We start from the raw sequence: 72089 nt of genomic DNA, 5'->3' as shown, positions 1-72089 counted from the left end.
AGAATGATTTTTGAATAAGTTAACTTTGATTATTTAGATCGAGAAAAGGAAAAAGTATTGGACTGGTTGATCATAACTCCTCGTTTGCGATTGAGGTAAGTTCGTACATTTAATTACCACTTTAATATGCTCAATTTAAATGCTATTATATTGTATTGTGATATTATGTTTCTACGGAATATCCAACAATGTTTCGATGACTTTCAGATCTCGTTTGAACCTTAGAAATAAATAGGATACAAATGACATGTCATTAGGGGTTACCGTGTTTTAGGTGCTGGTCCTAAATGTCCTACTGGTGGTTGAGTTTTCAGCATGTGTTGTGGTTACTTGACAGCTTTTGTGAGCAGCACCGTGTAGCTATGTTCTGACTGATAGCTTGTGTGAGTAGACCCATTCATGGATCGAGAGAGAGCATCTATATGAGAAAAGAGAAAAAAATAGTTTTGACCATATGTTAGTACACAGTGTGTGAGGTTACCGCATATTTAATATTATTCTAGTGGTTCAACGGGTGTACAAAGGGAAGAACGATAGATATTTTGATAAGTAATGCTATGAAAACATGAAAAATGTAAGAGTTGATGATGCTTAAAATATGCCAAGCCAAGTTCATGAAAGTATGAAGGATTATATGTTATGTACATAAAAACTATTATGTTATGCAACAATTTTGTTAAGTTATGGGGTTATAACTAACTTGAACGGTTGTTGTTGCTTAGACTTGTGCCAAGCTATGTTGGATTAGCTCATTAATTGATTTTAATCTTATATATTGAAATGGTAAGATTTGTTTATGAATTAAGAACTTACTAAGCATTAAATGTTTACTTTGTGTTATTTTCATGATGTTCTTAGATAATCGGAAGCTCGTTCAGGTTGGAAGCTTGCGGGAGATCCATCACACTATCCATCGGCTGTATCTATAGATTTTGATGATTTTGAGTCATGGTTATAATGGCATGTATAGGTGATTTTGTATTATGAAATTAGCTATTATGTTTGGCTTGTATATATAGTATTTTGAGTGATGAAATAGATGTTATGTTATCATGTTTGTATGGTGATTTTTAATAGTTGTTATTTTGGCATCTAGGTATTTAATTGATGGTAGTTGAATTGATGAATATTAAGGTATGCTATGGGATGTTGATTTGGTATGGAATAGTTAGTGTTTTGAAGTTTTGGTAGCTTTGAATGTATTTGGAATTTGGTAAATTTGTTAAGGTGGATGATAAATGTGGAAATGGTCATGATGGTATTTGTTGAGTAAGAGAGTGGTTGTGAACATTATGGTAAATGTAGTATTTAAGTTGTTCAATTGCTTGAATGATTTGTTGATAAATTTAGCAAGTGTTTAATCAAGTTTGATTGTTAAGATTAAGGTGCCATCTTGGCATATTGGTTCTATGGTTAGTTACTATAATGTTCTAGCTTGAGTATGCATATGTTAGATGCCATTTGAATGCATAAAAATAGGTACATTTGATGGGTGTAAGTGGCTAGACTTTGGGTGAGAAAAACCGCTTTCAAATGACCTATTTTTTGTCTACACAGCCAAAGACATGGGCGTGTGTCACAGCTGTGTGAGTCACATAGTCGTGTGACCATTACAGTTTGAAAATTTTCATCTTTTTCCAATAAATTCTATAGGTTTTTGATTTAGTCCCGACTTATGTCTAATGTGTTTTTAAGGCCTCGAGAGCTCGTATAAGGGACTATATGCTTGAGTTTGAGTAGTATTGCTATGTTTTATGTTATGCTTTGTATATGTTGAATAAATGTTCGTTGTATGATGTTAACTTCTAGTAATGCTCTGTAGCCCTAATCCGATGACGGATATGGGCTCTGGGTGTTACACATCTACGAGGGGGTGGTCTGAGGAGGAGTGAAGAATAATACCAAAGGAGGTTTTGGTGCAATACGGGATGAGTAAAAAAAATAAGAATGAAAGAGGAGAAATGGAGGAGGAGAGTAGTCTGCAGTGATTAGCGGTAGTGGAAAAAAGAAAGAGGAGCGAAAGGGCGGTGCTAAGGTTGTTAAAAGGTGTAACGATGGTGGTGTTATGGTCGGTTGTGGTGGAGGAAAAGCAAAGACTAAAAGAAAAGAGTGGTGGTTATTTTGCGAAATGAGAGAGAATGGATGAGAAAATAAATGAAAAAAGTGAAAGAATGAAAGCAATAGAGAGGTAGGGATGACAAAGGGTTGTAAAAGCTTGGTCAACTGTGACTAGGTTCAATGAACCACAACAAAAGTCAAGATATGAAGTTTTGTCAAGAGAAGGAGACATGAAGTGAAAAAAGGGATCATGTTACATCAACATATGGTAAAATTGACTCATAAATAAGGAAAGGAATCCTCCTAAACATGGTAACAATGGGTTGGACAACAAGCACATTATGCATAAGGAAATTGTGTTAAAAAACTAAATAAAAAGATGATAACAAGAGGACTTTAACTTTGGACCTCTATGATAGCTTAAGAGCACTTAACCACTAGACCACTTCACATCCTTCTTTTAATTGCTTCCATAATTATTTTAAAAACATGGTGTGACCTTTGATAAGGTTTGAGGTAAAATTGCACCACATAGAAAATAGTGTAAGGGAAGGGATTCAACCACAAGTCATCATGGACAACTCAACACTACTCAACCACTATACTTGATATTTAATAATATCAAAAGATCATCTAAAATAAATGAATAATAAATAAATAAAATTAAATCAAAAGATCATCTAAAATAAATGAATAATAAATAAATAAAATTCAGGCGACCACTCTCTCTGTTCATTAACCCAATTTCTACTAACCCAGTTTTTGGGATGTGACATGTTGAAATATCGACTTATGAGCATTGTGGGAAGAAGCATCAAGGTGAATGCTAGAAACTAACACGACCTTGTTTTCGATGCAGATCACTATAGAATTTCACTTGTAAGTGCCCGAGAAATGATAATGCTAATCCTGTTTCTGCTAAAAAATCTACACTTGTGACCAGGGGTCGTGGATTTAGTCATGGTGGTTCTATTTCTAGAGGTGGTGCTAGAAAGTGGAGTGATGTTCTTACTCATCAATTAAAGGCCGGAGCGCCTGCTCGAGCATACGTTGTATGGACTCGCGAGGTGGGTAATGCTACTGATGTTTTAGAAGGTATCTTCTTATTAAATTTTGAGCCTATTTATGCCTTGATAGACCCGGGACATTCACACTCTTATATTAATTTTGAATTGGTCAAAGAGGGGAGCTTAAAATCTGACATGTCTAAAGTATCCATGATTGTGTTGAGTCCTTTAGGGCAATTTGTATTGGTTGATCAAGTATATAGAAGGTGCCCGTAAGAAATTTAAAACATATTCTTTCCTATTGATTTGTTGATTATGCCATTTAGTGATTTTGATTTAATTTTGGGTATGGATTAACTTACTGAGCATAAAGTGATTTTAGACTGCCATAAAATGAAGTTTGTGGCTTAGAGTGTTCACAGTAGCTTGATAGAGGTGAATGGTATTCAAACGAGTGGTTCAACTCGTACAATTTCAAATATTCGAGCCAATCAAAGCTATGAAGCTTTTCTTGCCTATGTCATTAACTTGAACGCTGGTAATAGTCAGATCAAGAAGGTTTGAATTGTTTATGAATTCCCTGATGTGCTTCCTAAGGAATTTTTGGGATTAGCATCAGATCAGGAGGCCAAGTTTGCAATTGAAGTATATTCCTGGCTTTATACACCCTAGTATATCACCCTAGTATATCACCCTAGGGGGCTCCGGTTTTGTTTATTAAAACCACCCTGGTGTCAAAGCCACCGAGTTTCCTATGTCATTAACTTGAAATGCAGTTGCAAGATTTACTAGACGGTGGCTTTATACACCCTAGTATATCACCCTAGGGGGCTCCGATTTTGTTTATTAAAAAGAAAGATGGTTTGATGCTCCTTTGTATAGATTACAGGCAACTGAATAAGTTGATTATTAAGAATTGGTACCCTTACCTCATATCGATGACTTATTCTATCAATTGAAAGGAACTTCTATCTTTTGTAAGATCGATCTAAGATCTGGTTACTATCAGTTGAAAGTGAAAGATACTGATGTACCTAAAATGACATTTCATACGTGTTACGGCCGCTATGAATTTTTAGTGATGCCTTTCGGTTTGGCAAATGCCCGGACGACATTCATGGATCTTATGAATCGTATTTTCCAACTCTATTTGGATCAATTTCTGGTAATTTTCATTGATGATATTTTGATCTATTTGAAATTTGTAGTGGAGCACAAACAACATCTCAGGATTGTTTTTGTAGGTGTTATGAGAAAAGTAGTTATATGGAAAGCTTAGCAAGTGCGGATTTTGGTTACCGAAAGTTGTGTTTCTGTGGCATGTTATTGCGGCTGGTAGAATTAGAGTTGATCCAAAAAATATCGAGGTTATTGTTCAATGGAAATCACCAAGAAATGTATCAAAAGGTCGTAGTTTTCTTGGTTTAGTTGGTTATTATTGAAGATTCGTAAATGGATTTTTAAAGATAGCTATACTGATGGTGAAGCTTTACAAAAGAATATCCAATTTGTTTGGAATGATTAGTGTCAAGAAAGTTTTGAGAACTTCAAACAGATGTTGACGGAAGAGCCAATTATAGCATTGCCTAAATCAGGGAAAGATTTCTTGGTTTATAGCTATGCTTCTTTAAATGGTTTGGGCTGTGTTTTGATGCAAGGCAGGAAAGTGATAGCATATGCGTCTCACCAACTAGAAACATATGAACGTAACTATCTGACGCATGATTTAGAGCTAGTCGCTATGGTTTTTGCTCTAAAGATCTAGAGGCACTTTCTATACAATGAAAAATTGACATATTTATACCGATCATAAAACTCTTAAATACCTCTTAACTCAAAAGGAGTTGAATTTGAGACAGCGTCATTGGGTTGAACTTCTCAAACATTATGATTGTGCTATCAGTTAGAACCTTGGTAAAGATAACATTGTAGCTGAGGAGTTGAAGAGGAAGCCAATAGTTGAGTGATGCGAACCTGGTCGCATCATGTTTCAACCCAACTCGATGTCATCGAGAGTGGCCTAAGCTTGAGGGGCCGAAGTGCAAAATGAAGCCTAATCTCACCTCGTTGAGCTCAATTCAGCTCATTTCCAGCTCATTGAGCTCATTTGCTTGTTTGAGCTTACTTTGCGTTTTATAATTTTAGTTGCTGGAATAAAATAAATGCAAATTAGTTTATCAGCTTAAATAATTAAATTGCATTTTAATTCTGGACTTTTTAATTAGAAGTGTTTAAATTGTGTCTAAAGTTGAGACAAATTAATTTCATATTCTAATTAATTTGTCTTAGCTACGGTTGAATTAAATTTGTGTCTAAGTTATTATTTGTTTTAATGTGTCTTAGATTAGGAAAATTAATTACATGTTTTTAATATGTCTTAGTTAGCACATGACATGAATTTATTCAGCTTATTACATCATTTTAATGTGTCTTAGTCTAGCTGAATTAATGAGCAGATTTAATGTGTCTTGTTGCTGTCAATTTAAATGTGTCCTAATATGAATTAAATTTATGAATTAAATTGCTTTCAGGTACATGCATGAATTGGCTATGAAGAGAGTTGATGATTCCTTTTCTCCATGTGACTATTCGTGAAGCTCAATGGACCATGAGCTGAATTAAAAATCCAGCAATAGTTTTTAGCTTCTCCAAGTGGCTGTTCGTGAAGAGCAATGGACAAAGAGTTGTTCACACAAGGCCATTCATCTCACAAAAACATTTTCACACCATAAGAGCTATTCATTTTCGTTCATCCACACTTGGAGGCTGTTGGACATCAAGTGTTCACACACTTGGGCTGTTCGTGTGCTTAAACTACCATTAATTTGGCTGATGCTTATTTAGCTACCCAAGGAGGAATTAAAGGCTGCTCATAATGTTTTCAGCTAATCAAACATTGAACAAAATCATTTCAGCTCATTAGTGCAATTATTAGCTGAATTAGAAGACTAAACAACCTACCCATTGATGTCACCTATGCATAGAAGTTTCCAAATGACTTTTTGGTTATTTCAACAGCCATTTGAGTTCAATTAAGTGTAATCAAGCTGATTGCTTTGAGTTCATTCGGCTGGAACATATTCAGCCTATAAATTGTTGTTTTTGTAATCATTTGAAGGTTACTAATTTTGAGACTTTGATCAATTATGAACTTTTGTTCAATTGGTGAGTATTTCAACTCCCTTTGTTCTCTCTTGACTCCATTGACTTATCAAGACATTCTTGTGGCGTCAATCCTGTCAATTTCGAACTTATCACTTTACTAAAGTGTGGCGTTCAATCCTATATCGTTGGTTCTTATCTCTCATAGATATTGGGTCACGATTAACAGTTTTTCATCATTTCAAGCTAACATAAGATTTGGATCGATATTGCATATAATATCGGTTCTTTCTTCAGCCTTGAAATCGAACCTACCCTATCCATCCTTTAATCACTTAAATATTTTCTTGTTTCCAGCCAATTTGTTCTTTTCAACCTGACTTGAAAACCTCAACTCATACTCCTTAATTTTAACGATCGGGCACATCAACGACTCGACTCTCATCACCGAGGCTGGGGTCGCATCATTTGGTATCAGAGCTAGCAAAAATTGAGGAGTACGGACGTTCGTGAAGTTGCCGGAGTAAGTGATTAAAAAAATTAAAAAAAATTGAAAAAAATAAAAAAAAGTAAAAAAAAAATTCGTGGATTGAAGTTCTCTATTTGCATTTGGCATTTTGGTGACTTAAAAAAAATTCGAATTGAAAAAAAAAATGGTCAGTTTTGCCAATTGAATTTTAAAGTTCTGTGAAGTGACAAAAGTTTGTACCATCCTTGTAGTTTCGACCCACAAACTCTTTTCTACTATCATTCACTACTTAACCATTCGGCTACACTTTAAACCACTCCAAAATTGTTTTCTAGCCTACCTTTTGTCCCAACATCTACTCCCACCCTTACATTAAGTATTGAAGCCGACTCCACCCAGATTGCTGATTCGTCTAAGGAAGTCCATTGAGAACTTAGAGACGCGAACTAGAGTGGTAAAAGGCAACAGCGATTGGTGAGACCATTTGAGAGAAGAAAAGTCAAAGCGAGTGTAAACCCGAGTGGAGTGAAATTTTCTTTCTGAGTGACTTGCGAGATTTTGTGGTGAGGTATCTAATTCTCTGATATTATTCTTTTAACATTTCTTCTTTCAGTTAATAATCATGTCTCAAGAAGAATTCTCCGTTGATGAATTTCAATATTTGGTGAACGAGATGGGCCGAATGTTGGAGGAAAAACTAAGTCCATTAAAAAGACATTTAGATCGAGTGGAGGCAAAGGCCCGACGGAAACAAAATCCACCAAGTCAAGAAACAGAGTCGAGATCATCACGGCAATACGTGTCCCAAGACTACTCGCTAAGAGATTCTTATCGGGATTCCTATTCGTCAAGGAATACAAGGCGTGACAGCCTTGAGCATGTGACTTTTCGATATGACGAACGAGAAAGGACGAGTTATTCCTCGTACGCTTCGAAGAAGGCCTTACCAAAAGATTGTACTCGAAGAAATGGACAAAAAGCCTACAAAAATATTTTCTCTTTCTTTGAGTCAAATGGTTATCTTTTTGATTCTTTTGTGTCATCCGCACATTGTAATGAATTCGAAAAAGAAAGTGAAGAAGAAAAAGAAAACAAAAAAGAAAATGAAAATGAAGAAAAGAAAATTGAAAAAGAAAAATATGAAAATGAGATTTCAAAAACAAAAGAGAGTGAAAAGCAAAATGAGATTGAAAAAGAAAGAGAGTTTGAAAAGAAAACGAGTGAAGAAGAAGAGAGTGCTCAAACACAAGGGAGGGATATTTTTGTTAACCCCCATTTGAAATTGCCTTGTGATTTTTCTTCATTTCAGGTTTGCAAGTTTCCACCGATAGACAGGTTCCAGCTTCATTACCTTTCTACCGAGAGACGTTTTCAATTGATTGAACAAGGTAAAACTGATCCTCGTCTTCCCGCCTCTAATGGTAAGCAAGGTGAAGTTTCTCTATTCTCTAAACAACTTCATTCAACTCGTATTGATGACTTTTCTCATGACTTGAATTTTGAAAAGGTACTGTATGTTATAGTCGATAATTGCCATTCTTTGATTGATGACTATAAATTTGCTCTGAATGATGACAAGAAAACTCTCATTTTCGAAAAACATAATGTTGATGAATTTTTTGGTGAATCAATAGGCAATCGTCCACTGCAAGGTTTAATTTTGCACGAACATGAATCAAATAGAATTTCTCTTTTACTTGACTGTACTGAAAATGTGTGTTCATTGAATTGTTGTGAAAAATTAATTTGCTTGAACAATGATGTGTGGATAAGATCTGAGACATATGAATGTTTGACAACATGTATGTCTACTTCACCTTTGATACGATTATGCGAAATAATGATGACATGTAACATTATTAATTCCTTTGATCATAATGTTGGCATATCAGAACGGTTTGATAATTTGAGGTATACAAGTTTTGATCGAATAGGACTAAGGGTCATAATCGATTGAATAAATTTTCCATGTCTTATGGATGCAACTTGAGCTTGAATCCTTTGTCCTTCCTACTGCCGAATATGGGGAGTCAATTTGAAAAGGTAAGACCCTTTTATACTTTTGAACTCAGTAATGGTTTATTTGCTCAAGTTTGGAATGCGAATTCAGAAAGCCTTTGTAAGTTTACAATTCATCGTGTCCTTAATCATTTTCTTTATCGTGAAGATGACACATTTAAACGTCATATCCCTATAGAGGGAGGGCCTGCAAATAACCTGACTTGTGTTCAAGTTATGTGTGCATTTCAGGATCTTGGGAGCAACATTGCCAGTACCGTCAACCAAGGGGGTTGTGACGGTGAAAAATTTTTCTCGAGCAAGTGGCTCGATTTGAGGACAAATCGTCTTCAAGAAGGAGGGAATGATGTGAACCTGGTCACATCATGTTTCAACCCAACTCGATGTCATCGAGAGTGGCCTAAGCTTGAGGGGCCGAAGTGCAAAATGAAGCCTAATCTCAGCTCGTTGAGCTCAATTCAGCTCATTTCCAGCTCATTGAGCTCATTTGTTTGTTTGAGCTTACTTTGCGTTTTATAATTTTAGTTGCTGGAATAAAACAAATGAAAATTAGTTTATTCAGCTTAAATAATTAAATTGCATTTTAATTCTGGACTTTTTAATTAGAAGTGTTTAAATTTGTCTAAAGTTGAGACAAATTAATTTCATATTCTAATTAATTTGTCTTAGCTGCGGTTGAATTAAATTTGTGTCTAAGTTATTAGTTGTTTTAATGTGTCTTAGATTAGGAAAATTAATTACATGTTTTTAATATGTCTTAGTTAGCACATGACATGAATTTATTCAGCTTATTACATCATTTTAATGTGTCTTAGTCTAGCTGAATTAATGAGCAGATTTAATGTGTCTTGTTGCTGTCAATTTAAATGTGTCCTAATATGAATTAAATTTATGAATTAAATTGCTTTCAGGTACATGCATGAATTGGCTATGAAGAGAGTTGATGATTCCTTTTCTTCATGTGACTATTCGTGAAGCTCAATGGACCATGAGCTGAATTAAAAATCTAGCAATAGTTTTTAGCTTCTCCAAGTGGCTGTTCGTGAAGAGCAATGGACAAAGAGTTGTTCACACAAGGCCATTCATCTCACAAAAACATTTTCACACCATAAGAGCTATTCATTTTCGTTCATCCACACTTGGAGGCTGTTGGACATCAAGTGTTCACACACTTGGGCTGTTCGTGTGCTTAAACTACCATTATTTGGTTGATGCTTATTTAGCTACCCAAGGAGGAATTAAAGGCTGCTCATAATGTTTTCAGCTAATCAAACATTGAACAAAATCATTTCAGCTCATTAGTGCAATTATTAGCTGAATTGGAAGACTAAACAACCTGCCCATTGATGTCACCTATGCATAGAAGTTTCCAAATGACTTTTTGGTTATTTCAACAGCCATTTGAGTTCAATTAAGTGTATTTAAGCTGATTGCTTTGAGTTCATTCGGCTGGAACATATTCAGCCTATAAATTGTTGTTTTGTAATCATTTGAAGGTTACTAATTTTGAGACTTTGATCAATTAAGAACTTTTGTTCAATTGGTGAGTATTTCAACTCCCTTTGTTCTCTCTTGACTCCATTGACTTATCAAGACATTCTTGTGGCGTCAATCCTATCAATTTCGAACTTATCACTTTACTAAAGTGTGGCGTTCAATCCTATATCGTTGGTTCTTATCTCTCATAGATATTGGGTCACGATTAACAGTTTTTCATCATTTCAAGCTAACATAAGATTTGGGTCGATATTGCATATAATATCGGTTCTTTCTTCAGCCTTGAAATCGAACCTACCCTATCCATCCTTTAATCACTTAAATATTTTCTTGTTTCCAGCCAATTTGTTCTTTTCAACCCGACTTGAAAACCTCAACTCATACTCCTTAATTTTAACGATCGGGCACATCAACGACTCGACTCTCATCACCGAGGCCGGGGTCGCATCATTGAGTTATGATATATGTTCGCTCAGCTGAGTATTAAAAATGATAGCAATTTGCTGGTTGAATTGAAAGTCAAATCAGTGTTGTTTGACCAAATCAGAGAAGCAAAATTTACTGATGCTAATGAGTTCAGTGAAAGATAAATGGTTCGTAATGGTTTGATAGAAAATCTCAACATTGATGACTGTGATTGTTTGAGGTTTTGTAATCGAATTTGTGTTCCAAATGTTGTTGGACTAAAAGAGTTGATACTTCGCGAAACTCACTAGAAACACGAAAAATTACACATTTTTACATACCTTTTTTAACTTAAAATCATACAGTTTCGATAAAATACTTGTCAAAAAAATATTTAATCTTTAAAAAATAATTAAAGTGCACTTAAAATATGAAAATGTTGAATTTTAGTTAATTTTATAATTAATTTTGATTAATTTTGGTTATTTTCGACAGATTTGCACAAAGGGCGAAAAATGGCTCGGCAGACACTGCTAAAAGCGCAAAACCGAGAAGCAATTTGAAGTATCGAGGCAAACTTAATTTCAGCCTAATACGGTCAAAAATTATATGTATTAATTCATAATATAATTAATTTTAATTTATATCCAATTTAATTTGGGTTAATAAATTATTATTAATTAATTATAAAAAATGGTCCAGTTGAACTGAACCGAGTGAACCGAACCAACCAAGAAATGGACAGCCCAAAAACCGTCCCAAGAGCTGAACCAAATCACCTTATTACCTGATTATTTAAGCTTGCAAAGAGGCCCTTGAAAACTTGTTCAAGTTGCATTCAAACCCTCCACAATTGGTGGCTTTATAGATTTGCCCCAAGCCTAAATTAGCAAAGTTGAAACTATCAACCTTGCGACTTGTGTGGTCGGCCAAGGGAGGGCTCTTTGGCTGATAATTTTAGCTATTTTCAGCAGCCCTCCCCAGCTATAAAAACCCCCTTAGGCTTGTCATTTGAAAAACACACATCAAGCAGTCACATCTTTCCTCTCTTCTCTCCACTTTCTCTTTTCTTTTCCATTCCAAAAATTCCCTTGCCCTCTTGCTAATTTCTCCTCATGGGAAAGGGGAATTCATAAACTATTTGGAGCAATAATTAAGTTTTCATAGAATTCTTGGTCGATGAGGACAACGGAGAAGGAAGAACGGAGCAACTAGTCAAGCCACGGAAAAACACCGGATTTGATTCTTGTTCCCTATCTCTTTAATTTATATTGTTGTTATGCTAAACATATCTATGAATATTTATGTTGTTGGAATGGTTAATTTAATCAATTTAGCTTGAATTTAATTCGTGTTAGGTTGACTGCATTTCATTTGTTAAAATTATTGAAATTGTGTTTATGTTGTTATAGGTCTCGGTAAAATGCTTGATTAAGTAAAATCATGACTAAGTTATTCTTGCATTACAATTGTTAGGTAACTAATGAATTAATTATTTAAATGGATTGAAATTGTAATTAATGAACACAGTACTTAATCAGTGTATGTTTAATCATCTAAGGTAGCTAAGGGTTAGATTAGCAACGGTATCTGATGATGCATTTGCCTTGTATAACTTGCAAGATTATTGTGATTAAACTGTTTCAAGGTAAGGATATTTTGTTACCTCACATAGTCTTTTATGTGATAATTACATCGAGTTAATTTTTTGAATTGACATAGGGATATGTACAATAGATTATTTCGATTTAATAAGTATGTATGTGCAATAACATATTTGCCTATTAAGATTTGTTTAATCGGTTGAATTGACATAGGGATATAGTTAAGAGATAAATGGATTTTGGTAGGTGAGTATGTTCATAAGTTAGCAAATTACCGAGTTGACGTGAACTTATTTGTAACAATATAAACATGAGTTTAATAATTCTAAGTTAAGAAATGTAATTAATCTAACACAATTATGTCATCTTGATTAAAATCGTATTTTGAAATCGTGCATTTGAGATTTTTTTATTTAGTTTACTTAGTTTAAAATCTTAGTTTTTACTTACCCTCTTCCAACAAAGTATTTTTCTTCACCAAAGTGTTTTAAATAACATTCATAAATAATTCTTTTGACAGTCCCTGTAGGTACGATAAATTGACATTTATTAGTCACTTTATTACTTGTTGTGATTGTGTACACTTGCACATTTCTGTCATTCCAATTTTTTGGCACCGTTGCCAAGGGCTGTGTTTTAAAAATTCATTATTTGTGAAGTTGTTAGTTGTGCATTTTGGTTTATTTTTCTGTTCAAATTTTAAGTTAGTTAATTTTTCTGTGATTATTTCAGGTGTTTATGAGTATTGACCTAATCATCGATTTACTCCCTGTAGACCCTAAGATTGAATGAACTTTTCGACAACAAAGAAGACAAACAAGTCAGAGAAGAACTCAAGAGATGAACTTCAGAAATCTGAATCAAGGAAATAGAGCAAACCTTGCTCAAAATCCTATCCTTATTGCTGATGATAGAGATAGAGCTATAAGACAGTATGTTGTGCCCGTATTTCATGATCTTAATTTAGGTATTAGGTGACCAGAAATTGAGGCACAACAGTTCAAGTTGAAGGCAGTCATGTTCTAGATGCTTAAGATAGTGGGCCAATTCAGTGGAATGCCTATTGGAGATCCTCACCTAAAGTTAAGACTGTTTATGGAGGTGAGCGATTCTTTCAAGTTGGCCGGAGTACCCAAAGATGCATTACGATTGAAGTTGTTCCCATATTCACTAAGAGACAAAGCTCGACCTTGGTTGAACTCATTACCACCAAACTCAATTTTAACATGGCAAGAGTTAGCAGAAAAATTCCTTATGAAGTATTTCCCACCTAACAAGAATGCTAAGTTGAGGAACGACATCACTACTTTCCAACAAATGGATGATACGTCATTGTATAAGGCACGGGAAAGGTATAAAGAATTATTACGAAAGTGCCCTTATCATGGAATTTCGCATTCCATACAACTTGGGACATTTTATAATGGTCTCAATGCTCACACGAGGATGGTAGTGGACGCTTCTACTAATGATGCTCTCCTTTCTAAGTCTTATAATGAGGCTTATGAAATCATTGAGAGGATTGCCAACAACAATTATCAATGGCCAACCAATCAAGCAGCGTCAGGAAGACGAGTCATTGGAATACAAGAAGTAGACGCTCTTACTTCACTCACATCTCAAGTATTATCAATATCCTCAATGTTCAAAAATATTACTACTAATTGGTGTAATAGTTTTCCAGCACAGCCACTGAATCAATTTGAAAATGAAGGCTGTGTTTATTGTGGGGAAGGACATTTGTTCGAAGAATGTCCATCGAACCCAAAATCTGTGTAGTACATGGGTAACCAGAACCAAAATCGAGGAAGGCAAGGGCTGTAATCCAATTTTTATAACCCATCATGGCGAAACCACCCAAATTTTTCCTGGAGAAACCATGGGGCAGGAACTAGTAAGAATTATGTCCAACCTAGATCTACCCAGCCATCTAGTTTTTCCCAACAAGCTTAGAAACCAACCCAAGATGAACCATCCAATAGCCTAGAGAATCTATTGAAGGCATACATGGCAAAAAATGATGCCTCTTTAAGGAATTTGGAGAATCAAGTGAGCCAGCTTGTAACTAAACTCAAAAACTGACCACAAGGTGCTTTACCTAGTGATATGGAGATTCTGAGGAATTTAGGGAAGGAGCATTGTAAAGCAGTAACATTGAGGAGTGGAAAGACTTTAGAGCCCAATTTCGTCGAAGTTGAGAAGGAGCCAGCTGAAGCTCAAGACTCAGAGGAAGTTCAACTGAGTGTTGAAATTCCAGTTTCACTAGAAATTGAATCTGCAAAATCTGACAAGATAACTTCTGAACCAGCTAATTATGATCAACTAATAACTTTGTTAGATGCAGAGTTGCCACAAAAAATGAATCAACCAGTTCCAGTAAATAAACCTCCACCACCCTATCCTTAAAGACTTCAAAAGCAGAAGTAGGAAATTCAATTCAAGAAGTTTTAGACGTACTCAAGCAACTTCATATCAATATCCCGTTGTTGAAGCACTTGAACAAATGCCGAACTACGTCAAATTCATGAAGGATATCCTGTCTAAAAAATGAAGGATTGGAGAATTTGAGACAGTAGCCCTAACGAAGGAATGCAGTGCATAACTTGAAGACAAACTACCCCCAAAATTGAAGGATCCTGGATGTTTTACCATACCTTGCAATATTGGAGCAACATATTGTGGTAAGGCATTATGTGACTTGGGTGCGAGTATCAACTTGATGCCCATGTCAATATTTAGAAAGTTGGGGATAGGTGAAGTTAGACTTACTACGGTTACACTTCAATTAGCAAATCGATCCATAGCACATCTAGAAGGAAAAATCGATGACGTATTGGTACGTGTAGACAAAATTATCTTTCGTGCTGACTTTATGAATCTAGACTTTGAAGCAGACAAAGAGGTGCTAATCATCCTAAGAAGACCATTCTTAGCAATCAGAAGGACCCTTATTGATGTGCAGAAGGGCAAGCTTACTATGCGTGCTCAGGATGATCAGGTAACATGTAACATTTTAAGTCCATGCGATTTTCTAACGCAATTGATGATTGTTCTGCAGTGTCCGATTTAGAGGATTTAATCATGGAGAAGGAACTCAATTATGTTGAGGACCCATTGGAACAAATTTTGACATCAAATCCTCCAAATGATAAAGAGAAGGATGAATACTTAGCTTTGTTAAAAGCTTCCCGCTTTGAATCTTTGGAGTTAAAGAAAAGGGATTATGCCCAACCAAAATTGTCAATCGAAGAGCCACCTAAATTATAACTGAAGTTACTTTCCTCACATTTGAAATATGTTTATTTAGGTAACTCTTCTACTCTACCTGTGATTGTTTTAACAGCATTAACTACTGAGCAAGAAGAGAAACTCATCCTGGTGTTGAAAAATTCAAGAAAGCTATCGGATTGACCATAGCCGATATTTTCGAAATTAGTCCATCTGTATGCATGCACAAGATTATCTTAGAAGATGGCAAAAAAGGGATGATTGATGAATAGCGAAGACTGAACCCCATCATGAAGGACGTAGTCAAGAAAGAAATCATCAAGTGGTTAGATGCAGGTATAATTTACCCTATCTCAGATAGTCCACTGCGTGCCAAAGAAAGAAGGTATGATGGTCATTTAAAATGAGAATAACAAGTTGATACCGACTAGAACGGTTACGGGATGGAGAATTTGCATCGAATACCGGAAGCTGAACAAGGCAACCAGGAAAAATCACTTTTCTTTACCGTTTTTGGACCAAATGCTGGATAGACTCACAAGGCAAGACTATTACTATTTTCTCGATGGATACTCGGGTATAATCAAATTACAGTAGCACCGAAAGATCAGCACAAGGCAACATTCACCTGCTCGTACGTTACATTTTCATTTAGGCGCATGCCATTTGGTTTTTGTAATGCACCTGCTACATTTTAAAGATGTATGATGTCTATTTTTATTGACATGGTTGTGAAATACTTGGAAGTTTTTTATGGATGATTTTTCAGTATTCGGAGATACATATGATGATTGCCTAGCCAATCTAGCCAAGGTACTAAGGCGATGCGAAGAAACAAACCTTGTACTTAACTGGGAAAAGTGTCATTTCATGGTACGAGAAGGTATTGTTCTAGGGCATCGGATAACAAGACATGGAGTCGAGGTAGATAAAGCAAAGGTAGATGTTATTGAGAAACTCCCACCTCCAATATCTATAAAGGGTGTGAGGAGCTTTTTGGGCCACACAGGTTTCTATCGAAGATTCATCAAGGACTTCTCCATAGTTGCTAAACCCTTATGCAAATTATTGGAGGACACGGCGTTTAAATTTGATGATGAGTGCTTAAGAGCTTTTAACGATTTGAAGAGTCGGTTAGTCTCGGCACCCATAATAGTCACACCAGACTGGAATTTTCCATTTGAATTGATGTGTGATGCAAGTGACTTCACGATCAGAGTTGTCATAGGTCAGCGAAGGAACAAAGTTTTTTATCCCATCTACTATGCGAGTCAGACTCTGACAGTAGCTCATAGAAAAAGAGTTACTTACTATTGTGTTTACTTTTGACAAGTTTCGATTTTATCTTGTAGGTACCAAAGTGACTATTTATACGGACCACTCGGTAATTAAGTATTTACTTGCTAAGAAAGACGCTAAGTCGAGACTGATCCGATGGGTACTTCTACTTCAAGAGTTCGATCTAGAAATTCAAGATCGAAAGGCAGTGGAAAACCAAATAACAGACCACTTGTCTAAATTGGAGCTGCAAGAAGGGAACTCTCCTTTTATACCGATTCGAGAGATGTTTCCAGATGAACACATACTGAAGGTAAATCATTTCTATAATACCCCTTGGTTTGTTGATATTGCTAACGTTTTAGCTTGTGGTTTGATGTCGATTGATAAGACGTATCATCAAAAGAAAAAGTTTCTTCACGATGTGAAGTACTATTTCTGGGAAGAACCGTATTTGATTAAAAAGTATGCAGATCAAATGATCAGGAGATGCGTGGCAGAAGATGAAGTACATAAGATTTTATACCATTGTCTCTCAGTTTCGAGTGTGGGACACTTTGGAGGTACACGTACTGCAGCCAAGGTATTACAAGCCGGATTCGTTTGGCCAATACTATTCAAATATGCATATGCATACGTAAAGAGTTGTGATCGATGTCAAAGGGTCAAAAATGTCACCAATAGAAATGAGATGTCTCATACAAACATCATTGAGGTAGAATTATTCGATGTTTGGGGTATTGACTTTCTCGGTCCTTTTCCTCCGTCTTTTGGTCACAAGTACATATTATTAGTAGTAAACTATGTGTCTAAGTGGGTTGAGGCAGAGGCATATCTGACTAATGATGCTAAGGTTGTAATGAAGTTTTTGTAGACATATGTGTTCACAAGGTTTGGAACCCCAAGAGCCATCATTAGTGATGAAGGGTCCCATTTTGTGAACAAGTGGTTGAAATGGTTATTAGATAAACATGGAGTGAAACACAAGGTCGCTACAGCTTACCATCCGTAGACGAATGGGCAAGCTGAACTAGCAAACAAAGAGATCAAAGGCATACTTGGGAAGGAGTTTGCCTGAACCGAGGAGATTGGTCCAAAAGACTGGATGATGATTTATGGGCTTACAGGACAGCATACAAGACACCTCTAGGGATGTCACCCTATAGGTTATTCTTTGGGGAAGCTTGCCATCTACCCTTGGAGTTAGAACACAAAACTTACTGGGCTCTCCAACGACTCAACTTGGATTTTAAAAGTGCCAAAGAGAAATGGATGCTTCAACATAACAAGTTAGGCAAATTCCGAATGTCATCATACGAGAATGCCAAATTACTTAAGGAGAGACTCAAGAAATGGCATGGCAAGCATATTCGAGTTCGAGAATTTGAAGCAGGTCAGCAAGTCTTGTTATTGAATTCCATATTAAGGTTCTTTTTAGGTAAGTTAAAACCACATTGGTTCGGTCCATTTATGATTCATTGAGCCTATCCAAACGGAGTTGTTGAACTTCAAGGTAAGGGAGGTAATTTTCGAGTTAATGATCAACGTTTGAAACATTACTGGGGAGATAAAATTGAACAGAATCAAATCTCATTCATTTTATCAGATATTTAATTTTTCTTGTTCTTCTGTTTGAATAAATGATTTAGGGCATATTTTCGGGATTAGTATGTTTAAATAAATTTTGTCTAGGAGATTGAAACTTAAGTGGGACCGATTGTGACCTCTCCAATCTTTCCTAGGAATTGATTTTAACATAATTTCCCAAGAAATTATTCCCTAAATGACAAAATAAATTTTTAGTTTTTCAAATAAAATGGTAAATTTTGGTCCAAGTTTTATGTTGCAACTCAATTTTGAATTTTCATTAAATCTAGGAACTTAATTGAATTATTTTTAAAAATTTGGTTACTCTTTTTGTAAATATTAAAAATTAGATGCCTCTTTTTGTAAATATTTTCAAAAAGCATCTAGAATAAATGTTTTTAGTTCAATAAAAAAAAGATCATAATTTTTAATATATAATTATATCCATTATAATATATATTAATTACTATGAGCTTTATTTAGAGTTAGGATTAGGTTTAATTTAATCATATTTTATTTGATAAGTTTTTATCTTAATAAATTAATAGCAAATGATACTTTAATACACGTTATATTAATTATTAATTGTTATTCACTTGGAGTAGAATTAGAACTTAGAATTTTTAAGAATTGTACTCTAGCTCCTACTCCTTTCACTATAAATTCCACCCATCTATTCTTTTTTTTTCATTCATACACCATTCCATCCAAAAACACCAAACCCTTAAGTGTTGAAACCTCCTAACAATTTCCTAGCCACAACATCGCCCAGCTGATCGGTTAGCAGCACCCCGCGCGCGCCCACACTAGGCCTGCTCAATGATCTAGAAGCTGCTCACATCCATCCCCTGCTGCACGCTGCTGCCTTGCATACCCGAGCGGCACACCACCCTTTCACCCATCCTTAGCCAAAAACCCCTTAACCTATTTTAATTTTCCATCTTTTGATTCAAAATTATTTTTCTTAAGTGCTCTTAATTTTTACAAAAAAGGTGGTAAGACCAATTTTTCTCCTAAATTTTAATTTAATTATCTAATTTTTCAATTTATTGAATTATTAATATTTTATATTAATTAAATTTTTGAGGAAATAATTGTTACCATCTTATGATCAGGTTAATCATGCCTCGTAAGAGAACTCGAGCATCTGCCCAAATTGACGAATCACAAAACAAGTTCCACCGTGAAGACGCCAAAGCAAGATACAAGAGTATCTTCAAGAATCAACAGATGCATCCAAAGAAATGTTTCACATTGAAAGAAAGCAACTGTATTGGTTTTATGGCGCGTATTCATCAGGTTGCTGAAACTCTCAATTGGGAGTTGTTTTGTGAGAAAAGACCTAGTCTGGATAAGGATTTAGTACGCGAATTCTATGCAAATTTAACCTCAAGCGAGTTGACAGAAGTTCCAGTTCGCGGAATCAAGGTAAAAATAACTTCAAACGCTATTAATGAGTTCTTTGAATTGCCTGATTTTGAAAACGACGAATATTCCTCCTTGATGAGCAATATAGAGTCAGAAAATTTGCAAGAAATTCTGTAGGAACTTACAATTCTAGGTTCTAAGTGGACTATGTCAAAGCAAGGAATCCACACTTGTCGAAGAGAATATTTGGCACCACATGCAAAGGTATGATTCTACTTCATCCGATTCAACCTTATGCCTAGCTTACATGGGACTACAATCTCATTAGAGTAAATGGTCTTATTATACTTGGTTTTAACTGGGAAGACCATTGATGTGGGAAAAATCATCCTGAGGGAAATGCGGAATTGTGCCGTTAGACTTTCAGATTTTGGCCCAGCTTACTTTCCATTTATGATAAGAATTCTATGCTTGAAAGCTAAAATTCTTGCAAACGTAAGGAAGGCAGGCTATAGCCAGTGCACAATCACAAATTGGGACCTGTATCTAATAGCTGGAGACTCTGTTCTACAGAAACGAGTTAAAGAAAGTGAGGATCCCGAAAAAGAAGAAGAAGAAGATCCCACAGAGATCAAGCCAGTGCAATCGGCTGAAGTCCTTGATAAGTTGGAACCAATGGAACCAGAAGCTGAACTTGATATCGAGACTTCAATGTTCAGAGCTCAACAGCCTCGCCCAAATCTTCAAGATGAGCTATCAAAGTTAATGGACATAATGCAACATATGCAGTGGCAGCAACAAGCTTACTGGAAATACTCAAAAATAAGGGATGACTCGATGAGAAGTGCTCTTACGAAAAGTTGCAATGACCCATTTGTTTTTGTGTCTGAGTTTCCAAATTACATATTTGAGCCATGGAGCCCATTATCGAAAAAGGAGCAAAGCGATTCATACAAAGACAATAATTATGGAGCAAAAGATAAGTCGAATTCGGAAGGATCTGTAAATAAATAAATGGGGGATCTCGACTTTATTTTATTTATGTTCTTAGGTTATTTTAAGATAAAGTTACTTTGGATTTTTTCATAGTAAAACAAGAGATGGAAATCATTAATAAAATTGAACAAGTCGCGAAGTATAAAGTGTGACAATAGATATATACATGTCTAGGATTGGATTTAGAAAAAGCTTGGTACATAAGCAGTCAAATTGACTCACCTCTTTTTTTCTAGAATCCTACCTAGTGTATAGTATCTATTCACTTTAAACAATGAGGACATTGTTCATTTTAAGTAGGGGGACCGAAAAATTGAAATTATTTCCACTCGGAATAAATAGTTCTTTTAATTATGATTAGGATATATTTTGTTCAATAATTTGAAATTTTGTTAACTATGCTAAACTTCAGTATAAATAAAGTTCTATTATTTCAATAAATTTTATGTTAGTTGAATAATGATATAAATGTATTTTTAATAAAGCATGCAAATCGTACCATAAAATTTTTAGTTCCTTAAGAAAGGTAGGCATACACGAAAGTTTAAGTCTCTAGAATTGACTTAGTAGTTTCATGAGGCAAAATCCTAGGAAGCATGGAATGTTGAAAATGATTTAGGTAACTCTTGTTTGGACCGTTTTTATTTGAACCCTTGCAATATTTAGCAATCACTTCTCTCTTAATTATCTTTAAATTGTCCCAAACACTAGACTCAGTACTATTCTGAATATTCTTTGAAAATAAGGTTGGGGGAGTTGAAAGAAGTATCAAATGCTCTAAAAATTGTAGTACATACAGTAAAATGTTCAAAAGAAGAAGAAGAGCACATGTACTTGAAAGAAAATAGAGTACAAATGAGCATGTGAAAGCAAAGTAAGTTGGTGTATTGAGGGACATTATTTCAAAGGTCCGATTGAAGCTGAGTCTAGAGTTTAAAAGCCTAAATTTATCTATCTTTTACCTACCTCTAGCCTAGCTACGTTACAACCTTTTTAAAGACCTACTGATTCAAGTTTTCTATACTACCTATATTAGTGGAGAGAATTGCTATGTTCAACATATGAAGGCATAAGTTAAACTTAATGATTGTAGCTTAATCTTGAATATGAAAATAAAATCAAATTGGTAACGGTTAACATGTCTTGTTAAGGAAACATTTAGTCTATTGTGCTATCATAATAGTTGTTGAGATTAATTTGAACGATATGTATACTTAAGTAGCATAACTATCAAATTTCTTGTTTTTGAGCATAAGTATATTAAATTCATAATTCTGAGAAGAATTTTATTTTGAAAGAATTTCTCAAAGGTGTTTTTTGAGTAATTCTATTTAATTTGTGCATTACTCGGGACGAGCAATGAATTAAGTTTGGGGGTGTGGAAACACGAAAATTTACACATTTTTACATACCCTTTTTTAACTTAAAATCATACAGTTTCCATAAAATTCTTGTCGAAAAAATAATTAACTTTTAAAAAATAATTAAAGTGCACTTAAAATATGAACATGTTGAATTTTAGTTAATTTTATAATTAATTTTGATTAATTTTGGTTATTTTCGACAGATTTGCACAAAGGGCAAAAAATGGCTCGACACACACTACTAGAAACACAAAACTAATAAGCAATTTGAAGTATCGAGGTGAACTAAATTTTAGCCTAAGACGGCCCAAAATTATATGTATTAATTCATAATATAATTAATTTTAATTCATATCCAATTTAATTTGGGTTAATAAATTATTAATTAATTATGAAAAAGTGGTCCAATTGAACTGAACCGAGTGAACCGAACTGACCAAGAAATGGACAGCCCAAAAACCATCCCAAGACCTGACCCAAATCAGCTTATTAGCTGATTATTTAAGCTTGCAAAGAGGCCCTTGAAGACTTGTTCAAGTTGCATTCAAACTCCTCCACAATTGGTGGCTTTATAGATTTGCCCCAAGCCTAAATTAGCAAAGTTGAAACTATCAATCTTGCCACATGTGTGGCCGACCAAGGGAGGGCTCGATTGCTGATAATTTTAGCTATTTTTAGCATCCCTTCTCACCTATAAAAACCCCCTTAGGCTGGTCATTTGAAAAACACACCTCAAGCATTCACATCTTTCCTCTCTTCTCTCCACTTTTTCTCTTATTTTCCATTCCAAAATTCTCTTACTCTCTTGCTGATTTCTCCTCTTGGGAAAGAGGCATTCATCAGCTAGTTGGAGTAGCAATTAAGTGTTCATAGCAGCCTTGGTCAGTGAGGAGAACGGAGAAGGAAGAACGGAGCAACTAGTCAAGCCACGAAAAAACAACGAATTTGATTCTTGTTCCCTATCTCTTTAATTTCTGTTGTTGTTGTGCTGAACATATCTGTGGAATGATTAATTTAATCAATTTAGCTTGAATTTAATTCGTGTTAGGTTGATTGCATTTCGTTTCTTAAAATTATTGAAATCGTGCTTATGTTGTTATTGGCCTCGGTAAGATTCTTGATTAAATAAAATCATGACTAAGTTATTCTTGCATTACAATTGTTCGGTAACTAATGAATTAATTATTTAAACGGATTGAAATTGTAATTAATGGACACAATACTTAATCAGTGCATGTTTAATCATCTAAGGTAGCTGAGGGTTAGATTAGCAACGGTATCTGACGATACGTTTGCCTTGCATAACTTGGACGATTATTGTGATTAAACTGTTTCAAGGTAAGGATACTTTGTTACCTCACATAGTCTTTTATGTGCTTATTAAATCGAGTTAATTGTTTGAATTGACATAGGGATATGTACAATAGATTATTTCGATTTAATAAGTATGTATGTGCAATAACATATTTTCCTATTAAGATTTGTTTAATCGGTTGAATTGACATAGGGATACAGTTAAGAGATAAATGGATTTTGGTAGGTGAGTATGTTCATAAGTTAGCAAATTACCGAGTTGACGTGAACTTATTCGTAACAATATAAACATGAGTTTAATAATTCTAAGTTAAGAAATGTAATTAATCTAACACAATTATGTCATCTTGATTAAAATCGTATTTTGAAATCGTGCATTTGAGATTTATTTATTTAGTTTACTTAGTTTAAAATCTTAGTTTTTACTTACCCTCTTCCAACAAAGTATTTTTCTTCACCAAAGTGTTTTAAATAACATTCATAAATTATTCTTTTCACAGTCCTTGTAGGTACGATAAATTGACATTTATTAGTCACTTTATTACTTGTTGCGATTGTGTACACTTGCACATTTCTGTTGTTCCACTCACGATAGTCCTTTTTCTTTACACCTGGGTGGAACGAAAATGTATCATGATCTTTGAGAGTTACATTGGTGGCCCAGAATGAATAGAGAAATAGTTAAATTCGGGGCTAAATGTTTAACTTGTCAGCGAGTTAAGGCGGAACATCAGGTTGCCACTGGTTTTCTTCAGCTTATTTCTATTTTTGAATGGAAATTGGAGCACATAACGATGGAATTTTTAATTGAGTTACCATTAGCTCCGAGCAAGAAAAATGCGGTGTGGGTAATTGTTGATAGACTTAAGAAATCGACCCATTTTATCGCAATAAAAATCGATTGGTCACTTCTGAATTTAGCTGAGCTGTATATTTGAGAATTATTAGATTACATGACGTACCTATGTCGATTATTTTTTATTAGGATCCCCGATTTACTTTGAGATTCTAGAAACAGTTGCATGAATTTTTTGGTACAAGACTTAACTTCAACATAGCTTTTCACCTACAAACGAATTGGCAATTTGAGCATGTTATTCAGATTTTGGAACATCTGCTTCAAGCCTGTGTAATTGATTTTGAATTCAGTTTGGAACATTATTTACCTTTGGCTCAGTTTGTATATAATAATAGCTTCCAATTGATCATTCAAATGGCTCTATACGAAGCTTTACATGGTCGTAGGTGTTGAACACTTGTTTGTTGATGGGAATTGTGTGAAAGAACTGATTTAAATTTTAGCTCACTAGGTGAAAGAGTTGCGTAACAAACATATTCCATTCGTGAAAGTTCTGTGGCGTAGCAAAAGTATTGAGGAAGAAACTTAGGAGTCAGAAGAAATGATGAGATCTTAGTATCCCCACCTCTTTTCAGGTAAATTTTGGGGACAAAATTTAATTAAGGGAAAGAATTGTAACAATCTGAAGTGTGGTTCTGAAACCCCATTTTTATAAATTGGAATCATAAATATTTTTATTAAATATTTATAGAGTTATATTAGAAGCGAATTGAATTTTGGTTAGGTTATTTCGTTGAAATAGTGTGCAATTTGAGTACAAGGGCTAAATCGTGTAAGTGATAAACGTGTGATTTGATTGAGATATTTAATTATAACTTATTAAAGGGGACTTAAAAGGTAATTAAACCAATATTTTAATAGTGGAAGGTAGTGTGGTTGTTTTAATTTATGAAATGTGATAAAAATTTTAAAATAACAAATAAAATAAAACCATGAATAATGAAATATAGTTAGTGGGAAAAAAATCAAAACATTTCATCCTTCTCTCATGCAAACATTGAAATAGCTAAAGGAAGAAGAAGAACTTGTAGCTTAGGGTCTTTGATTGTTCAAGCTTCAATTGGTTCGTCAATATAGTCTATTTTCTCATAATTATTATGTTTTCAGAATCCCAATACCATAGGCTAGCTGACCCATGTTTAATGTTTTGGTACTCTTAAAGGTTATAGATGTTATCATTATTGAGTAGTTAAAGTTTTAGAAACAACTTGATAGATTTTTAGGTTAGAAGTGAAAAAGGACCAAATTGTGAAGTTAATGGTTGATTGTGAGCAATAGGTATCAAATTACAAAAATTTCAAAATTTAGGGGTAGAAATGTGAAATAGGAAGTTAAATTTAGCTTAGAGTGAAATTGGTACAAAGATTTGGGGTTAAATATGAAAGTTATGTTAGTCTCGTTTTTAGGGACTAAATTGAATCAAATGCAAAAGTAACATAATTAGGAATGGAATGTTGAAATGACTGTACATTGATGATTTGATGTGTTGTTTTTAATCGGTAGCAAATGTCGAACCAGGTTCCTCAAAAAAGAAAGGAAAAGACAAAGTTATCGATGAATAGCTCGGAGTATACGATTTGTGTTTGTATAATTCGAACTCTTTGTAAATTGATGCATTATGAATTGTTTGTGCATGGTAATAATATGAGGTGAGTTGTTGTGATAATGAAATGAAATGATCTAGATTGAATTGGTGTAACACTCTATACCAAGCCTGGTTGCCAAGCCCGAATATCAGGATGTCACACCACCGTCTCATGTCATACTCATAGTAAATTGTCACATTATTAAGAAATCATCATCTTTATCAATGATCTTATAAATTTTTACTCAAACATATATCAATCATCACTAGAACATGCCAAACATATAAACAAACTTATAATAATAATTAACCAAGCATTAGAACCACTTAGAAAAATTCTCAAATCAAGTCACGTACGTATTGATACTAAGACAAGGTTATCGATATTTTCCTGGTACGGTATCGATACCATTTGTAAAGTCGGTACCAAATCAGTATTTTGTTTCACGTCTAAAAATCAAAGTCTCAGAAAATATGGGTGCCTTTGCAAAAGTATTGATAAAATTACCCTGAGTATTGATACTTGTGACATGGTATCAATACCAATTTACGATTCTGACTTCTTGCACATTACAAATCATAGAGGTACCATTTTTACAACCCGAATATCAATATCTCTGCTTCAGACAAGAAAAATACAACATTTTTAAGCATATAAGTCATTCCAACTTGTACCAATTCATCATGCTATCATATAATCCTCAAATAAATATCAAAACGACTATAATCATAGTTTCAAACATTGAGATTAAGTCCGAGCAATAATCAATCTATCACGATACAAATCTTTAAATCCTAAGAACAAATAAACTATGGAAATATCAAAACTATCATGGAAAAATTCATGCACCAATTCTACCACATTGCCTTTATTTCCTCCAATCATAAATGAATTAACAACACCTATAAAACAAATCTAATGTCTTGCTTGGATTACCCTTCGGACACCACATTGCTCACACCAGCACACAACTAATCTGCGATGGTTTAAAAGGAGTGTGTGAGCTTAACCAGCTCAGTGAATGTTTAGAATAACCACAATGTACACATAATATCAAAGGTTAAACAAGAGCATACTACAACATGTTCACAACTATACTTTAATCAAGTCAAAATAACATAATTTTGTTTCATTAAATCATAAAACTAACATATACTCCTACATGCAATTACACTCAACTCACTTATATACGATTCATTGAACAATAATTCATTAAGACTAAACGACGTATACATGCTTTAATAACCCACAAGTCTAGCTGATATATTCAGATGCATTCATAAGTTAAATGAAATGATCCAACCCACAATTACATATGCAATTTACTATGAGAACATACTAACATGTTCAGGAAACTTAAATCAACTCATTTAGCATAATATTCACATGTTTAAGCGTCCATCTCACATTGTCTTACCATAACAAATAAGATCACATTTAAATGATAATTTGCATAGCAATCACATACTCATTTAGGCATACACCACATTACACATATATACATTTTAAGATAGTTTGGTACTTGAGCTATGAAACATAAAAGTGGGCTCTATCGCCACACATCGGATACACAAATCTCCAACATACCAAATAACTTATAAAGTCGAACATATCCAAAAAGTGAAGCATAAAGCTAATACTCTCCAACACACCAAACATTTCCCATTGAATGGAGTTTAGCTCATATTCCCTTATCTCTCCAACATGTCCCAAGGCCTTAATGCCCAAATCATAAAACACATATAAGTGAGTGTGAACAATCCTATGGCATGCCAACTATATGCAACGATCTCATAAGTTCACAAGGCTAAAATATCTATAACTACACAATTTTAATTATTGATTTAAAGCACATAATTTCTATTCATATTCATCAATTTACATCACAAACTTGTACACAGTGTGTAACACCCCTAACCCGTATCCATCGCCAGAATAGGGTTACAAAGCATTACCGAAGTTTACAATTCAAACGGACAAAAATTTCAATTATTTCATATCATATCAATAAAAATATTAAAACCAAGTCAAATCATACATATTGTCCCTTATATGAGCCCTAGAGGCCCTAAAACACAAGTTAAATCAAATGGTCATATTTACAACAAAACATATAGGCCAACATTAGCCAAAATACCTATACATGCCATTATACCCAAAATTAAAAAACTGAGTGTACCAAAAGAGCCAATGGATAGTGTCATATAACTCCGACAAGCTTCCAACTTGAATGAGCTTTCGATTCATTATAAAACACAAAAAATAATATAGAGTAAGCATTTAAGCTTAATAAGTTTGTATAACATAGAAGTTAACTTACCATATAGTCATATAATAGGTAACTAAACAAGCATATCCCAATAGAATTTGGCCAAATGCCTAAACACACATACACCAACCATGTTAGCCATGTAATTACATATATAAGCCAATAAACATAGATGAACATAACCATTGATCAAGTTTCATATACATGTATCATCCATTTCATTTTTCCATATATCATGTAGCAACATTTTTCACGTAAAATCATATGTATTCATAAAATAGCCCGTATCAAACTCTTACCATTTTGTATCAGAATATTGCCCGTTGAACCATTTAGAATACCGTTGGATACTGAGATAGCTCACACATAGTGTGCTAGCTTATATAACTGTAATCCATCAATTCATGTACATGTAGGCTTATACGAACTATGAATCGGTATGCTCACTCGAGCTGTAGATCAGTATGCTTTCACGAGCTATAAATTGGTATGCTCACACAAGCTGTGGGTCGTAACATAGCTAGATGATGCTGGTCACAGAAGCTGTGAAGTGTCCATCATACATGCAGGACCTCAGCCATCGGAAAGACATTTAGGACCAGTACCCAAATCATGTAACCCTAATGACATGTCATTTGTATCCTACAGATTCTTAAGGTTCAAACGGGGCTCGGTAATCGTCGTAAGTCGTTGGATATACACTCGGTAATTATGTATGAAAATTTATAACATATATATATTTCAATTAAGAACATATAAACACGATTTAATTACACGAACTTACCTCGATGAATTTACATAGATATAGAGGCGATTAATCCGAGATTTTCCCTTTGCCCCGATCTAACTCCGTATGAGGTTTGTCTTGATCTATACGGATAAGTTTAACTCAATTCAATATATTTTTCATTCAATTTAAACCCGAATCATATTTTTTCAAAATTACCATTTTACCTTTATACTTTTAATTCTTTACAATTTAGTCCCTAGCACATAAAAATGGAAATTTATGCAATTTCACCACAATCCACTATGGCCGAATATCAACTAAGTCCTTAGAAAGCCCTATATTTCATTTATTTCACAATTACCATTTTACCTTTATACTTTTAATTCTTTACAATTTAGTCCCTAGCACATAAAAATGGAAATTTATGCAATTTCACCACAATCCACTATGGCCGAATATCAACTAAATCCTTAGAAAGCCCTATATTTCATTTATTTCACAATTTCACCACATAAAATTTATATTTTTCTATTTAGTCCCTATTTGATAATTTCATCAAAAATCTCATAACAAAAATTGATTAACTAACAACAACCATCCATTTTCTATCAAAAAAATATCAAAACTCATGTATGTTCACCAATGGAAAAACTGCTAATATTTTAACAGTTTCACAAATTAGTCCCCGAGCTAGCTGGATTAAGCTATAACGATCCCAAAAACATATAAATCATCAAAAAAAAGGACAAAAACACATACCTAATCAAGCATGCAAAGATGGTCGAATGTTAATCTTAGCAATAGCTTCCAAACCCTAAAGTTTTAGTTGAAAATTGATGAAAGAAAGATGATACTTAATTTGGTTTTATTTAATATTAACTTTAATTACTTAATTACTAATTAACCTTTAAAAATATTAAAATTTACAAAATTGCCAAGCCATGCACATTCACTATCAACTCTAATGGTCTAATTTCCATATAAGGACTTTCACTTTAAAGTTCTATACCTATTTAATAACTTTAGCTACTAGAACTCAACTTTTGCACTTTACACTATTTAGTCCTTTTTATTAAATTGAGCATGTAAACGGTAAAATTTCTTAATGAAATTTTTATACGGTCATACTATCATGTTGTAGGCAATAAAATAATAATTAAATAAATTTTCCAACGTCTAATTTGTGGTCCCAAAACCACTATTCCAATTTCACTAAAAAGGGGTTGTTACACAGTGCATGGTTATCGAATTCACATTTAATTGCACTTAAAGTTCCACAATAAGTTCATTGAGCCATCACATATCCGACCACTTATGAATGCATTAAAATTAGTTTGTCACAAACATAACCTGTTACATTAGCATCACATTCTATAATTCAACACATACATACCTGCCGATTTTTGTACACTTTCACTGCACATTTATATTGCTAACACAAAATCATCACTATTATTCGGCATATTTAATATTCCCACAACACGATACAGTTCACAGTAGTCATCACACATGTCTCATATCACAATATCGCATCATAAAAATAAATCCATAAATATTCTCATAATCACATACTTTACCAAAAATAAAATAGGGGAAATAGAAAGCTTACACTTAGAACTTAGGTGTAACACCCCTTACCCGTGTTTGACGCCGAGACAAGATACGAGGCATTACCGGTCTTAAACACAAGCAACCATACAAAACTAGGCCATAAAATTTCATTCAATTTAAAACTATTTATACACATGCATACCGTCCCTTATAAGGGTCTACGAAGCCCTAAACATGCGTTGGAAGTGGTTCAGAACTAAATCGGAAACTTTGGAACACTAAGAAAATTTTCATGTTTTGGAGGGTCTCACGCCTATGTGGCTCGGGACACGCCCGTGTCCTCAGCCTGTGTAACTCTCTACTTATGATGTCATCAACAAATGAGGGTCCTACAACTCACATCACAAGACTTTGACATATAATTAATATATATATAGGCTTACAATCAATTAGCCAATATAAGTCAAATTACGTGGCTACACATAAATCAAACCTTTAACCATTACAAGCCAAAACATTTGGCCAAAACATAATAACTGATACACAAAATGACTGAGTCCCTATACATGCCATAAACTTAAAATGCTTGAATACATTGATACCGATCAATAGCTTGATAGTGTGATAGAATCTCCAACGATCTCAAACCCGAGATAGTATCTGTAACACTACAGTAAAAAGAAAGAAAGGGGGTAAGCCATATAGCATAGTAAGTTCGTATGTAAATAATAAGAAATCTGTTAACATGCTTTTACCAATCCTCACAATATGTTCTCAAGATAATACAATCATAATTGAAAATAGTTCCACTATTTACTCATGTTCACATCAAGTTGTCTACTCGAGTCATAGTCACTAAATCATTTATATCTTGAGCTAGGGAAATCCAATTTAAGATCCGCTTGAATTTACCGAAACTAGACTCACATATCTTCTTATCATAAAATTTCCAGAATTTTTTGTTTAGCCAATAAGTATATTTAATTCTTCAAAGTCGTCTCTGTTATACTATCTAATAATTCCGATCTTTCTTCTCTAAAAATTAATTATCTCTTAGTACGAGATTTGGATGATGTTCCCATTTCTTTCTCTTGAAAATAGACTAATTTAGAATTTTAATCATATAACCCATAATTTATTTTATACAATTTTTAATGGTTTTCAAAATTCAGAACAGGGGATTTCGAAATGATTCTCACCTTATCTCACAAAAGTTCAAATATCTCATAATATGAGAATCTTTTGCTTACACTGTTTCCTCTATGTGAAACTGGACTTAATAAGCTTTAATTTCATTTCTTATTCAACCTCGAATGCAATTCCCATAATTTTTGGTGATTTTCAAAGTTATACAACTGCTGCTGTCCAAAACTATTTTATTGCAAATTTTACTCTTTCATGATTTCTTTGTATTAACATTTATTTCGACACACACAACACCAAAGCATATCCATAACTAGCCATTCCAAAAACTAATCATTATCATATATTCACATGTCATTCATTAACCAAATTCACCTATACATGAACTACAAAGACTTAAACATATCATGTCTCAATTTAATTTGGCCTAAAAGCCTCAGAAATTCATCAATCAAATTTACCACATATTTATACCGCATAAGTATAGACCTATAATCACAAGGACATCACAAGATCATTCTCATAAGTATGACTTACTCATTTACATTCTTGCCAAAATGTCAAATATGACTTACTCATTTACATTCTTGCCAAAATGTCAAATATACATCTAGTTCATTACTCATGAATTTTTCGTACATACCTGTATCCTTTCAACATGATCATACCTTGTCTTTTCTTTGACATAATCTTTGGATTACCCGTTGAACCACTTGGAACGCTAAGGATACTTGGGAAAACTCATACAGAATGTATCGTACCTATGCCATGTCCCAGACATGGTCTTACATGAAAATCTTGCATCGATGTCAATAGCCTAGCTATGGTCTTACACGAAATCTCAAATCGATGCCAATAGCCCAGCTATGGTCTTACACGAAACCACACCTCAGAAGTCCTAATATCATGACATCAATATCCAATACATTTACTAAGGTTCATTCAGAGCTTTCAACTTCGTAATTAAATCAATTCATGTATGAAACTAGTCATCCAATGCTCAAATCAATTTGACAATGTATATCCATAAACAATTCAAATTCGGTGATGTATATCTATATACAAATCAAATTCGGCAATGTATAAAACATATACACTTAAATTCAAAAACATTTATTTACTTATGAACTTTCCTCTTACGAAAACGAATGGATCGGATCAAGTACTCGTCAACTTTCGATTTTCCCTGATCTAAATCTTATTTCTTTCTTTCTTGACCTATATGAATTCAAATTTAACTCATTTAATCACCTATTCATTCAATTTCATCCAAAAATACCTATTTGGACTTTTTGCACTTTAGCCCTTAAAGTTTCACATTTATTCAATATAGTCCTTATTTCACAAATACATAAAATTCACACAATTCAATATAACCCAGGCTTAGCTGAAATACAATAGTGCCCTTAGCAGCCCAAAACTTTCATTTATTTCACATTTCAACCACTCAATTTGCATATTTTACAATTTAATCCCTATTTGACATTTTTGTCAAAAATCACTTTACAAAACATATTAATCTATCAACAATTATTCATTTTCCATCATCAACATTCAAAAACATCAAGTTATCATTAATGGTAACTCACAAATTCACCAACCAATTCAAAAATTAGGGCATGGGCTAGCTAGAACATGAAGTAACGATCCCAAAAACATAGAAGTTATCAAAAATGGGACAAAAATCATACCTAATTGAAGGCTTAAAATGGCCGAATAACCTAGCTTCCATGGCTTTCTCTTCTTCCATTTCGGTTGAAGAACATAAGAAATATCAAAGCCTTTTTAAATGTCACACTTTTACAAATAATAATACGACATATATAACTAGACTCACATATGCTACGTTAGCCCGAGAACCAACTAAATTGTAGCTTTGATACCACTAAATGTAACTCCTTTTACCCGTGTTCGATACCAGGACAGGATAAGAGGCATTACAGGTCTTAAACACAAGCAACCATACAAAATCTGGCCATAAAATTTCATTCAATTTAAAACTATTTATACACATGCATACCATTCCTTAATGGCCTACAAGGCCCTAAACATACGTTGGAAGTGGTTCGGAACTAAACCAAAAACTTTGGAACACTAAGAAAATTTTCATGTTTTGGAGGGTCACACGCCTATCTGGCTCGGAAGATGCCTGTGTCCTCAGCCCATGTAACTCTCTTCTGATGACGTCATCAACAAATGAATGTCCCACAACTCACATCACAAGACTTTGACATATAATTAATATATATATAGGCTTACAACCAGTTAGCCAATATAAGTCAAATTACGTGGCTACACATAAATCAAACCTTTAACCATTACAAGCCAAAACATTTGGCCAAAACATAATAGCTCATACACAAAATGGCTGAGTCCCTATACATGCCATAAACTTAAAATGCTTGAATATGTTGATACCAATCAATAGCTTGATAGTGTGATAGAATTGTTGACGATCTCCAACCCGAGCTAGTATCTTTAACACTATAGGAAAAAGAAAAAATGGGGTAAGCTATATAGCTTAGTAAGTTGGTATGTAAATAATAAGAAATCTGCTAACATGCATTTACCAATCCTCACAATATGTTCCCAAGATAATACAATCCTAATTGCACGTAGTTCCACTATTTACTCATGTTCACATCAAGCTGTGTACTCGAGTCATAGTCACTAAATTATTTACATCTTATGCTGTAGAACTCCAAATTAAGATCTGCTTGATTTTTCCAAAACTAGACTCACATATCTTCTTACCATAAAATTTTCAAAATTTTTGGTTTAGGCAATAAGTATAGTTAATTCTTCAAAGTTGCCCTTATTCTGCTATCTGACAGTTCCGACCTTTCTTCTCTAAAAATTACTTCTCTCTTAGTACGAGTTTTAGATGATGTTCTTGTTTATTTTTCTAGAAAATAGACTCATTAATAATTTTAATAATATAAATTATAACCCATAATTATTTTTATACAGGTTTGAATGATTTTCCAAAGTGAGAACAGGGGATTCTAAAATCATTCTGACCTGATCTCACAAAAATTCAAATATCTCATAATATAAGATTCTTTTGCTTACACCGTTTCTTCTATGTGAAACTAGACTCAATAAGCTTTAATTTCATTTCTTATTCAATCTCTAATGCTATTCCCACAATATTTGGTGATTTTTAAAATTTATACAATTGTTGCTGTCCAAAACTGTTTTATTGCAAATTTTACTCTTTCATGATTTCTTTGTATTAACATTTTTTTCGACAACCATAACACCAAAGCATATCCATAACTAGCCATTCCAATAACTAATCATTATCATATATTCACATGTCATTCATTGGCTAATTTTACCTATACATCAACAACAAAGACTTAAACATATCATGTCTCAATTTAATTTGGCCTAAAAGCCTCACACATTCATCAATCAAATTTACCAAATATTTATACCTCATAAGTATAGACCTATAATCACAAGGTCATCACAAGATCATTCTCATAAGTATGACTTATTTACATTCTTGCCAAAATGTCCAATATACATCTAGTTCATTACTCATGAATTTTTCATACATACATGTATCCTTTCAACATGATCATACCTTGTCCTTTCTTTGACATAATCTTTGGATTACCCGTTGAACCACTTGGAACACTAAGGATACTTGGGAAAACTCGTACATAATGTATCATACCAATGCCATGTCCAAGACATGGTCTTACATGAAAATCTCGTATCGATGCCAATAGCCCAGCTATGGTCTTACATGAAATCACACATAGGAATTCCTAATATCATGACATCAATATCCAATTCATTTACTAAGGTTCATTCGGAGCTTTCGACATCGTAATTAAATCAATTCATGCACGAAACTAGTCATCCAATGCGCAAATCAGTTAGGCAATATATATTCATAAACAATTCAAATTCGGCAATGTATAAAACATATACATTTAAATTCAAAAACATTTATTTACTTATGAACTTACCTCCTACGAAAGTGAACGGATCGGTTCAACTACTCGTCAACTTTCGATTTCTCCCAATCTAAATCCTATTTCTTTCTTTCTTGATCTATATGAATTTAAATTTAACTCATTTAATCACTTATTCATTCAATCTCATCCAAAAATACCTATTTAAACATTTTTTCACTTTAGCCCCTAAAGTTTCACATTTATTCAATTTAGTCTCTATTTCACAGAGCGTTTGATCAAAAACCCGAAAAACTCACAAGCTTGACAATTGAGAAAACTATGGTGTTTTGGGGTGTTTTTCTTAACTTCTATGGAGATTTATGACTAGGAGGATGATAGAAATAAAAGTAATAGAGTTGGGGAATCAAAACTTGAATTGAAAGAGCTTTGAAAACAAGGGATGACAAACACAAATAATGGGAGAAATCTAAAGTGACCTTAATATAGATGGAGGAAAAAATAGGTTCGTTTTAAATTTTTGATTTAATTGCCTTTTAAAATAGGTTTGCAAAATTCCAAACACTCTAAGGCTAAAATTCCTAAAACACCTTCAAAACTTCTAACCCAATTTTGGGGTTTTACAATTAGATTAATTTATATATTTTTGGACTAAATTGAATATTATGAAAACTATAAATATTTATATAAATGTAAAATTGAATAGGTATATGATGATCTATTAATGTCATATGAGGATTAAATGTGATTATGATTAAAGTGTGATTTGTGATCATTGTTGATAATGATACATAAAATGAAAACCCTATTAACTTCAGGCTAAGTCAGATGTAGATCGCATGCGATTGTGTAGGAATAGTTCAGCGTTACTTCAACTACAAGTTGATGAGGTACTAGGTGCCAATTTGCTTCGGTTTAACCGATGAGACACCGGGTGTCAACTTATTATAGTGCTGGGTGCGATTTTATTCTTTGGATTTTTCTAATGAGGCACTGGATGCCAAACAAGTGTGTTGGTTAGATTCGTGTATTTGTTCGAGTCTGACCCGTGTTAATAGGGAAAGTAAATGATAAACTTGAATGATTGATTTTGAAATGACAAATGTTAGTGAAATAAAAATTCTATTGAAATGGCAAGTAATATGAAATGAAATCTGTATTGAAAACCAAAATGGGAAATGGATATGTATGAGATGAAAATTCCATGTTCTAGTATTAGTAGAATGTATAAGTCAAAATAATGTCTTTATGAAATTGCACATTTGAATTGATATTAGCTTAACATCATTTAGTCTTAATTTGATGATTTAAATGTATTTATATTTGTTTTAAATGTTTGGATTATAGAAATACCACTGAGTTATACTTAGCGTATAGTTTTGCTTCCTGTACACATGTTAGGTAATTAGCGGTTCAATCGTTGACTCAGCATCCAACAACTATCCCAAACTCAACTACTGGTGAAATATTCTTTTGATCTTGGCATGTATATACCTAGGATGTTCTATATATATATGTAATGTTAATTTTGTGTCTTGATGGCATTTGAGTTTCTAAGTTTATAAGTATTCTGTATATATTTTTACATATGTGGTATCGATTTCCTAAACGGTATTGATTTTTATTTAAGTACCGATACTTTTTCATAAAATATCTATACCATAAAATAATTATTGATACCCTTGTTTTGCAAAGAAAACAAAATTGAATTTTGGTATCGATTTCCAGTAAGGTATCTATTTGGTATCGATACCAACTATGGATTTTCAATATTAACCATTAAAATTTAAAATTTTACAATTTAATCCTATTATACGCCTAAATTTTAGAATTAGGTCCATGTTGATTACAAATTTTCAATAAGCTTGACTATATTTGATTTGATGATAGTATTTAGAATTTTGTTTAGTAAAGTACATCTTGATTGTTGGATTTTGTCGTAGCATCTTATTACTCGAGTTTGGTGATCGAGCCGGGTAGGGGGTGTTACAAGTACGAATTTGGTTAGGGTTTATTGCTAATATCACAAACTCGATCGATTTTCAAAATTTTAATTTTTCGCTATGCAAGAAAATTATTTTCAAACCAGATTTTTCCAACAACAAGAGGAGGTCAATGGAAATGCAATTTCATCTGTTCTTTTGAATCTTGAGGATATATATTGGATTTTTCCTTGCATTAGTAATTTTAAAAATTTAGCGGTGCAAAGACAACTATTTCAAAAGTCATTCTCAATTTTTGATGGTAGATATAAAATAACGTGGAAATTTTCATACGATGGGGAATACTTAGTTTGTTTAGGCTACTGGATTTTACTTAATGAATTGAATGGTTCCTTTTTTTAATTTTTCATTATAGTTGGATGACCACACCTCAGCGTTCGTTCATCAGGGCTTAGAAAAATACAATTAAATATACGTGTTAAGTGCGTTGTCTTCAAGTGTATAGGTTAAATTGTAATATTGTAAAATTTACAACAAAATATGGGGAGTATTCTAAGGTTTGTACGCAAGGGAGGTGTATCTAAATTGAATTAATTGTAAATGCTAACACGCTAAGCTAAGTCTAGGTAGCTACTAACCAACTCATTATATTATGACTAACTACTAGAATTGTGGGTTTAACTAGAAAAGGACTAACTTTCGTAGAAATTAAAATTACTAGATTAACAATAAGAATTAACAGGAAAAAGATTGATTAATATCCATGGTTGTGATTAACCTAAAGTCAGGGATTTTACCAATTAATTAATAATTAACCTAACCAATAACTTTCGGCCTATAATTAAATTAACCTAAAGTCCAGTTACCTTTCAACCTAATGGATCTAACTAGGCTAAATTGAACTGGTGCTAAGTTGACTACCCTCCCGATCGCATCTACTGAAATGACTTCCTAGACTCATCAATTTTAGGGTTTAAGCATATTCAATTTAATTCAATTAATTGGGTTCTAACCCTAACTTCAAACTAACCAGTCCCACCTCGATTAACCAACCTTCTTAGGGATTTACTTACGAGCCATTCTAAAAGCAGTTAACCTAACCCAGTAATTAGACATCAAAATAATGAAGTATAAAAAAGAAGGATTAATAAATTCTCAAAAAAATCTAAAGACTCAAAGGTTTGAGATCGTTTGGATAGCAATGTCAATCTATTAAACTTGTTGATTGTCGATCTGAAACAATTGATGTGTGAAAAATAAATAAAATTATAGAAATAATAAAAACTAAATTTTGATTAACTGGAAAACTGAAAAAAATGAAGAACAGAGTTTAAATCTCTAAAATCTACTAAAAGTATGAAACTCGAGCCTAAGAGAGCTCCCTAGTTTGATGTTTACATGCTATATTTATAGTGTGGATGTATTTTGACCAAATTAGGTAAATTCAACCCTTTATTATAGGTAATTTAGATTATACAAACAGAACTGCCCTTGAAGTTTTTAGGTCCGTCGAGCTTCAATGTCATGACTATTTAGGTTCAATGCCCATGAGCTTCTGGGATTGGGGTTGAATGTCGTGACTTTCCTCCTCGATGTCGCGACATTGTTGCACTTTGGTGTCAACTTCCTTTTAGGGTACCCTCTCAAATGTTGATACTTTGAGGAATGGACGTTGTGACTTTAGAAGTAGTGAGCTTGCCTTGTAGATGTAGGTTGAAAATTCGTTTACGTGTTGGATCAACTTCGATTTCACGACTTTCATGTTGAATGTTGCAACATTCGATCCACTCCACTAACTCCTTAGCTTCGGATGTTTCCTGCACACTTAGTTATCTTCTTAGAGCTACCTTAGGCCTGAATCGTCCTAACCAGTTACGAAACATCATCAAAGGCTTATTTTATTAAATTTAAGCTAAGTACTAAAAAATAAAGCAAATATCATAAGAACGTATGAGTATAGGCTCCTTAAGTAGTGAAAAGGACCTAATTTACCATAATAAATTATGTCAGATCTTTGGACTAGGTATGATTGGAATAATTTATGGAAACTTAAAGTTCTATATAAGATTGTGATGTTTCTATGGAAGTTATGTGTTAAAGGATTACCATGTTGGGAAGAGATAGGTAGAATAATTAGTGGGTTGGATACAACTTGGTTGCTTCGTAATTCTCAAGAGGAATATTTGAATCACCTTTTTCTGCATTACCTTTTCTTAAGGGTTGTTTGGTTTGGTTTGAACTTACGTATTAAAACAAATGAATGTGAAGATCATGATGTAAGCTACCTAGTTTTACATGGGATTCTCAGAAACTACAATGTAAACAAATCTCAAGGATCAAAGTGTGAGAATAATGGTATCCTAAGTATGATTAGCATTTTTTCTAGCATCTAGCTATAGAGAAATGAGTTTATCTTTAACGGATCTGAAATAAAGGTTGATAGGATAATCTATAGAAAAAAGAGCTAGGAACAATTTGGAGTGAGGCTAATGATCATCATTCCAGTGGAACTATTAAGAAATCAACATTGAAGAGGGAGTTGAGATTTGGATGTGAATACAAGATGGATTATAACTATATGAAAATTATTGAAAGGAAATGGGGGCAAGTTGGTATGGGAATTGCTTGTTCACTTGTTGGAAGGTCTCAGCAGATGTGGTTTTGTTTTGCAAGAAAATGATATATGAAGCCATGAGACAAGCGTCATTAGTTGGGATAAGAAAAGTTATAGTTTATGTAAAAAAGAAGAGGTTGGCTGGTGGGTTTTCTAAAGAAAAATGGTAAAGTTTTACAACAAACTTTAGGAGCTAAACCATCCAATGCAAATCGAAGATATATGCCATTGGTTGAGGACATTAGAATGTTAAGTAATGCCTAATTTTCGGACTAGGAGCAATGACACAAGCAACTAGGGAAGTCTCAATATGGGCAATTTTTTATTCTATTTTTGAACTAATTTTATTTTGAGTAATGATAATTAGAATGTGATAACTAGTTTTAGGACATTATTTTATTTTTTGTTTTTGTGTTAAACAATTTGCAAGGCAATCAACTTGATTTAATTATCTACTTCATGTCACAACATTTTTTTTATTTTTGATTTAAAGAATTTATGTTTACTATTTACGATCACGATAATATAATTTATCATCGCAAAAAATTTAAAAATTTATATTTTTATGATTTAAATTTTAAATATATAGTTTGTGACATTCTAGAACTTATTTTAAATAAATAATTTGATATATTTTAATAATATATATAATTCACTTGTGCATCGCACATATATACAAACTAATTGATATAACTCTAAAAGTTGTTTTTAATTATATATTAATGTATTTACGTATTTTATATTCTAGTATTTAAGATGCCATTAATTAATCTTCTAAAAGTTGAAAGAATAATATTAATAGAGAGATTAAATAATTAAATCACCTTTTCGAATTGCAGTCATTAGGATTTAACTAACCATTTTTCTTTGCAATATGTATTACAAATAGCATTATATAAAAAAATACCCATATGACAGGAGGACTCGCTTTCACATTATCTTTTTGTGCTTGGAACGGAGAGGTTGGGCACTTCTAATTGATCATGTGGCTATGTCTAGTCAATGGTCCCCTATAAAGTTGTCTCAAAGAGAGATCTAGAGATATCAGATTTGTTCTTTGCCAAAAGTTGGGATCATTGCTGTAAACCCATTTCATTTGGATGGTTTGGATTACAAAGGTTGTGTGATAAAAAAAAGATAGTTTTTTTTTTGTTAAAGCTTGGGTTTTTTATTACCACGAGCAACAAGGCTTTCTGTTGGAAAATAGAGTTTGGAAAACAAAGTCGAAAATAAATTTAGGGAAAAACAAAAGTTTTTTAAAAAAAAATCCAGAAACAGAACTTGGTTGTGTTATCTAAAGTAATAGATACTTAACTAAAATTGTATCTTTTCGATTCGTCTAGTATGAACACTTCGACTGAGTAGTCTTCTTCGCTATCATCAAGCTCACGTCTACCGAGTGTTGGCTTGCTTCGAATCAGAAAATTTTTCACAAAAGTTACTAGTGGGGTAATTTCATAATTTCTCTAAACTTTTGGCCAGGTTATAAATAAGAAAAATATCTTTAGAAATTTTTTAAATTAATTTCTTCAGAGAATTTTCTCTCCACACCTTTTGCTTGATTTCAAGTTTGTGTAAATAATTACCCAAAGCTCTCTTTATATAGGGAAAGTTTAGAGAGTTCAACTATGATTTAACTTAATCAATTTAATATTAAATTAATATAATATTTATCAAGATAATTACTAGATTAAATTTAGTATTAATTCTTATTTAATTAATAGAATATTTATCTACAAGATAAATATTACAATAAATTTAATATTAAGATAATCACTTTAATATTAAATTAGTAAAATAACATTAAGATAAATGTTAAATTAAATTTAATATTAAATCTATTAAAATAATATTATTTTTTGAATAGTTAATTTGAAATTAAATTCTCTGATAGAGTCCTAGAAGTAGTTTAATTCTTCCACTGCTCAACCACTGAAGACTCGCCATCGCCGACCATTTCTGACCACCAGAATGCTGATGTCGTAGCCGCTGACACCCCGAGGTAGTTTGATTTTTGCTAGTTCGATCTAGGCCAGTGACGTATCGACCTATCCTGATAAGCCACCTGTTGGACTGCAACACCCCTTACCCAAGACCGTTCCCGGAGTCGAGCATGAGGCGTTATCTAACTTAACTTACTAATTCGAAGCATAAAAATTTTCTTTTCAAATTAATTCGCTCATGTTCATTCAATACGTCCCTAAAAAGAACACTCAGGGCCCTAAAACTGCCTACCTGCATAACAGTCACTAATTTATTTCACTATCCACAATAAAACTACCCACCTGCATAATAGTCACTAATTTAATTATAACTCAAGTTACGAAACTCAAAATTTAGATCCGTAACTTTTCCTTGAAACTAGACTCATATATTTTCTTACCATAAAATTTCCAGAATTTTTGGTGAAATAGTACAGTTTATTTGTTAAAGTCTCTCATATTTCACCATCTGATGGTTCTGACCCCTCTTCACTTAAAATTAAATATCTTATTATAAAGATTTCAGATAATGTTCTGTTCTATTTATTTTGAAAATAGACTCACTAAGGAATCTAGACATATAAATTATGACTCATAATTCCTTCTGTACAATTTTTAATGATTTTCTAAAGTCAGAATAGGGGACTTCAAAAACCATTCTGGCCCTGTCCCACTAAAATTCAAATATCTCAGAATATAAAATTTCAATTCCTACACCGTTTCTTTCATGTCAAAATAGACTCAATAAGCTTTAATTATATATCTATTTCACTCTCTAATTCCATTTATACTATCCTTGGTGATTTTTCAAAATCACGTCAATGTTGCTGTCCAAAAACTATTCCATTGCAATTTTTTACTCTTTTATATTTTTTTTGTGTTAACTATCATTTAGGCATACATAACACCAAAACATGTTCTGAAATAGTTATTTCAATAGCTAATCATTATCGAATATTTACATGCTATTCATTAGCCATATCATAAGGACACATACAAAAAATGACTAAGTCCCTATACATGCCATTACTTAAAACATTTCGAATCACAAAATACCGAGATGGCCTATTGATAGTGTGAAATGATCTCCGACGTCCTTACGATCCTCGAATTAGCTTGGCAATACTATATAAAAAGAAAGAAAATAAAGAGAGTAAGCGTAAATCTTAGTAAGTTTACAAGCAAATAAATAACAACATTTATCATAAATAATTATACTCATAAATTATCATCAAGTATCATGATCTTTATTTTCTTCTTTACTTACTCTCTTACTTGTTTACTTACTTGCTTACTTAAATAACTCATGATTATAACTTACTCCCCCCTTGCTGAAATTTCTTTCTCAACTGATAACTGAGATGTTCTTAACTCTTATAACTCACCTGAATCTATTTATTATGCTTTTAGCTGAACCTTCATGTAACATAGTTTGTTTACTAGCCCACTGAACCACTTGGAATACTAAGGATACTCGGGTCTCCTGTCTGATAATAACATGCCAAAGCCATGTCCCAGACATGGTCTTACATGGGATGTTTCCTGTACTGCCAATGTCATATCCCAGATATGGTCTTACATGGGAGTTCTCATATCGGTGCCCATGCCATGTCCCAGACATGGTCTTCCATGGGACCTCTCATAACCTCAATAATTCCACTACCATGTCCCAAACATGGTCTTACATGGGGTCTCATTCCCCTAATGTCATGACATTTGTATCCGATACATTCTTAATGTTTCAACGGGACTTTTTAACATTGATTCTCTATCATCTCGTACTTGAGTCAACATTAAATAATTTCATGAAATAAGTACATAATTTTTGGAAAATAACAACATTAATAATAATGATTGAAATATTGCATTTATTTACCATAAACTTACCTCAGTACAAAGTACGATCAAATCTAGCTTGGTTTAACTCCGGATTTCGTTCATCTTGATCTATAATAGCAAATTTAGCTTATTTAATACTCACATTCATCAAAACAGTCCTTGACTCAAACTTTGGAAAAATTATGATTTTGCCCCTAAACTTTTGCATATTTCCATTTTTGCCCCAAAGCTCGAAAATTAAACTTCATCCCTTACTCTTGTGTTTTATGATATGTTGAACATCTTTCCCTTCCATGGAAGCATCAAATTTCCACTCTAACATCTACTTATGAACATTAGGTATTTTTACCGATTATGTCGTTTTACTCGTTCTTACTTAAAATCGCCTAGCAAAAGTTGTTTAACAAAATTTCAAGCTTCATATTCTACCATAAAACATCAAAATAAACACATTTCACCTTGGATATTTTTCTAGATATGAACCCTAACATGAATTAATGGTAGAATAAGCTAAACCGAGCTACAAGGATCTCAAAAATGTAAAGTACATTAAAAATGGGGCAAAGATGGACTTACTATGAATCTTGGAAGCTTGAAGAAAACTCTAGCTATAGCTTCCATGACATATTCGGCCATATGGAGAAGATGGACAAGAAATTTGGCTTTTATTTTGTCTTTTAGTCCATTTAATTACCAATTTACCAAAATGCCCCTAACTTAAAAATATCTTATTTCAGTTTTCTCATGTCCATTTTTGTCCTCAAGTAACCAATGGTCTAATTACCATTTAATGACCTCCAATTTAAAATTTCATAACAATTAGACACCTCTAGTGTAAATCCCAAAAATTACTACAGTAAGAAAGTAGGTATCCTTGATAGTAAAATAAGGAAACAAAGTCACAAAAGGGGACATTTTGAGTTATGGCAACATTGAGAATTATATTATGACATATTAATTCAAGAAAGGATTAAATAAGGAAAATACTCAAAATTTGAGGGGTTAAAGTGTAAATACAAAAAAGTTGAAGGACCAATAGTGTAAATATTTTAAGGGTGGAATAATCTAGAAACTAAGGAAAATGGATGAATTAGGACAAAATTGAAAATGTGAAGAATTTTGAGGGACTAAATTGTAATTTTACCAAATTAAGTGATGACTCAAGGATGAAATTTTAAAAATTATAAAGGGAAAAATGGTCAATTAAAGAGAGAGAGAATTTTAGAAGGTAATGATGATGTTGGTGATATTTTTAATTAATTAATTAGATAAATGTTATTTAGTTAATATTTTATTAAGATTTTTAGAATTATTTTATTATTAAATGATTAATATAAAAGGGAGGAAAGATGAAGAGAAATCATCATCTTTCCCATGTATTTCACGTTAGAAGAGAAGAGAAGAAAGAAAGTTTTGCTTTCTTTACAATTTGGTCCTTCCACCAAAAATTTACCATTTTCACCTAGAAATCAAAAGAATTTCCATAGCCATCAAGAGAGAAAGATAACAAGAAGACTATGGGGAGCTAGAATATCAAGTTAGATTCAAGTAATAGAAGTTGGAGAAGAGAGAAATCAAGTTAAAGGTTGAAACCAATAGGACAAGGTAAGAACATCAAGATTTCAACATAATTTTAAGAGTGATATTATTGAAAAAGTATGAAAATGATGTTATAGTAGAGTTTTCTTATATAAGATCTTATGTTTTTGATATATTAGTGAAGGAAAATAAGAGAAATTGATGGGAAATATTATAGAGAAAGGGAATAAGGGTGTTATAAATTTAGTAATCAACATTTTGCACTAAAACAGTTTTGGACAGCAGCGGTAGGCTAACTTTGAAAAATCACCATAAATTATGGAAATCAAATTAGAGGATGAAAAATATGGACTTAAATATTATTAAGTCTAGTTTCTCATAGAGGAAGTGGTGTAAGTAATGGAATTTTAAATCATGATATATAATGAATTATGTGAGACAAGGTCAGAATGAATTCGGGTTCCCCTATTCTGACATTGGAAAATTATCAAAAATTGTAGAAAAATAATTATAGGCTTAAATTTATATTTTTAAAATTAAGAATGAGTCTATTTTCAATAGAAACACATGGGAACATCATCTAAATCTTGTACGAGGAGATAATTAATTTTTAGGGAAGAAGGGTCGAAACTTACAGACAGCAGAATAGGGATGACTTTAAAGAATAAACTGTACTTATTGGCTAAACCAAAAATTTTTAAAATTTTATAGTAAGAATATATGTGAGTCTAGTTTTAGAAAAAAATTAACAGATCTCAATTTGGAGTTACATAGCTCAAGATATAAATAATTTTGTGACAATAACTCAAGTGGATAACTTTGAATGAACAAATAAATAAATAGTGAAATTATAGATAATGTTACATATAAGTATGTTATATACATTAAGGATGTGGAATGGAGAGGAGTTGGAGGAAAATATATGATTATTCAACTAGCATGAGTTTTCATTAAAAATGGCTAATTTGCATGTTTTAGGTTCAGGGACTAAATTGAATAAAAGTAATATTTTAAGGGTAAATTTGTAAAAATGTCAAAATGTGACCAAATTGCATGAAATGAATTGTTTTATTATTTAACTTAATAAATTGAATGAAATATTAATTTATATCAAGATTGGGTGGAAATTCGAGGAAAATAAAAAATTACCAAAATGTCCCTGAATTTTGGTATTTCTGCAATTTAGCCTGGTAAGTTCGTGTAACTTGAATTATATTCTTAGATAATTGAAATATATATATTGGATTGAGAAATTGATTTGAATTGTGAACATGAGAAATTGTGAATTGAATGAAATGGAAATGAAGCTTTGAATTACGTGAGTAAATATCGGGTCTTGTAGGCCCTATTTGTTATGAATATAACATTTCGAGGATATGTTGTAAAGACTTATAAAAGCATGTTAATAATTTAAAATTTTGAATTCGGATGAAATTTTGTAACTCGATTTAATACGTATGCAAATGTATGTTTTCTAGTAATGCCTCGTACCCTATTCTAGCGTCGAATACGGGTAAGGGGTGTTATAATGTGACATCGCCAGATTCGGTCATAATGTTTAAACCGAGTTTGGGGTGTTACATCTAGCTTCTAAAACTCAAGTTTTGCACTTTTTACAATTTAGTCCTTTTAACTAAATTGAATGCCCAAACGTCGAAATTTTTGAACGAAATTTTCACAAAATCATTCCGTGAAGTTGTAGACCATAAAAATATAATATAAATAATTTTTTTCTTGTCGGATTTGTGGTCTCAAAACCACTATTCTGACTAGGCCTTTGTTCGGGATGTTACATTTCTCCCCCCTTTAGGGATTTTCATCCTCGAAAATCTTACCTGTGAAGAGATTTGGGTACTGTTTCCGTATAGCCTCTTCGGGCTCCCATGTAGCCTTGTCTACCCCATGCCTATTCCATAATACTTTCACAAGTGCAATACTTTTGTTCCTTAGTTGCTTGATCTCTCGAGCTAGAATCTTTGCCGGTTCTTCACCATAAGTCATGTCTAGCTGAATCTCAACCTTTGTCTGAAAAATCACATTTGACGGATCTGAACGATAACAACGTAACATAGACACATGTAATACATCATGAATCTTTTCGAACTGAGTCGGCAAAGCTAACTGATATGCTAAGGGTCCAATTCTTTCAGTCACCTCGAACGGTCCAATAAAAAACGTGGACTTAGTTTGCCTTTCTTGCCAAATCTGAGAACTTTCTTCCACAGGTTACTTTCAAAATTACCCTTTCACCAACCTAAAACTCAATCTCTTTTCTTTTCAAATCTGCATAGGATTTCTGTCCATCTGAAGCTGCTTTCAAGCAATCTCTAATGACTTTTACTTTCTCTTTTGTTTCTTTGACTAGATCAACCCCGTAAATCTGATTTTCCTTAAGATCTGTCCAATACAAAGGCGTACGACACTTACATCCATACAAAGCTTCATAAGGTGCCATCTTCAAACTCGACTAATAACTATTATCATAGGCAAACTCTACCAATGACAAATATTTCTCCTAACTACCTTGAAATTCTAAAACACAACATCTGAGCATATCCTCAAGTATCTGAATAACTTTATCTAACTAACCATCGGTCTGAGGATGAAAAGCTGTACTAAAACTCAACTTTGTGCCCAAAGCTTCCTGCAATTTCTTCCAAAACCGCGAAGTAAATCTCGGATCTCTATCTGAGATAATCAATAACGGTACTCCATGTAGTCTAACTATCTCTGAAATATACAACTCGGCCAACTTTTCTAGTGAATAATCCATACAAACTAGGATAAAATGAACCAACTTCATTAGCTTATCAATCACAACCAATACTGCATCTTTCTTTCTTGGTGTCAAAGGCAACACTGTCCCAAAATCCATAGTAACTCGGTCCCATTTTCACTAAGGAACTAACATAGGCTACAATAAACTTGAAGGTACCTGATGTTCGGCCTTTACCTACAGACAAATCAAGCATCCAGAAACAAATTCTGAAATATCTCTTTTCATTCCTGCCTACTGGTACGTTTTCTTCAAATCATTATACATCTTTGTACTACCTGGGTGAATAGAAAAAGAACTGCTATGTGCTTCCTGTAAGATCTTTTGAATAAGATCATCATTCTTTGATACACATACCCAATTTCTGAACATCAAACAACCATCAGAACCGATCTGAAAATCAGACTCAACACCTGACTTGCACTGAGCTCTTTTAGCTTGCAACTCACTGTCATCTTTCTGAGCTTTATATATTTCTTCAAGAAACATCAGTTTAGCTCTCAACTCAGCTAGAATAGAACTGTCATTTGATAAAGCCAAACTAGTATTCAAAGCTCTCAATGTAAATAAAGACTTTCTACTCAAGGCATCAGCAACAACGTTTTCCTTACCCGGGTGATAGTCAATCACTAGCTCATAATCTTTAATCAAATCTAGCCATCTTCTTTGCCTCAAGTTCAAATCTTTCTAGGTCATTAAGTATTTCAAACTTTTATGGTTAGTGAATATTCAACACTTCTTACCGAACAAGTGATATCTCCAAATCTTCAATGCAAATATAATGGCAGCTAGCTCTAAATCATGCATCGGGTAGTTTTTCTCATGTGGCTTTAACTGTATAGAAGCATATGCTATTACTTTACCTTCCTGCATAAGTATACAACCCAATCCATTCAAGGATGCATCACTGTAAATTACAAATTCTTTACTCGGTTCTAGCTGTACTAAAACAGGAGGTTCAGTCAACAATGCCTTTAACTTGTCAAAACTCTGCTGACACTTCTCAGTCCATTCAAACTTGACATCTTTCTGCAACAACCTTGTCAATGGGGTAGCTATCATGGAAAATCCCTTTACAAATCGTCTGTAATAACCAGTTAATCAAAGAAAACTTCTAACCTTTGACACATTTTTGGGTGGTTTACACTCAACAATTGATGAAATTTTACTAAACTTGGCATACAACTGATTATCTCTCAAGATCTGTAAAACTGTTCTCAAATTTTTGGCATGTTCAATCTCATCAGGAGAGTAAATCAGAATATCATCAACTACAAACTTGTCCAAGTACGGTCAAAAGATTAGGTTCATTAAATCCATGAATATGGCAAGAGCATTAGTCAAACCAAATGGCATCACAAGAAACTCATAATGACCATATGATATGACCCTGGTCAAGGATGCCCTTGATTTCAGCTTGAATTCAGCTCCTCAAGCTCCATTTAGCTTGGTTCAGCTCACCGAATTTTATTTTAGCTCACATGAGCTTAATTTAGCTCGTTTGAGCTTGGTTTAAAATCAATTCAGCTCATTATTAGCTCTTTAGCTAAATTAACTTTATTTGCTGGAGTTTTAGACCATTTAAATAAGCATGTAAATAAGTTTCATTACAGCTTTTAAATATGTCTTAATTTATTACAAGTGTTTAATATGTCTTGATTTGGCTGAATTAAAGGTGTCTAGATGTCATTTAATTTGTCTAAATTATTACATGTTTTAAATTTGTCCAGCCGAATTTATGTGTTATGATTTGTTAATATTTAAGTTGTCTCAATGTTATTTAGGATGTTCACATTATACTTTAATTTAGTTCAGCTGAATTTGCTTGAAATTAATTAAGTTCATGAGTGTTTTTAGGTGCAGCCGAATTTGAAGATAAATTGGGCAGATTCATGCATGGAGATTCAATGAATTTGAAGATGCATGTGCAGCTGATTTAATGCATTAAAGCTGATTAATTTTTGGAGTTTTTTTAAGGCAACTATTCGGCCAAAGTGACCAAGCTTTTCATCCTTTCAAGATTGGCCGATTCTCTTCTCAAGGAAGTATAAAGGCTGTTCACACTATGGCAGTTCGGTTCAACCATGTTCACACCTCATGGCCCTTCAAAACCGTCCGTTCACACTTCTAAATGGCTCTTCAAATTGCCAATTAATGCTGGTAATTTTTCAGCAATAGTTGCTTCATGAATGACCCCATTATGTTCATTGACCGAACCTAGCCTATTCATGCACATCCAAGATGTTCAAGGTGCATTTGCCCATCTAGAAGATGACCATTGGAGCTCTCATTCAGCCGAATCTACATGGGCTAATAATTTTGCATTCATGCTGAATTTTAGTTCATTGTTTACTTAGAAACTAAGTCTTGAATTTGTCCATTCGGCTACTATTTGGAAGGCTATAAATAGTTGTTGAATTTCTTGTAAATGGACTTTTGACTTTTGATCATTTGAATGAACTTTGTTCAAAGAGTGAGTTTTCTCCTCTCTAAATTCGTACGAGTTTTGATCTGACTTATCTAGCGTGCTAGTGGCGTCTATCGTTCTCTTTTGAACTTATCACCATCCTGGTGTGGCGTTCATCCACCTTTTTATACGTTTGGTTCCTACCTCTCTATAGGTAACGAGTCAAGGTCCATATTCGACTTCCATTAAACCCACCTTAAGCAATATAAGTCCCGGGGCAATACTTTACATAGTATTGAATCGTTCTTAATACTTAAGTTCATTTTTTTTCATCTCCATCCTATTTATTAAATATAAACTTTATTTCTTTTCTTATTAAACCGAACCTACAAAATATCCGAATTTAGCCTATCTTTTGAACCCTTTTAAAAGTCTTCCGCTTAAACTGAAAACAATCTTCATCTTAAAACAATTTCGAACGAACTTCTCGTCGACGATCGGGCAACTTAAGTGAACTCGACTCAATCAACCGAGCCGGATCACATCATTTGGTATCAGAGCTACTAAAACGAGGAGCGCCGACGTTTGTAATAAGGTCGCAAGTAGGTTCGAAACGTGAAAAAAAAATTAGGTTGTAATTTTTTTCTACTTCCTTTATATTTCAGCATATTGTAATTGAAAAAAAAAAGAGAAGAGGAAATTTTTAAAAAAAATTACATACGGTTTAGGTGCGGACCAAAAGAACGTGAAAGATCCGTAAAAAAAAAAGAGTCTGGAGACACTTCAATAGAAATTTTTCCAAAATCTCATTCTACACCCTTTTATATCCCCCTTAGTGAAATTTCACGCAATTAAAAAAAAATTTTCGATATAAAAACAAAAAAAAAGTGTTTCGAGTTTGTAAGTTTGGCATTTTCTTCCATTCATCTTCTAAGCCACACTTAGCCTAAAGCCTTTCTTGTTTCTTTTAGCCTACCCGTAACCTAACATCAATCCCTTGTAAACCCATTTGAAGCCGACCCTCTAAGCCGCAATAAGTCTTCTTGAAACAAAATACGAATTCACGAGAGTGAGACGAGCGGAAAAAGGCAAGAGTGTTTGGTGAGACCATTCGAGAGAAGTAAAAGCCAAATTTGTGCGAATTTTTCTTTGCGAGTGAAACGTGAGATTTTTGTGGTGAGAATTAAATCATGTTTCAAGAAGAATTTTCTGAATCAGATTTCCAATATTTAATGCAAGAAATGCGTAGAATGGTGAAATCAAATTTTGATAAATTGCATGATAGATTGGATCGAATAGAGACAAGAGCCCAACAAAAACAAATTCCATCGAGACAAGAGACGGAGTTAAGATCATTCCGACGACACTACTCGACAAGAGACTCTTATCAAGACGTCTATTCAACAAGGCGTTCGAGACCAAGAGAAGCAAACTACGAGTTTGAGTCCTTCCGAGATGATATACAAAAAGGTAATCATGTCTCTACAAATGCCTCAATTTATTCAACTACGAAGGATTATTTACGAAGAGGCGAACGTGTTTCAAGAATGTCAAAGTACTCGAATACGGAAGGTTATTCACAAAGAGATGATCGTGACTTGCATGATGAATCTGCCATTTCTTTCAAACGAGAAGCTTTTCGTTATGGTTCTTATAAGTTATCATCTTCTTGTAATGAAAAAACAAGACAAAAAGAAAATAGAAGAAAAGAAAAACAAGAGATGTTGATGCAAGAAAATGAACGAATCTTGAATGAAATTGAGAGAAGAAAAAAGAAATAAGAGAAAAGAAAAAGAAATAAAAGAAAAAGATGAAAATGAGATTTCAAAAAGAAAAGAGAGTGAAAAGCAAAAAGAGATTGAAAAAGAAGAAAAAGAAAGAGTGGAAAAAGAAATTGAAAGAGAGTTTCAACAGAAATTGAGCGGAAAAGAAAAAGAGTTTGCCAAAGAAAATAGTGAAAGAGATGAGAAAGAACAAGAAAAAGTGAGTGTTGTTTTTACTAACCCACATGTGAGTTGTTCTTGTTCTATTTCTTCTTTTCAGAATTCTAAAGATTCGTGCGACGATTTTCAATTACAATACTTCCCTGATGAGAGGCGATTCAAGTTGATTCAGAAAGGTAAGAACATAGAAGACCCTTGTCCACCGGCACATAAAGGTAAGAAAGGTGAGGGATCTATGCCATGTGAGTCTCCATTATTCCACTTGAATGTTTGTGATAATATTGATGATGATTTAGTCTTTGAAAAGGTTTCATGTCTTGACATGGCTAATTGTCATTCTTTGTTTGATGATAATTTTATTTTAAATGGAGGCATGAAGAGTTGTGTATTTGACGTGATTCGTGTTGAAAATTTTGTTGATAATATTGGATTATTTCAGCTTGTGCAAATTTTGGACGTGCGAGATTGGAGGTATCCACATAAAAGGTTTGATTTATTCAATTGTCATGGTTATGTGAATCTTTTATATTTTTACACGAAATCCTTTTGTATAAGCATGCCTGTGAGAATGAAATTTTTACTGCACTATGGAATAAGTGATCAAAATCGTGAGTTCAAACCTGGAATTTGCTATGTTGACTCGTTTCGTGGGAAACTTGGGCATTCCAAACTTAGTGCAAACGATTTGATTGATGTTGTGGATTTTGAAAAATATTTGTATCCTGACACAAATGATTGTTTTCCTTTGGTTAGCCTTGAAGTGTATGTTTTGAACGATGAATGCAAGAATAAAGTTAGTACAAATTGCGATGCTAATCTGCAAACAAATGAAATTGTAATCCAACGTCTTTGGTACTTTTTGACTACGCAAGATGAAAACCCATATAAATCTATTTCTGACATTGATCGTGTTGAAAATGCTGTTGAGTTTGATTGCGTGCGATCATGTATGGTTATTTGTCTTTTGAACCGATTGAGTTCACTTGTTTGCAATAATGACATATCAAGACTGTTTGATAATTTGATATATGCAAGTTTTGATCAACTAAAATTTTGGATGCATGATCGATTGAAAGAATTTGTTATTTATTTTGGATGTAAATTGAGCTTGATTCCTTTGCTCTTTCAACCGCCAAAGATGGAGAGTCAAATTGAAAAGCTTCAACTACAATATAGTCCCGAGGAGCGAAGGTTTGTGTTGATCGAGCAAGGTAAAAATGATCTTTGTTTTACTACTTTTAAAGGTAAGGCTCATGAACTTTTTGAAACATCGTTGTTCTCTTTAGGTGGTGCCAAAGATTGTTTTGTTGATTTGATTCGTTATTCACATATTGGTTATGACTTGTGGAAACGATTTGAGACATTTGATTGCCTTAGAACATGTTCATTTTCGTTTCGAATAATTGACGAGGCATTAACGAGTAAATTAGTTTGTTTGCATGGTTGTGAACATGTTGCTTTGCATCTGTCCACTCCCATGGGATTTTCTTGTTCTATTTTGCTTCCATTTGGATTACAAATTTATCTGAAACCATTCTTGTTAACTCATGGTTATTCCTTTCAGTTGTCCCAATTCCAATCCATCCCGTTCGACCGAGGAAAGCTAAGTAAAAGTTGCTGCGATCGAGTGAACCAATGGCTCGACTTGAGGACAAGTCGTTCTAAAGAAGGGGGAATGATATGACCCTGGTCAAGGATGCCCTTGATTTCAGCTTGAATTCAGCTCCTCAAGCTCCATTTAGCTTGGTTCAGCTCACCGAATTTTATTTTAGCTCACATGAGCTTAATTCAGCTCGTTTGAGCTTGGTTTAAATTCAATTCAGCTCATTATTAGCTCTTTAGCTAAATTAACTTTATTTGCTGGAGTTTTAGACCATTTAAATAAGCATGTAAATAAGTTTCATTACAGCTTTTAAATATGTCTTAATTTATTACAAGTGTTTAATATGTCTTGATTTGGCTGAATTAAAGGTGTCTAGATGTCATTTAATTTGTCTAAATTATTACATGTTTTAAATTTGTCCAGCCGAATTTATGTGTTATGATTTGTTAATATTTAAGTTGTCTCAATGTTATTTAGGATGTTTACATTATACTTTAATTTAGTTCAGCTGAATTTGCTTGAAATTAATTAAGTTCATGAGTGTTTTTAGGTGCAGCCGAATTTGAAGATGAATTGGGCAGATTCATGCATGGAGATTCAATGAATTTGAAGATGCATGTGCAGCTGATTTAATGCATTAAAGCTGATTAATTTTTGGAGTTTTTTTAAGGCAACTATTCGGCCAAAGTGACCAAGCTTTTCATCCTTTCAAGATTGGCCGATTCTCTTCTCAAGGAAGTATAAAGGCTGTTCACACTATGGCTGTTCGGTTCAACCATGTTCACACCTCATGGCCCTTCAAAACCGTCTGTTCACACTTCTAAATGGCTCTTCAAATTGCCAATTAATGCTGGTAATTTTTCAGCAATAGTTGCTTCATGAATGACCCCATTATGTTCATTGACCGAACCTAGCCTATTCATGCACATCCAAGATGTTCAAGGTGCATTTGCCCATCTAGAAGATGACCATTGGAGCTCTCATTCAGCCGAATCTACATAGGCTAATAATTTTGCATTCATGCTGAATTTTAGTTCATTGTTTACTTAGAAACTAAGTCTTGAATTTGTCCATTCGGCTACTATTTGGAAGGCTATAAATAGTTGTTGAATTTCTTGTAAATGGACTTTTGACTTTTGATCATTTGAATGAACTTTGTTCAAAGAGTGAGTTTTCTCCTCTCTAAATTCATACGAGTTTTGATCTGACTTATCTAGCGTGCTAGTGGCGTCTATCGTTCTCTTTTGAACTTATCACCATCCTGGTGTGGCGTTCATCCACCTTTTTATACCTTTGGTTCCTACCTCTCTATAGGTAACGAGTCAAGGTCCATCTTCGACTTCCATTAAACCCACCTTAAGCAATATAAGTCCCGGGGCAATACTTTACATAGTATTGAATCGTTCTTAATACTTAAGTTCATTTTTTTCATCTCCATCCTATTTATTAAATATAAACTTTATTTCTTTTCTTATTAAACCGAACCTACAAAATATCCGAATTTAGCCTATCTTTTGAACCCTTTTAAAAGTCTTCCGCTTAAACTGAAAACAATCTTCATCTTAAAACAATCTCGAACGAGCTTCTCGTCGACGATCGGGCAACTTAATTGAACTCGACTCAATCAACCGAGCCGGATCACATCACCATACCTAGTCCAGAAAGCAGTCTTCGGAACATCTGACTCTTTAACCTGCAACTGACAGTAACCAGATCTCAAATCTATCTTGGAGAACACAATGGCTCCTTTCAATTGGTCAAACAGATCATCAATTCTAGGCAGTGGATATTTATTCTTTATTGTTACTTTCTTCAGCTGTCAATAATCTATACACAACCTCATCGAACCGTCTTTCTTTTTCACAAAAAGCACTGGTGCGTCCCACGGAGAACAACTAGGCCTTCCAAAACCTTTATCAATTAATTCCTACAACTGAGCTTTCAATTCTTTCAATTCTAATGGGGCCATTCTAGAAGGAGCAATAGAAATGGGAGTGGTACCTGGAAATACCTCAATACCAAACTCAACTTCTCTAATAGGAGGCAAACCTTGCAATTCTTCTGGAAACGCATTGGAAAACTCACAAACTAGTGGCACTGATTCAATTTTCAACTCTAGATCTTTAGTATTCAATACAAAAGTAAGATAAGCTTCATACCTTTTTCTCAAACATTTCTGAGCAGACATAACAGAAATTATGGCAAGAGAACTATCTGACTCATCTTAATTAACCCTAATAATATCACTATTTTTGTATTTCAACTCAATGTATTTCTTTTCGCAATTCACTATCACATCATGGGCAGTCAACCAATCCATAACAAGAATCACATCAAACTCATCAAATGGCAATAGCATGAGATCGGTCGAAAACAGTAACCTCTATTCATCAAAAGGCAATTTTTACATACTTTGTCTACTAACACATACTGACCTAATGGATTCGATACTTTAATCACAAATTCAATAGATTCTATGGCATGTTCATACTAGGCATCAATCTCATACAAACATAGGAATGAGTCGAACCCGGATCAATCAAAGCAATAACACTAGTATCATAAAGAGAAAATGTACCGTAATCACATCGGGGGAGGATGCCTCTTCACGAGCGCGAATAGCATAAGTTCTTGCAGGTGTTCTAACACCTGGTCTAGCTGCTGAGTCTCTGGACATACCCCAGTTACTTGCTCCAACTCCAAGATTCCTTTGTGGTCTGCCTCTAGTGGGAGCATTTCTCAATCTTGCACTCTATATTACTTCTCTTTTAACTATTTCGGGACAATCCCGAATAAAATGATCTAGTGCACCACATCTGAAACAAGCATTTTCATTTGCTCGACACTCACCGAGATGACGTCTACCACATTGAGCACACTCTGGTCTAGGTGGTCAAGTACTACCCACACTTGCGACTGTAGTGGTCTGAGCTCTTGAACCCACAAATATTCTACCTCTGTTTCGGCTAGGCTACTTGGTTGAAAAATTTGATCTAATAGAGAACTCTCTAGGCCTTTTGGCTGTAGACTGAAATGATCTGCTCATCTGCCTTTTCTTCGTGTCTTGAACCTCAATTTTAGCATTTCCCTTTTCTTTTTCTTTTAACAACTCCTCTGCCTTACATGATCTTTCAACTAGAACAACAAACTCTTTTATCTCTAGAATGCCAACTGACAATCAGATATCATCATTGTGCCCATCCTCAAATCTTTTAAAAATGTCAGCCTTTGTAGACACACACTCTCGAGCATACTTGCTGAGTCTGACAAATTCATGTTCGTACTAGGTTACAGTCATCTTCCCTGCTTTAACTCAAGGAACTCTTTTCATTTCTAGTCAATAAATCTCTAACTGATATACTTTTTTATAGAACTCCTCCTGAAAGAAATCCTAAGTAACTCTCTCGCTCGGTACAACTGACACAAGAGTCCTCCACCAATGATAGGCTGAATCTCTGAATGAGACAACACACTTCATGCATTCCTTAAGTGTACAAGATAACTCATCAAAGCCACTGATAGTATTCTCGAGCCAAAATTCTGCTCTCTCTACATCATCATCTTTAGTAGTCTGAAACTCTTCAGCCCCTTGTTTTCTAATCTTATCAACTGGTGGCCTTTCTCTTATAATTGTACCTGTGACTGGGGGAGCTACACGGGGGATCGGAATATCACGAGAGGGTAGAGGTCTAACAGCTAGATTCGTATAAATGAACTCGGCAAACCATTTATTCATAGCTTGGAAGAAGGCTTCTGGAGCCCCTCCTCTCTGACTAACTACAACGAGCCTTTCACTACTATTTGGTGGCACCGTCCCTTCTGCAGGAGCAGGCGCATTACTTTCTACATCATCTGTACCAGCTCATTCGAGATCCATAACTATAAAAGAAAAACATTTTAAAATCGTTAAGAGTCGCCACACTATCAAAATAAAAATATGGCATGTATAGCTTGTAACACCCCTTACCCATATTCAACTCCAGAATAGGGTATGAGGCCTTACTATAACACTTACACATGTAAACGTATTAAACTGAGTTAAAAAATTTCATTCAAATTTAAACTCTTCAAATTTTTAACATGCTTTTATAATTCTTTACAACAATCCTCAAAATATTATATTCATAACAAATAGGGCCTACGAGACCCGATACTTACTCATGTAATTCAATGCTTCATTTCCATTTTATTCAATTCACAATCTTTCATGTTCACAATTCAAATCAATTTCTCAATCCAATATATATATTTCAATGCCACAATAATTCTTTTAATTCAAATCATATCACTAGAAACTTCCATTTAATTCATGTACACTTCAATATCGTTGAGTTCAATACTAATACGTATTCACCATTTAACTCAACGTTTATCGATTATACCATTCATTAACACATTTATAAAATTCTTAGTATTATAATGAAAACATCACTTAAGCTTAAATAACAACATCAAATCAACTCATCATCCCCTTTTTCGTCATTTTATTCTTCAAGTATGAACTTAGTACTTCATTTCCTTTCCACACCCATTTCCTACGAATATCACACAAAACAATAACATATCATTCAACCATAGTCACAAGCTAGTACATTTAAACATAATTCTTTTTGGAATTAACCACATGATAAACCATTTCAAGTAAGTTTACATAATTTAAACATTACCACCCATTCCATGATCACAAGCATATTCCCATCTAGGCACTTACCATTTCAATGCATAACTTATAAATTTAACATGGTATAATTCAGCCACCACTTGGCCAAAGCTTAAGTGTGTACACTACACATGTTAGCCAAATAAACATATAGTGTAAGCATTATAAGTATGGCCGAGTTCAACATTTATTCATGTATCAAACTTACCAACATGAGTTAATCCATAAACCATTTATGGCCTTACTTCATACCAAATCATATACCAAATATACCACACTCACATATTATGAAACTTTATTTTCTCATATGAGCTTAAATCATGATCAATAATACGCAAATGTAAGCATCATTTCTATTTTAACGTTTATCGATTATAATCGAGCATATAACCAATTATACACAAATAATTCATATATATAATTAATCTTCCTCCTCCTCTCCATTCCACATCCTTTATGTATAAAACATGCTTAAATAGCATTATACATAATTTCACTATTCACTTATATTTAAATTCAAAGCTGTCTATTTGAGTCAGAGTCACTAAATCATTTTTATCTGAAGCTAAAGAGCTCCAAATTAAGATCCGTTAATTTTACCCAAAACTAGACTCATATGTATTCTTACCATAAAATTTTTCAGAATTTTTTACTGGGTCAATTAGTACAGTTTATTCTTTAAAGGCACCCCTATTTCACTACTCAACATCTCTGACCTCTCTTCACTAAAAATGAATTATCTCATTGTACAGAATTCGGATGATATTTCCATTTGTTTCTTTTGAAAATAAACTCATTAATAATTATAAGAATATAAATTACAACTTTCAATTATTTCTTTACAATTTTTAATTATTTTCCAAAGTCAGAACAGGGGATTTCGAAATCAATCCGGCCATGCCTCTCTAAAATTCAAATATCTCAAAATGTATAACTCTTTTGCTTGCTCTGTTTCTTTTATATAAAAATAGACTCCTTAAGATTTCATTTCATATCTTATTCACTCTCTAATTCAATTTTCACCATTTTTGGTGATATTTCAAAGTCACACTATTGTTACTGTCCAAAACTGTTTTGTTGCACATTTTACTTTTTCATAATTTCATTACTTCTTTTCATCTTACTCAAGGGTCGATTAAATATTGAACCCAATATTTATCACGTAACCTTATTCGATTCACATATATTTTCACTTATCCAATTTCCCCGATGAACACTTCGGCATATTAACCATTACACGGTGGAATTAGCACTTAGCAACCACCTCATGTTCAAAGGATCCCGGTAGAATCAACACTTAGCAACCACCTTATAATCAATGATACGGGGAATCAACACATAGCAACCCCTTTCACAATCAAGGATACAATGGAATCAGCACTTAGCAACCACCTTATAATCAATGATACGGAGAATCAACACATAGCAACCCCTATTTGATCAATGATTCGGGGAATCTGCACTTAGCAACCCCTTACATTCAAAGAATCCCAGTCAAATCCGAGTGTTCAATCGGGAACCTTACTTCACAACATTTTACCAAAATTTCCAATTTCTTCACATTTTGTAATCTACATCAAATATTTATTCTATATTCAATCATATCTCAACAATATATTCAATAAAATTAAAACAATGTATTATTCACATACAAACTTACCATCATGCTTTCAAGGTCAATTCCTCATCTTTCTTGGTGTATAATAACACATTTAACTTATTTAACACTCATATTATTCAACCTAGTCCTAAAATCACACTTTGGAAAAAATTACATTTTTCCCTCTAAAGTTTCACAAAATTATGATTTTGCCCTAAAGCTCGTAAATTAAAATTCATCCCTTATTCTTATGTATTATGACATGCTGAACATTTTTCCCATCTATGGCAACATTGAATTCCCACTCTAACACTTATGAATATTAGGTATTTTTACCGATTATGTCGTTTTACTCGTTTTCACTTAAAATCGCTTAGCAAAAGTTGTTTAACTTAATTTCAAGCTTCATATTCTACCATAAAACATCAAAATAAACACATTTCACCTATGGGTATTTTTCCAAATATAAATCCTAGATTAAATTATTTCTAGAATAGCTAAATCAAGTTATAGGGACTCCAAAAACGTAAAGAACATTAAAAACGGGGCTTGGAATCACTTACTATGGAGCTTGGAAGCTTGAAAACCCTAGAAATGGCTTCCCCCCTTGTGAAATTCTGCCATGGCTTGAAGATGATGATTTTTTGCCTAGTTTGTCTTTTTAGTACATTTTAATTACCAAATTACCAAAATACCCCTAACTTAAAAATTTTCTATTTCAGTTATCCCATGTCCATTTTTGTCCACAATGTAACCAATGGTCTAATTACCATTTAAGGACCTCCAATTTAAAATTTCATAACAATTGGACACTTCTAACATGTAGAACTCAACTTTTGCACTTTTTACAATTTAGTCCTTTCGGCTAAATTGCGTGCCCAAACGTTAAAACTGAGTTGTTACATAGCTAGACTCTTATTCATACTGAATATTCCAAGAACTGACTAAACTCTTACCAATAAATGTAACACCCCTTACCCGAGACTGTTGCCGTAGTCGAGCACGAGGCATTATCTGACTTAACTTACTAATTCAGAGCGTAAAAATTTACTTTTAGAATTAATTCGCTCACGTCCATTCAATACGTTCCTAAAAATAAACCTCAAGGTCCTCAAACATGCAATGAAAATGGTTTGGGTCCAAACCAGGAACATTAAAAATTTTCTGAATACTTAAACAAATCAAAATAATTTATTTCTCTATTCACAATAAAACTATCCTCCTGCGTAATAGTTACTAATTTAAATATAACTCAAGTTACAAAACACGAAATTTAGATCTATAATTTTTCCCTAAAACTAGACTCATATATATTCTTACCATAAAATTTTTAGAATTTTTGGTTTAGCCAAATAGTATAGTTTATTCGTTAAAGTCTCCCCTATTTCACTATTTGATGGTTCTGACCCCTCTTCACTAAAAATTAATTATCTCATTATACAGAATTCGGATAATGTTCTCGTCTATTTCTTTTGAAAGTAGACTCACTAAGGAATCTAGAAATATAAATTATGACTCATACTTCCTTCTGTACAATTTTTAATCATTTCCTAAAGTCAGAATAGGGGACTTCAAAAACCATTCTCGCCCTATCTCACTAAAGTTCAAATATCTCATAATATGAAATTTCTTTGCCTACACCGTTTCTTTCATGTGAAAATAGACTCGATAAGATTTAATTTTATATCTCAGTCACTCTCTAATTTCATTTCTACTATCCTTGGTGATTTTTCAAATCACGTCAATGTTGCTGTCCAAAAACTGTTCCATTGCAAATTTTTACTCTTTTATAATTTCTTTGTATTAAATATCATTTAGGCATACATAACACAAGAAAATGTTCTTAAATAGTCATTTCAATAGCTAATCATTATCGAATATTTACATGCTATTCATTAGCCATATCATAAGGACACGCACACAAAATGACTAAGTCCCTATACATGCCATAACTTAAAACATTTCGAATCACAAAATATCGAGATCGCCTGTGATTGTGTGAAACGATCTCCGACGTCCTTACGATCCCCGAATTGGCTTGGCGATACTATGTAAAAAGAAGGAAAATAAAGAGAGTAAGCGTAAATCTTAGTAAGTTTACAAACAAATAAATAACAACATTTATCACAAATAATTATACTCATAAATTATCATCAAGTATCATGATCTTTATTTTCTTCTTTACTTACTTGCTTACTTAAATAACTCAAGATTATAACTTACTCCTCCCTTGCTGAAATTTCTTTCTCAACTGATAACTGAGATGTTCTTAACTATTATAACTCACCTGAATCTATTTATTATGCTTTTACTTGAACCTTCATGTAACATAGTCTGTTTACTAGCCTGTTCAACCACTTGGAATACTACGGATACTCGGGACTCTTGTCTGATAATAACATGCCAAAGCCATGTCCCAGACATGGTCTTACATGGGATGTTTCCTGTACTAACAATGCCATATCCCAGATATGGCCTTACATGTGAGTTCTCATATCAGTGCCCATGCCTTGTCCCAAACATGACCTTACAGGGGAACTCTCATCTCGGTGCCAACGCCATGTCCTAGACAAGGTCTTAACTGGGACCTCTCATAACCTCAATAATGCCAATGCCATGTCCCAAACATGGTCTTACATGGGGTCTCATTCCCCTAATGTCATGACATTTGTATCCGATACATTCCTAGTGTTTCAACAGGACTTTTTAACACTGATTCTCTATCATATCGTACTTGAGTCAACATTAAATAATTTCATAAAATAATTACATAATTGCTGGAAAATAACAACATTAATAATAATTATTGAAATATTGCATTTATTTACCGTAAACTTACCTCAATACAAAATACGATCAAATCTAGCAACTTAATCATCAACCTTTTTCTTTCTCCAGTTTAACTCCAGATTTCGTTCCACTTGATCTATAATAGCAAATTTAGCTTATTTAATACTCACTTTCATCAAAACAATCCTTGACTTGAACTTTGGCAAAATTATGATTTTGCCCTTAAACTTTTGTATATTTCCACTTTTTCCCTAAAGCTCAGAAATTAAACTCCATCCCTTATTCTTATGTTTAATGACATGCTGAACATCTTTCCCTTCTATGCAAACATCAAAGTCCCACTCTAACATTTACTTATGAACATTAGGTATGTTTACCGATTATGTCGTTTTACTCGTTTTTACTTAAAATCGCCTAGCAAGAGTTATTTAACTTAATTTCAAGCTTCATATTCTACCATAAAACATCAAAATAAATACATTTCACGTATGAGTATTTTTCCAAATATGAACCCTAACAAGATTTAATGGTAGAATAAGTTAAATCGAGCTATGAGGATCTAAAAAATGTAAAGTACATTAAAAAAGGGGAAAAAGATGGACTTACTATGAAGCTTGGAAGCTTGAACAAAACCCTAGCCACGGCTTCCATGACATATTCGGCCATATGGAGAAGATGGACAAGAAATTTGGCTTTTATTTTGTCTTTTAGTCCATTTAATTACATATTTACCAAAATGCCCCTAACTTAAAAATATCCTATTTCACTTTTCTCATGTCAATTTTTATCCACAATTTAACCAATGGTCTGATTACCATTTAAGGACCTCCAATTTAAAATTTCATAACAATTGGAGACCTCTAGCTTCTAGAACTCAAGTTTTGCGATTTTTACAATTTAGTCCTTTTGACTAAATTGAGTGCGCAAATGTCGAAATTTTTGAACGAAATTTTCAAAAAAATCATTCCGTGAAATTGTAGAGCATAAAATATAATAAAAATAAATTTTTCCTCATCGTAATTGTGGTCCCGAAGCCACTGTTCTGACTAGGCCCTATTTCGAGATGTTGCATGGATCGTCGGCCCGGTTTCATATACTAGGCCCAGTTCGACCAGTTTTGGGTCTTGGAATTGTTTTTGGGTTCCTAGGTCCGATTTATGATTTGAAGTCAAATTTTCAAGTTCAATTACCCATTGAGCCAATTGTTTGGCTTGATCAAAATTAATTTTCCCAAAAATCATTTCGATTTTCAAAATTAATTCTTCAAGAAAATTATTTAATAAAATTCACTAATTGAAAAATTCTTATGACCACCCAATTTAATCCCACATCGAATAAATTGACTCAATTAAAATATTTCTAATGTCATAGAATTTTCTTCTAATTCAAAAGTAGTTCGATCGATCTTTTGTTGAGCTAGTAAAATTGACCAATCAAGCATATAAAATTAGTCTCAAGTAATTACAATTATGTCCAGAAGCATCATTTCGATAATTCGCAATAACTTAATCATGGAGTCAGTCCACAAGAAGTACCTTGATTGGAAACTCCTTATTGTATACTCTTTACGAAAGCAATTCATCCAACTACTTTGTCCAATGACTTCATCATGTATGTGTTACCCTCGTATGATACCATTGACTCCTTTGAGTTAAATCTGTTCACCCAATACATTCCTATGTTATCTCATTTTCACCATTGTATCTTCTTAATGATTAATATGACCACTATCAACAAATGACTTGATAAATTGCTCGTTCAAGAACAACTAATCCATGAACACGTTCCATATTTATCAATCCACATAATGCCAATGAAAAAATATTGTTAACTCATTAATTGAGCTATGAATTCCACTATTCCTAGTCAAGCCATTCTATACACAAGTCATGTACCCAACATATCAGCTATGGGCTCGATCATCTTTAAAGCATAAATCTCCACTTATATCAAAGCACATGAGTTACATATGCATGGTTAATGACTAACTTAGGATTTAGGTAAATCACACCATGAATGTCACAAGTAAATCAATTCACAAACAGATCCAGAATTAATTCATCTTGGGTCCAGTCCAATGTATCATTCTGCCAATGAATACATCTATGTCTCTACCCGTGGAGTCAACTACTCTGATAGCCAAGACTAGCCATCTCCTCAATTGGAACTGTAGGTGACATTAATCCTTCTCAATATTTGAATCAAATGTTCACTTTGATTCTTTTACGAGATTACAGGCTCATTTAGGTTATCAATTGAAGTAAGTTATCTTTCTCGCAATGTAAACGTTCTTACAATGCCCCTTATCATCACTTTGAACTTAGGTAATCAATGAGTTAATATTTTCTTGTCACAATTTCACTTGCGTGCAAAATATGAAAGACAAAAAGACAAAAGACATAATAGTGAAATGTGAAATTTATTTATTCATCGTCTAAATACATAAAAACAATTACATGTTTACTATAATATGGGCAAATTTCCCAACAATCTCTCACTTGCCTTAGTGAAGAAAATGTGTCATGTTTTGTATTCCCATATCCTCAACGTGTTTGTTAAAACTTCTAGTTACAAGAGTCTTAGTAAATGAATCTGCAAGGTTATCTTCAGAATTTACTTTCACCACATCTATAATTCCTTCGGCTACTGCCTATCGTATCAAGTGATACTTCCAATCAATGTGTTTCGTCGTCTTGTGACTTCTCATTTCCTTGGTATTAGCTATTGCAACATTGTTGTCATAATATAGTGTTAAGTCTTTTTCCATACCACGAATGCCTACAAGATCGGTTAAGAACTTTCGAAGCCATATTGCTTATTTTGTTTCTTTAGAAGCAGACACATAGTCAGCCTCCATAGTAGAGTCAGCAGTGCAAGTTTGTTTTACACTTCTCTATACTATGGCTCCATGGCATAGTATGAATACATTTCCCAATGTCGATTTCCTCGAATCTTTATAGGTTTGGAAGTCTGAGTCTGTGTACCCAATAGGAGTAAGGTTCTCCCTAAAATACAGAAGCATATATGTAACAGCTCGTTTTCAGTCAAATCAAAATAGTGGTTTCAGGACCACAAACCAAATGAGTAAATTTTTATTTTTTATTATTTTAATGTCTATGGTATATTAGTAGGGTTTTATAAAAATTTGGTTAAGAAATTGTGATGTTTGCATGCTTACTTTAGTAAAAATGACTAAATTGTAAAAGGCAAAAGTAGAGTTCTATTAGTTAAAGGTATCTATTAGCTATGATATTAAATTTTAAAGGGATTTATATGGTAATTAGACCATTATTATTATAAGTGGACATTCATGGACATAAAATTAAGTGAATTTAAGGTAAATTGACAAGGTTAAATATGTAATTTAATAAATATGTTAAGTAAAATGAAGAAAACAAAAGATATAATCTTTTGTGTCATCTTTCTCCACTGAAAATTAAAAGAAGAAAACTCCATGGATGCTTGCTAGGGTTCGGTTAGGTTGTGGTGCTTGTATGGTATGTTTTACAACCCTATTTTTAATGATTTTTATGTTTTCGAGGTCATTGTAGCTTAATCTAGCTAGCCCAGGGACTAATTTGCAAATTTTTTAAAGGTTTATGGTTTTGCTATGAACATGTTTTTATGGTTTTTGAAGTTTAATGAAAGATTATGAGTCATTGTTGTTAAATAAACAAGTTTTGTAAAGTGGTTTTTGATGAAATTATCATTTAGAAACTTATTTGTTAAAGTAGTAAAATATCTTTGTAAAATTGTGAAATGGTTGTTTGTATGGGTTGATATAAGTTTCTAGGTAATTCGGCTAGCATGAAATGTGGATGAAATTGCATGAATTTCAATTTACGAGCTTAATGACTAAATTGTAAAGTGTAATTTTGTAAAAGCATGAATTTTGGATTGAATTCAATAGTATGAATAATAAATGGATTTAATTTGCTTATTTAGATCAAGATAAACCTTGTACGAATCTAGATAGAGGAAAAGCTAAAGCCTCGGATTAGTTGATCTTATTCTGACATCTTTGTAATCGAGGTAAGTTCATATGTTTACAAAACGTTGTAATGTTATTTTGATATTTATGAATTGTGTTATATATCATGTGATGAAACAATATAAATCCAACGACATTTCGATGCTTATCGAGCCCCGTTTGAACCTTAGGAATATATAGGATACAAATGACATATCATTAGGGTTACCATGTTTCGGGTGCTTGTCCTGAATGTCCTACTGATGGCTGAGTTTTAGCATTTTTTGCAGATACTCATCAGCTTCTGTAAGTGGCATTATGTAGCTTACATTCTGACCGTCAACTTGTGGGAGCAGACCCATTTTATGGCTCGAGTGAGCAATTATGTAGAGGAAAAGGAAAAAGAATGGTTTTGACCATATGTTTAGCACACTTTGTATGAGCTTTCGCACGTATCTGATATTATTCTAAGTGTTTCAATGGGCATGAAAAGGGAAGGAATGGTAAATGTACCAGTGGCTATGTTATTAACCTATGGAAAGGTATGAAATGATAATGATCTATGAATGTATATTTATGTTTATGGAAAGTATGAATTCAATGGCATTATGTTCATGTGAATTTACCTTACCATGTGATAATTCAAGTGAATTATGTGTTAATGCATTAACAGTTGTTGTTGATGATACTTAGGCTTGTGCCAAGCTATTGGTTAGATTGTTTGATTTTATGTTTTAATGTTATTCAATGAAATGGTAAGTTGTGTTCATGTTTTACGAACTTTCTAAGCATTATGTGCTTACGTAGTTTTCTTTCCTATTTTTTATTGATTATGGGAAGCCCGATTGGTTTGGAAGCTCATCGAAGACCTTTCACACTATCCAATGACTATATCGGTAGATTTTGATGTTTTGGTCAAGGTCATAATGGCATGTATAGGTGGACTTATGTTTAATAGATAGTTGATATTTTTGGCATGTATATGTTACTTGAATTTGTGGTACTTTTGATACCTTGTGTGTGGGTGTTAATATGGTTAAGTTGATGCATGTTTTAATGATCAAATTGGTAAGTGATGGTATGTTTGCAATGTTGCCAAGTTAGGTTCTATTTTGAAATGGATATGAGTTAGATGTGTTTGTATAAAATATGACCAATTATGCATAAGTTTAGGTATATTTGATTAATGGGTATTGAGGTGCCTATATGGCATATTGGTTGGATGGATTATTGGCCTATTGACTTGGTCATATTATGCATGTTTTGGTATGTTTTGGTGCCTTGATCATATGTGTAAATTGTGTTAGGTATATGCTTGAATTGGGTGAAGGAATTGGCTTGATTTTGGCCAATTTCTTGTCCACAAGGCCTAAGATAGGGGCGTGTGTCTTAGCCGTGTGTGACACATGGTCATGCGAGACGGTCGTGTGTCCCCTGTAGGTTTTAAAGGTTGCAAGTCAGGCAGTTACTTGGCCTAGCACAGGGCTTGGAACACGGGAGTGTAAGGCCATTTCGAGTGTTACACGGCCTAAGACACGGGCACGGACTGGGACACGGCCACAGATTGGAAAACGGGCACAGACTGGGACACAGGCACAGATTGGCACACGGCCTAGCAAGTCAGGGAGTTACACATGCACAGACATGGGCTGGGACACAGCCGTGTATCCCTATTTTGATTGTTACACGGGCGTGTGTCTTAGCCGTTTAACCCCTGCAGTTTAAAATTTCTAAATTTTTCCTCAATGCTTCAAATGACTCCGATTTAGTCCCGATTTATTTCTAAAGTGTTTCTAAAGGCTCAAGGACTCTATTAAGGGACGATATGCACGTATATGAATGGATTATGATATGTTTATATTGATGTTTGGAAATGTATGTTTTTATGTTATGGTTTTTTAGTAATGCTTCGTAACCCTATTCTTGTGATTGATACGAGTTAGGGGTGTTACAATATAATCCTTGGTTATTTTAAGATACCTTAATATATGCTTTGCACCTTGCAAATGCCTAAGACCATTATTCTTCTGGTATTGACTAACCATTCCTACTGCAAAATAGATATATGGACATGTGCAAAGCATCGCATGCATAAGGCTTCCAACTGTCGAAGCATATGAAAGCTTACTCATATGCTCTCTTTCTTCTGATGTCTTAGGATAGTCCTTTAAAGAAAAATGAAAACCTGATGAAGTCGGCTAAGCCCTTAGCATCGGATCAATTATTGAAAAATGCTTCAGTACCTTATCGATGTATGAAGCCTATGATAGAGCTATTGTTTTATTCTTTCGATCCCTAAGGATTCAAATTCCTTCTGACCACCTTTTTGTCTTTTATATGCTTATAAACACAAAGTTCATCAGCATTTTGCTCAAACCCAAAAGTCTTAATCATTTGATCAAAAAAACTTTATTCCATGAGCGGGACACCTGCTTAAGTCCATAAATGGATCTTAGCAATTTGCAAACTTTCTCCTCCTTTCCTTTGACAACATTGCATGTGGGTTGAACCATATAAATGGTCTCATCAATCTGGCCTTCAAGAATGTTGTCTTCACATCCATTTGCCATATCACGTAATTGAAAGCAGCGACAATGGATAAGAGTATGCTAATAGACTTGAGCATGGCTACTGGAGAGAAGGTCTCATTGTAATCGATGCCTTATTTCTATGTGTAGTCTTTCCCTGCAAGTCTAGCTTTATATGTTTCCACTTTCCCTTCTGCATTTCTCTTCTTCTTGTAGATTCACTTACACCCTATGGGTTTAATCCAAACCAGTAATTCTACATGTTTCCACACTGTATTGGATTTCATAGAATCCATCTCAACAACCATGGCCTATTTCTAGAGCTTGGAATCAACGCCTTGCATAGTTGACCGCCTCCGGACGTATCAACATCCAGAGTAGAAAATCCTACAAAAAAAATTTCAAATAGGGTGACGTCCGCAAGTATATGGATCAAGTTGTAATATAGTTACAGTATAGTAGGGGAGTACTCTAAGGATCAACCCTAGGGAGGCGAGCACTAAATTAATCCTAACCTAAACACAAAGAGAGCTAACTAGTACTTTAAATAAATTATATTACGACCAAACATAAAGAAATATTTGTTGGTATTTTTATAACAAAATAACAAAATAATATAAATGGAAAAAATTTGGGAAATTTGCTATCGAAACTGAATCAAATCTGAGCATGGTTGACTAGCTTGCTTCGGTAATCATAACTAACTATTTTTTAGGGTTCACTGTTAAATCAACTAGTCATTACCATAGTAGGATCTCTTGATCTTCCACTAGAATAATGAGTCAGTAAGAACTACTTATCTCTAGACCTCATAGTCCAAATTAGTTCGGGGTTAAGGTGTTTATAGATAGGCCATACCAATTTTGGGTTAATTCCCACCAAGGTGACTTACTAGGGTCATTAAGCCTAGGGTTTAAGTTCTTCCTCTCCCAAATAGTTGACCCACTAAGAAAACCCTATACAACAATCAAGTAATCATATCTCCACTAGCTAATCCCCCATAAGAGGATTAGCTCCTCATGTTTCTAAAGAATATAATGAACTTGATATAAAATATGAACATTAATAGCAAATCAAGAGATGACGGTTTAAAAGAAGTTTGAATTGTATTTAATTGAAGCACAAAATTCACAAAGAGTTTATCGAGTTCCACAAATCAGATCTCCCAACAAATGCAAAACTGAAAATAACCTAAAGCTTAAGAAAATAGAAAAAAACTAAAATCTAGAACTATGAAGAAAATTATACAATATGAAAATTTGTCCATAACAAGTGTTAAATAAGCCTATTTATAGAGGTAGGGTTATCATCGTCCTCAACCCTAGGTCAGTTGACACTCTTGTTTTAATATTTGATTGTGTAGAGAAAAATGCCCTTGGCTCATAAGTTCTTCCTGTACAAGACCGGTGTCGCGGCACCTTAGTGCATGTGTCACAACATAGAAGGCAATATGCTTGTATTCAGGGTAGCTTCAGGGGTGTGTCGCGACATCCCTTGGTTGTGTTATGACACTAAAGGCAGTCTTGGAATTCTTGCTCTCTGCTCCCTATGTTACGACATCAAGCTCCCCATGTTGCAACACAACTGCCAATATTGAGTTGATACACCCTCTAACGGTCTCCTGCACACTCACAAAGTATATTAGCTCACTTTTAGGCCTCAGTCAGACCTTAAGATCAATAAAAATACTCAAATTAAACTTTTATTGAATGTAAATGAAACTGAGAAATCTTAATTAAAACATAATAAAAATGCTTGCACTCAAGCTCTTCAAATGCGAAAACTAATTTAATTTGCTACACTGAATGACGGTGATCAAAATCCCCTACACTTAAGTCATTGCTTGTTCTTAAGAAAAGTAAACGAAAATAGTAATTAAGAGACAACCCTTGAGCAAATATGATACAACTTTTAGTTTTCAAGCACATGATTAAGCATTTCATATTTACACATAATCTTGGCATGATATATAGCTAACTTACCATTTTTGATATCAAACACCTAAATTCAGTATATTACAAAGTATAAAAACATTAAGGGTTTAAAATGTATGGATCAATCAATAAGTTATACAAGTAATTTGATTATACTAGCAGAATACAAACAGTAGTAAATGTAATTTCTTAATATGATGTCAATTCATTACTGAGTCTACCTAGATCACATAGGGGTTTTTGGCTTGTAACTTTCTTAGGCTTAGGTTGAAAATTTATCTACGTATTGGATCCACTTAACCCTCAATGTATCTGCTTAACCCTCAATACATATGGCCAAACATCTATAATCGTGCAGTTCAAGACCAAAGAAAAAAGGTAAATACAAATTAACATTTCTTGGCTCAGGTTTTGCATGAAGGTTCATCAAGAAGTGTTTTCTAGCTCAAATATAGGTGCTAAGGACGAATAAATAGGATTAGTTTTTTGGCTCTAGATGTATACCAAACAATTTCGTAGGTCATCCCTAGGTATCTTAATATTCACATATTTAGTTAACCAAACAATCACAAATTCAAAAATTTATCATTCATACTAG

Source organism: Gossypium hirsutum, chromosome D13, assembly GCF_007990345.1.
Source record: "Gossypium hirsutum isolate 1008001.06 chromosome D13, Gossypium_hirsutum_v2.1, whole genome shotgun sequence".
NCBI classification, from domain to species: domain Eukaryota; kingdom Viridiplantae; phylum Streptophyta; class Magnoliopsida; order Malvales; family Malvaceae; genus Gossypium; species Gossypium hirsutum.
This window is presented reverse-complemented; position numbering follows the sequence as displayed.